This window comes from Platichthys flesus, chromosome 10 (genome assembly GCF_949316205.1).
Source record: "Platichthys flesus chromosome 10, fPlaFle2.1, whole genome shotgun sequence".
Taxonomy (NCBI): Eukaryota; Metazoa; Chordata; class Actinopteri; order Pleuronectiformes; family Pleuronectidae; genus Platichthys; species Platichthys flesus.
The window spans coordinates 4,729,005-4,801,093 of NC_084954.1; the positions used below are offsets into that span (position 1 = coordinate 4,729,005).

Here is a 72,089-nt window from a genome sequence, read left to right on the forward strand (position 1 = left end):
CTCTCGCCCAAATTAAGATGAGATCACTGAAGCAACCAGTATGGAGAAATTGGAAAAAGCTTCAGGAACCTGGTGAGACATCAGCTCATAGAGCCAAAAAAGCAATTCTAGAATAAAAAAACATATTCACAAGATGAAAAACCCCATTGATAAACATGAGAGACATAAAGAAGCATCTTTCATTCTCTAATCCAATTGGTGGACTCTCTCTAATGGGCTCCCTGGATGAGGAGCTGTAGATGTGTTTCATGCATGTTGGTGAGAGACATAAAAAACACGTGTCACAAGCTGCTGAATATTTGCTCTCGACATCAGCTGGTGCAGCTCAGGCTCGATGGTGTCGACCAATGAAATTACAAACATTCCTTCTGGAAAGAGAAGGAAATTCAGTACGTGACTTTATGAAGCCATTTGCCATTCCACTGATTCTCTTTTCATGTCTGGCTGCTGAGGGTTTCTCCCCCCCACACACACACATACACGACGCTGTCCTCTCACCAACTGCCAGAGCCCCTCTCTGAAGATGCAGGCCCATTTGGAGGGTCACCAGCTGTTTTAACCAAAAGAGGTGTGTTGCCCTCGACTGGCGGCACATGATCCTGTGGTGGAGGGCAGACGATCAGCTGCAGGATTCCCTCACAAGGTGGGGCCTGGGACCTGCAAGGAGGGTCTTCATATTCCTCTGTCTGCATCCATATCAGACACATTCTGATCTCCTCACTTGTAAAGTCCTTCCTTTCTTTTTTTTTTTATTCTGTGAAGTTCACGGTATCAATAACCCACAAGTGCAATGTGGGTAATCCCCCTTGGATTTGGTCCAGGGTTTCTTGTGAGGCTTTCAAAGCAAAGCTGAGTGTTTCCATTTCTAAAGGAACAGATGACCGACTGAAAGACATCTCCCAGAAGCCTCTCACGCTGTAAACCAGCCTTCTCTCCACCAAAGAGACAAGTGGTGGGGACACAATGACAAAGTTGGATTTATGATATGCTCGCGTTTCACACTCTGGTGTGTTCCCAGAATTAATTAACTCCAACTGAAGGGTAATTTCCACTGTTGGGCACGTGTGCATCAGTGGCCTTCTTTCTCCCCCACTGCATGATGCCTTTGTCATGGAGCAACCGAGGACAATAGAAATGGCTGTGTGAGTGATGTCCCCATCTGGTAGACTGAGGTAACTGCATCCTAAAATTCTATGTTTATAACTGGTATTTGGTTTGGTTGGGAAATGATTTGTTGATTTATAATTGTGTGTTTTAATTAACATAAGCTAAACTAACTATGTCTCATAATAATACATCACACTGTGCGTTGTCTTAAATCTCTTTATAGCCACTGTCAAAAGCAGGACAATAGCTCTCCCTGTTGTCAGATTTACGCAATTACAACCTGTGTGTCCTCTGTCTGTCTCCCACGGGGGGACTGCATCTTTTCACTTCACTGATATATTTAGCTGATGTGAAATTTTGTCTGACAGTTCCCCTACAGCAGAGAATCCCAATTAAAAGAGGCAACGCTGCCTTGTGCCAAAACTTTCAGAGCAGTGAACAAAATGTCAGGTCACCAGTGAAGTCTGCAGCAGAGAGCTGTCACATCTGGGACTTGTATTCAATGAAGTCAGACAATCAGAAAAATTATACTTGCGTGACACCATCTTTGTATATTTTCTAATGTGAAATAGTAATGGTGGTGAAGGAGGTTTGAGCTGTTTCTTGTTCATTCAAGAAAATTCTGGGATCGCTTGGAAATACAGTTGGTTTGCACTTAGCAGCATGTGTAAGAGTAATATTCCCCATGTTTTATAAGTACAGCACGAGTTAAGCAGCAGTCTAATGGCTTAAAGACACTGGTGCATCACAAACCTCATGTGACTCTGCGGGACGTAGCATTTTTCAACGTTTCAGCTTCAGCCCTGCAGGAGTGTTAGGTGTTGTTTGTTAATCAAGATAATTGGGTAAAAGCTGTGTTTGTACAGAAGAAATACACCCATGCACAGTTTGAGTGTTTGGTGCAGACGAGAGAGAGAGAGAGAGAGAGAGAGAGAGAGAGAGAGAGAGAGAAAGCGCTCTTACAGTAGTCCCTTGCTGTGCCTCCCTCAGTGTCTTCCCCCCAGTGAGAGAACAAATGAGGAAGCACAATCAAAGATACGGGGTTTGTTTCCTGCCAGGAAACAGTCCGAATTGATTTCCTTTGTGTCGTTGCCTCTGCTTTGCATCTGCTCCACGGAGGAGTGGAGCAAAGAAAGAGGAGGAGGAGGAGGAGAAAAGTAGGGGACAGAAAGAAAAGGCCATCAGAGGTCATCCTGCAGAGCTGCAGCCAAACTGTGGGGAGTTTCTCTTAAATCCAATCCATCTGCACCGACTGGGATTCTTTGGGGAGAACACCTGCACCGTGCCGAGTCCTGCCTGCCTTTCGTCCTCATAGGAGCAACATCTGGCAGAGGGGCAAGTGGATTCAATAAGAACATCTGCACAGCGGCCGGCAGCCAAATAAACAAACTGCCCAAATGAAAGTCGTCACAGTTCCCAAATACAAGGCTGCACTGTTGACCACCTTCCCCCCCCCCTTTAATCAAGACCACATTATGTATTGGAACAGGTTACTGGGGAACTCTACAAGAGCTTAAAAGAGAGCTCACGTCTGACAGCTGACGTGTGATCCATGACATAGAAACTGCACTGGGACTTTCGTTGATATACTGTCCATTTTTATGGTACAGTATATCAGGAAAAGAAACGTTAACTAGGATGGTGAGCACATGAAAAAAATGGCTGTATTTTTAAGAAATGCACTTTATTTGCAAAGCATTGAGCAAATATATGAAAAATTCATTGGTTATACTGTTATTTCAATACTCAGCTCAATATCGTGCATGTTATCATCGGAGAAAACATGTTGAAATTCACTGTTTTTTAGTCTTCATGATGTGAAAGGTTGTGCACACACACACACAGGCACACACACGTACACACACAGACACACAGACACACACACACACTCTATCTGTCTCATTCTTTTTAAGAAAGGAGCCCTGAGACCCATACAGGATCCCTCGGATGCTGCACCGTTCCAGCCCTGAGACAACCCTGCACACTTGAGCAGCAGTGCACACTGTAAGTGCACACGATTGGCTTATGGTGGTCACGTGACTGCAGACTGTAGTCCCCTGTGTTAGGCAACATAATTGAGGCTTCCATATGGTATAGATCAGATGTAGCCTTCACCACAGCATTCCTGCAGCACCGAGGTTCTGCAGCGCTCTCGTTTCCACAATAAAAACTGAGCTAATCAAACAGCTACCATGGAACATGACGCAATTATGAACCTCTCTTTTTATACTACATCTCAATTATCTCAACGCTGTATGCTGAGCAGACTCGGATTAAAAACTGTACTTTTTGTGATTCTTGGTTATTTTCAGAAGCGAATGCACTCTTAATTATCTTACGCCTGCTCAAAATATAATCTTACAATAACCAGGGAGAATAGCTGTATTTGTTGGAGAGGAAATTGTGCTGCTGCTTTTTTGTTGCACTGCAAAATGTCCCATTTTATTTTAATGGTGGATTATGCCAAACAAAACAAAACCCTGCCCACGTGTACGGGGGTTCATACAACAACTACGTAGGTTGCCGTAATAAGCCAGATTGTCTTAAACCCTCCTGTTATGCTGCAAGAATCCTATGAATCCTGTGATATTATATGATCAGTCACTGTGCATTTCCTCCATGCACTGCACACTGAAACGATAAAGTGGGTGCATTCATGTCACATACAGAGATAATGTAAATATGAACACTATCATACAATAAACAAATGGATTTATCTGCATCCCGGATTTGCTACATAGAGACAAAGCAACATGCATTTGCTGACAGGAAAATAAACAAAATAATTAGTAAAATTTAACCATTAAACATTTATAGATACAGGGAACAGGAATATACAACTTTACATTGTACATAGTCTAAAAGCAAGTATTAGCCTCCTAAAGCCAGCATACACAGATTTTGTACAAATTAAATACTGCACTGCATAAACACCCCAAGAATCAGACTAGATGCTTTTACATGAGGCAATCGTTAACATTTATCTGGTTACTGTCTCCATGGTGAGAGAGCATTCTTGCATACATTAATTAAGTTCAACTGAGCTTGTTCTTCTCTGCAACCAAGCCCATGGGGCCCTGCCCATAGATCCAGTCCACTGACATCAATTTACACCACTGAACTGAGGGATTTAGGATCCCAGCATTGATGTGTGATGCGATGAGACAGGGATGCTTCATTTCCTAACGCAAGAGGATCCAGGTAAATTGATTTTTATGTATCATCTTTAAGGCTTGTCCACCTAAGTTATTATCTTGTCAAAAAAGGTAAGAAATTTGTTTTTTTCCAGGCTTCAGGGGCTCTCCTGATAGTTTTATCATTTTTACTGGTGAAAGCTACTAAATCCAAGTAGAAATTGACTGATACTAGCTTCTAACATCAGAATGTTTGCTATGGTTTCCACATTTTCCCCAGAATTTGGGCCTTTTGACAACAGCGGGTATTTAGGTATATAATAATGGGGCTTTTGCCACTTTATTTTTTACATTTGTTAGACTTATCAATCGTTTTGTAAAGAAATACATTAAAGTGTAAGTTGAGGTTTGATTCATATGTATTAGTTGCTACAACGTGAAGATATTAAAGCATAATACAAACATCTTACAATATACCTTCAAAAGGTTCATGCTCTAAAACGTTTTTCAGTGAGGCAAGCGTATAAGTTGGAGAGGACAGGTCATGGTGGATATTTTTTATTCCGGGGTGGTGGATCATGGTGGCAGCTGATGTTGGAGCATGATGGTGGATCATGGTGGTGGATCATGGTGGGGGTGGATCCTGATTGTGGACTATGATTACACCCAGACTTATTGATATACAATAAACCTACTCATACAGTCTCCCATCACTGATCATAACTTCTCAATTTCAATTGTCATTGCTGCTCCCATCATCTCCATCAGACAGTTTCTTATGTACAAATACTTTAAACATTGAATTCCATTATGTTCCAAACTGTTTCTTCTAATCATTTTTGTAAATATTGTTATTTTGTTGTTGTTCTCAGTTATATGAAGCATCTATTGCACTTTTGTCCGTCCATGGAGAAGGATCTCTCACGTGTGGCTGAGTTTTCTTTGCTCGTTTTTCATTACTATTGTTGAGGGTTAAAGATAGAGGATTTGCATGAGGAAAATTGTGATTTGTGAATATCAATCAATCAATCAAATTTGATTTGTATAGCCCATATTCACAAATCACAATTTGTCTCACAGGGTTCAACAAGGAGCGACACTTCCAACCAAGACTAGTAGAAAGAGTTTATAACTCAATGGAGAGGTGTGTCAATGTTTAAAGTACTTATACATAAGACAACTGTTATTGCCAGTCTATAGAAATACAACTTGATTGATTGATTGATTGATACTTCAAGTTTATCCTTGGTTTTCCCAATTATGTTTTTACAACTATGCAACACTTAAAGACAAATCCTCTGATCTACTTGGCCCTCACGGTTTCCCGTAGTTTTGTTACACCGTCACACTTGCAGTTGGACCGGGACCAGCGAGCAGCGGGAGCAACAATGGCGTCGTCGGGCTTCTAGCTAACGGTCGCAACCGCAGCTCCCTCTCGCCGGGTTTGAATCTCGCCGCCACAGCTCGGGAGGTGCACTGTCTCTTTAAGCTGCGTCGGCCGCTCCGTATCGATCGATCCTCCATTTTCCAACACGCAGCGGCGGCGGTGCGAGCAGAGCTCCGGCGGCCAGAGAGCGAGCAGAGCCACCCCTCTACCTGGAGAGGACGCCGGGGACCCGGGGGCAGCCATGGCAGCGAACATGTACCGGGTTGGAGGTAAGCAAACGGCGGCGGGTGAGGTGGAGCTGGGGGGGGAAGAACGTATCACCGGCCGCGGACGTGCGGTGGGTTTGTTTTATGGCGGACTCGCTATGATTCGCCGCGGGTGTTTTAAAAAAAAAAATGTGTTTACAGAGCGTGCTCCGTCTTTTTCCTTCCCTTCGTTTATTCCCCCCCCTTCTTCTCCTCCTCCTCTTCCTCCTCCCCCCCAAGCCTCACTGATGATGATGGCGAAGAGGAGGATGGCTGATGAAGAGCAGCGGTCTCCCTCTCGCCTCGTTTCTTTCTCTCTCGCTCTCTCTCTCTCTCGTTTTTTTGTATTGTTGTAACTTAGCTCGAATCCCGCGACACAACTCCTCCAGCAGCGCGGAGCCTGACGTGCGTTGTGTTTCTATGCGTTGTGTTGAAGTTGAGGTGGAGACACACACACCTAGAAAAGTTTTGGCGTCTCTCTCTTTTACACAATAACATCCACTCAGACCTGCAGACTCCCTGAAGACTGGCGGGGAGGAACTGATGCTTCTGCAGGGAAAGAACAAAACACCCCCCCCCCCCCCTCTCCAAACCAAAAAAAGTTAAAGGTGACCTTGTTTACCTTTGTTCCAGCTTCTTAAAAAAATGAAGCTGAAACATAATTAAAGATGATTTTTTTTTCCTGCACATCTTTAACCAGGGTTTCTTCTGCTGCTTTTTTCTTTTTTATTCAGGCAACTCCAGTTAATACCTAATTAAGATTCCAGTTTCCCCCTCCCACTCATTTTCTGCTTATGGTGCTGTGATTCAACACAGCTTAAACAAAGCAGTGGTTAGTGTTTTTCTTATTTTAATTATTTCATGCAAGGGTGGGTGGACCAGGAGAGTGCTGCAGGATTTTCACTCATTGGGAGGAAATTGCTGTAGTGTTCCAACGCAGCTGACTTCCGATGCGCGTTGAGCTCCCGGGCGATTCGCTGGACCTGTGTGGTCGTTTTCAAACGTGACCTGCGGGTAAAATCGGGACAACTGGCTAAGGAGTTTCCCCAGAGTTCACCTTTCGGTAGGATCTCTGCGCACACACGTACACAACAGCAACAAATCCTCACGCGTTACTCAGGTCGAGGGGTGGAGCCAGCAAAGGAAGGACGTGACGTAAAAACTCTGCTGCAGAGATAACGTGATTTTCCATAACGCACAAAGACGCCGGTGTCTTCTACTTGGGAGACACCTTGTTCACAAGAGGATATTTTTTTATGCTATACGTGCATCTGCATCGCATTTCGAACAGTCGTCAAATACGTGGGAGCTGCAGAGTTCAGTGTGTGTCTGAAAGCAGTTTACGTGAGATTGCCAATCGTCCCAGTGAGTTGCTCCCGGTCTTTTCAAGAACTTTACCTGCCAGCCCCCTTAGTAAATGTCTGGAACATGTCTGAGTGAGAGCACGTGATAATACAGCAGGAAAACGTTCGGGTGATGGATGATGTTTTCTTACATGTGACGAACGCAAAACTGAAAATAAACCGTATAGAATACAAAAAATACTTCCGGATGAGAAGGCGGCGTCTCACTAAGGTGAGATTCAAGAGCTTTTGGTGATGAAGCCCAACGTCAACATGATATCTCCAGCAGAGTTTGTCGTGTCCTGCCTCCCCCATGCTCTATGCTTTGAATGCATCTGACCCAGAACACCTCCTGCCACGTTCTTTATGTATAAAAGGCAAACTCCAAAAATTGTCTGCACCCAATTTTCTGCTCATTTTGCCTAAAAAGGGCTTAAAAATGTACAAAAAAAACTGTTTGTAAGACTGTAGATTACAGGTGTAGCCTGTGTGAGCTGGTCAGCCTCCTTTTTCATCAACTGCATTCTTTCATTCAAGTTTGTTTTGATATCATTGTAGTCAGCTCTTTCCTAAAGCTTATGTTTTAGGCCCTGACCTTTTTGTGTGTTTGCTTGTTGTTTGCTTGGTGTGTTTGTCAGCAGGATTACACACAAACTACTGAACAAATTTCTATTATCCTGTTCAATTTTGGCTTGGATCCGGGCCGAGGGGAGGATCCAGACCTCTTTATTGCAAGATAGGTTGTTTCCTGGCATCTTCCAGGGAGTAATGTGTGGATCATGATGGATTCCAAGTGTATACATGTCCAAGAGAGATGCAGGCAAAACATGAGCGACTCATTACATTTTGAAGATGTATTTATATACAACGACTGACAAAACAGTGTCTCCTGGTACCTGGAGCAAAAATAGCCCGTAGTGTACGTCACTGTCCTCTTAATCAATCAAATGAATCAAGGCCTACCTGAGTGAGAACCGGATTACATCCAGAGCAGGGCACAAACTTAACACTTCACCAGCTGAATGTTGGTGAATTTGTTCCGTCTCCTCACTCTGTCGGCCTTTTCCGCGGCGCCACCAACCAGCCGAGCTTGTTTGTCTTCTCTCCAGAAAGGTTATTTGCTTGCAGAATAGTAACAACGAGTGATTTATGCTAATTGTAGCTTCAGGACGGTGTATTATTTTGCTCCCCGTGCCGCAGCGCCCTGCCGTTTAAAATGAAAGTTAATTTAATCAAAATGAATTAAACAATTCACATTAACAGCAGAACATTGTTCTTTTTGATCAGAATCACACATACAAGTTATTGTTCGCCTTTGGAAGGCAAAACCGAAACATTTACAATTCAGGCCTACTTGTTCATTAACCGAAATTAATCTGAAAACACAAAAATCACATGACTCAGTAAAAAAACTGTTAAATTGCTGCTCCACAGTCGTAATTGATATCTAAAACACACAGAATTAAGGCCAAAAATCTGTCTCACGATTGAGTGAATCTTCTCCTGAGACCAGTTCAGCTCACGTCAGAACAAAGCAGGGCCCTTGGAAAGATGGCCGCCACTTTGCAAGACAATGCTGGATCATCTTGGAAAAGCAATGACTTCCCTCGTGAATGAGCCCTGGACAAAAGCCGGCTTTGTAGGCCTTGATGTCTTTGTTTTTACCGTGCAGGCCACAAGCCATTCTTCCGGTGCCTGCAGCGCTTCTTCCGTGTACTTAACCCCACTCACGTGGAAGTAGAAGCTGAACCATGAGTCTTATCATCTTAAAGGTGGAAAGGGACGAGAAACGAGCAGCGCAGAGTTTTATGAGAACAGGCTCCAGAAGTTTTAAAAGTCTGAACCTGCAAAAAGTCACTAGGAAGGACTCGCTGCAGATTTACTGCTCGGGGAGAAATTACTCTCGTGAGACAATGAGAAAAGAAATAGTTACGTTAGGATCTGGATTTGAACACTTTAAAGGATATGTTCTCAATGTTTGAACATGTCCTTAAACCACAGCTTGGTGCCCGTATGAGCATTGACACAGGATTTGTTTGATGCAATTACTCCTAATGTTCACACTGGTCATCAGAAGATCTCCTCCCCATGCACTTTCACTGTAAACGATATAAAAACAAAATCCACAAGAGGTTTTCCTGGGTGTCTCTGAAGGTAATGTCAGGCTTTAGCTGACGTTTGGGGTTAAAACCACACAGGGGGCCGTGTTGTTGGGGGCGTGGTGTCTTTGATGCACCACTGAGACGTGAAATAGGATCCACAAAGTCCAGTTTGAGCCACAGATCTGTGGATTCTATGGCTTCTCTGATGCCAAAATAGTGCACAGCTGTTTATAGTGCTGTGAGGCAAGTCTTCACAAACTAGGAGCATTATCATTGTGGTTATTTCTTCTTTTATCACAATGATCAGGTTAAAAGGAGAAATACAGAACTGACATTACCATAGTCTACTACAGCACGAGTGCATGCATTCTGGTAAGTTTAGCTCTCGTGCTTTGCTGCAGCTTAAGTTAAGGCAGGTAGGGTTGTAGTCGTAGATGGACAAGCACCAGTCTTACTTTCATAAGGAGAGAAGTGCTCCATCTACAGCCTTTCAGGATTAATCCATTATTTTTGCCATCAGGATCACAACTTTGAACTAGCCCAACCTTATGGAGGCTACCAGGTCTCACTTAGATCCTGTTCAGACCTGGTATTAACATGTGCGGACAGGTCAAAGTTCCTAACTTCATTGCTTTGTCCCCAGTTGCCACTTATGAGCAGATCTAAAATGATTGGAAAAGTGTGTGTGTGTGTGTGTGTGTGTGTGTGTGTGTGTGTGTGTGTGTGTGTGTGTGTGTGTGTGTGTGTGTGTGTGTGTGTGTGTGTGTGTGTGTGTGTGTGTGTGTGTGTGTGTGTGTGTGTGTGTGTGTGTGTGTGTGTGTGTGTGTGTGTGTGTGTGTGTGTGTGTGTGTGTGTGTGTGTGTGTGTGTAAGAAAGAGAGTAGAGCCAGGTGCAGTTCAGTGCTCTGCATGCAGCTCTACTATGAAATAAGATTTTACCCATTTGAAAATAAAGAAAATCGATATGTGGCGGTCGATGTTTATATTGTGGTGGTGGTGGCCAGAAATAAATCAATGTATGGGAACCACTGAGAAGAGTACAAATATTTTCATTTCGTAGTGAAGCTGTAGCCGGTCAGAGCAAGTCAGCTGAGGAGGCGATTCTTCAGTGTGGCCCAGGACACACCGACTCACACAGTTTAAAGACTGTGTCCACATGCGTCCCAGACCACGTCGGAGGGTCGGATCTCGAAGGCCCCATACACACCTGGTATTAACATCTGTTGATCCGATCACATATGCAAATGAATCAGACATCATTTCTGCTCTGGAAAACCAAGTTATGTTGTTTTTACCCTGTCTGAGAACACAAGTGTGTGCGATGTCACTTTGTGTGTATCGGTGTGTGCAAGAGGGAGAGAGAGAGCAGTGAGAGAAGCGCTGATTGAATCTCGTGCAGCTGCATTCTGAATACAGATTTTACCATTTTAAGTAAAGTGTGTGATATTGTGGCGTTGGTTCCAAACAAATCAACGAGAATATAAAAGATATGTTTGATTCGTGGTGAGGACGTCAGCTGAGGAGGACGTCCTTCAAATGTGGCCCAGGACAGATTCACCGTTCACACTGTTTAAAGATGCTCCCCATCTCTTAATAACCAGTGTATACAGCAGAATGGATTATAGAGAGCATGTTTTATGACTATTTTAAAAATCGTTGCATCTAACTTTTAAAAAACGTGTCTGTTCCAAGACTGCTGACCAGTGAAAGCTCTTCTGCAAAATGTGCTTTACGTGTTGTGGTGTTTACCAACTCAAAAAAGTGGCTAACTTTGGTGTCAGCGCCCACATTTCATTTGGCTGGTGAGTGCCGAGGATTTTCTCCTCGCTGCCCGTGAGGATTCAGAACCTGCTCCAAGGTGTCGCAGTGTTTACTAATCTACAAACTGACTAACTTACAAACTTTGACAGTGCCCACACTCTGTTTGGCTGGTGCCTGGTGTTAATTGCCCACGCTGGCAGTTGCTTCTGTCACAGATCTGGTGGGTGCACACACTCGTGGGCAGAGTTAAGATCTGAGGCTTGTTTCGCTGGCACCCTGACAAACACAGGCACGGTCACTTCAACCGATGCACGACGGCTATTAGAGACGCGGGCTGTTTTCAGACATGTCCTCCGGTTAAAATACGGAGAATCGTCTCCGGAGTTTACCCAGAGTTCACCTTTCACACATGCAGGAGGCAGCGGGAGGTTCTCTGCACAGATGCTTTCACAACAGCAACAAATCCTCTGCATAATTCAGGGGAGAGGTGGAGCAGTCATATTAACTCTGCTACGTAGTTCATGTGATTTTGTTCTCAACACACAGACGCCGGGGGGGCTGCTCTTATTACCACAAACTCTCCGGGCATATTCGTCGGTTTCTTCTTTGTGTGTGTCACAGAGATATGTTTTCTTTATTTTTGTATTCATTTTTGGATCTGTCTCGTGCTAGAATCCAGCTGCTCTATGAATCCAGCGGGGGGGTCCACTGCTGTGTTCACACATCGACTTCTCCTGGATTCCTACGCACATTATTCTACGAGGCCTGCGGATTTGCGTTCACAACAATCGTCAAATTTCCATTGATAACTGCACAGTGCATGTACACAAAAAATATGCATGTAAAATAGAAATAAACAGGCTTTGGCGCGAGCTCTAGCTGCCTTGTAGCATCTTAGCAGGAGCACCGTTATCTGGAATTTAATATTTTTGTCCAAAATGCTGAAATGGTTGTTTGAGAGGGAAGTTTTGTGTAAATCTTACTTAAGGTTGCTGCTTAATCCAAGTTAGAACAAGTTTAAATTAAATCAAGTCAATCTCTGCTTAAACATCATTAGGCAGAACAAATTGATATATCAAAATATGAGTACTTTATGTGTTGAATGACGATTATCTCTCAGGTCAGAAGGAGAGTGTGCAGAGCATTACGCATAACTGACTTCATGCAGGAAAGACGAGAGTAATCGATGAATAGATAAACGCTTGAGTCTCATTCTGGGCAGAGGTGAGCAGCTGTGTCGAGGTCTGATCAGGGAAAGTAAGTTGTATCAAAGTGTGAAAGAAAGAAAGAGGTGACAGATTGATTCAGGAGATGAAATCACCTGCCATTGCCATAGAAACCCCCTTCTGAGTCATCTCTTTCCACGGTTGCTGCTCACAATGAAAGACACGCCCCTCAAGAACCCTTTCTCACTCAGTGAGGCCGAACGAGACGCTTCTCTAACGGGTTGAACGCCACGATCCTTTATCAGGTTCACCCGTGTGCGAGCCTTGAATCTGGGGGGGGGTGGGGTGGGGGGTATATGTGCGCGTGGACGAACGTGGGCAGATGTTCACGTTCTCCGTTTCCTGCCTCTCTGTCTCCCGTCTTCTCTGTAGCTTCTCAGCCCTTCTCATTATACTGTTTATAGACACCGCCCCTGTACTTACTCAGGCTGCGTCAGGAGCCTCGGTAATTTTCTGAATCCCAAATTAACTGTGTCTGTGATGAAAATTGTCAAATGCATTAAAATTGGCACTGGAAATTCAGATTTGAGGCTTAAATTCATAGTTCCTGTAGAAATGTTTTTGTTGAGATTGCATTAAGCACTGAGGTATTTGGAAGGTTTGGTGTTTTTTGTTGTAATATGTGCAAAATTCACAGAAATGATGCTACCTGTCTCAAGCACTGGGTGTACAGCCATGAGACTTCGCTTGTGGCTTAATACATATTGCATGGCAGCGGAGGGTGGGAGAGGCAGTTTCTCTGAAGCCAGCAGGAGGAACAGTTGGTTCTCTCAGGTGATCACCACGCCTTGGCAAATAGTCTGATGATTCTGCAGCAGAGGGATTTACTGCAGAGCTGAAAAGTAACAAACAGTTTTTATAATCAGGTGATATTATTCAAGTTCAAGATGTTGGAAAATGAAAAATGGAAAATCCAAATTGGTTTCAAAATAATTGCTTGTTAATTTGATTTTAATGTATGAATCGCAGAATCCATAAAACCAATATCTGCAGCTGTAATTCATTGTGTATACCTCAAAAAGTTTCCATTGAATAGTTTTCAGACCTTTGAGAATAGATGAAAAAAATCATTTTGTGTAGTTTATCATCTCGACCAGTATCCGTTAAATCAGTTCTGACAAGACTTAATATATTAAACTGTTGTGAATCATTCAGACCAGGGATTTAAATGATAAGTCCTTAGATTATCCTGAAGTTAGTTCACATAGAACACAATGTCTGGTCCTTTTTTATTGACGGGCTAAGTAGTTGAGATGTGAATCCATTAGTAGTGTATTTGTGTGTATCAGGCCACAAGCGCTGCAACCACCGTTTATTTCCTTGATTCCTCATTTTGTCCATAAAATGTCAGAAGTTGGTCAGAAGTGCCGGCTGTGATTTCCCTCAGCCCAAAATGATGTATTCAAATTGCTGGTTCAGTTTGCCAACCCTCCGAAACCCAAACAGATTCGGTTTATGGTCGACGACAAAAGCTGCAGATTATCACATTTGAGAAGCTTTAACCGGCGAATGTTTGGAACATTAGACCCTGACAATTAATCCTTTATAAAAAAAAAATAGTCGCAGATTGATTTTCTGGTTCCAATTAGTCCTCCATTTCGAATTTTAATTAGTGCACCTTTTGTGTAGTTTCATTTCTGATGTTTCCTCTTAATTGAAATGTCTTCCTCGTTTGTCCGTTTACGTCTCTGTGAAGTTGTGCTCGTTTTCCGTGCGTGTGACACCCTCCAGTCTCTCTCTCTCTCTCTCTCTCTCTCTCTCTCTCTCTCTCTCTCTCTCTCTCTCTCTCTCTCTCTCTCTCTCTCTCTCTCTCTCTCTCTCTCTCTCTCTCTCTCTCTCTCTCTCTCTCTCTCTCTCTCTCTCTCTCTCTCTCTCTCTCTCTCTCTCTCTGTACCCAGACTCCATCAGTTATCTCATGTTGTCTGTCTGTCTGTCTGTCTGTCTGTACCCAGACTCCATCAGTTATCTCATGTTCTCTCTCTCTCTCTCTCTCTCTCTCTCTCTCTCTCTCTCTCTCTCTCTCTCTCTCTCTCTCTCTCTCTCTCTCTCTCTCTCTCTCTCTCTCTCTCTCTCTCTCTCTCTCTCTCTCTCTCTCTCTCTCTCTCTCTCTCTCTCTCTCTCTCTCTCTCTGGCCTGGTTTGAATCAGCCCAGCAGACTCTCTCTTTTGGGGCTCGGTAACATGTCTTGATTGGCTCGCACTAAATTCGACTGCACTGTGACGTCGCAGGTCCCGGAGCCAGCGGATTGGTCGACGCGGGAAGCGGGGGATGGAGAGCATGAGGGTGGATGGGGGGGTTATACGCGGATCGAGGTGGCGGGAGGGATGATGGGAAATGGAGAGACGGAGGGACGCTGCTCAGTGCCTACAGGCCCTCTCCTCCCTCTCTCTCTCTCTCTCTCTCTCTCTCCCCCTCTCTCTCTCTTTCTGGTGCTCTCATTTTGAGTTCCTCTCCAGCTCGCTCTCTACCAGGTCTCAGCTCCTCACATGGTGGAAACTCCTACACGCAGTCCCATCACACTCTTGACTGTCACCGCTTTCTTCCCTGGGTTTCTCGCTGGAGGGGACACAACTTGAACTTATAAGCGATTCCATTCCTGGTAACCAAAGTTCTAGAGCCAGGAAAAACGTAGACGGCCTTCTGTGTCCCATATCCCGTATTTACTTCAAATGTACGAAGAGACGTGGCGTCACTAACCCCCAAAAACGTGTCTATGTGTGGGATTGTTTGACATGTTTCAGTTTGAAATGGTTGCGATGCATTTTGGCTCTTGAGTGACGGGTCCCTCAGAACTGGCACAAGTCAAAAACGCAGTAAAATGCCATCATGTCTCTCTGTGGTTTGTCATGAGGTCTTTTGAACGTGGACATTTTTTTATAAAAATCCTAATATCGACAGGGAATATTTGAAAAGAACATCTCAGTGTCCAAGGTCCAGTAGATGGTGTCCCGCTAAGCTTTAGTTTTTCAAATAAACAGATTTCCTCATCGGTTTTCACATTAATATAAAATGAATAATTTGGAATTTTAACAGTTTGCCAGACAAAATAAGCTGCAGGAAGATATGAACATAAACTCAGGGAACCTGTCACATACTTCAGGGTAGATAATTGGTTCAACTGACAGACATCTTCGTAATGCTTTATTTTACTGTCCCGCTATTTCCTATTAATTTATTAAAACCTTCATGGAAAGAACCACATCATCTGACAGTAATTACAGGAAAAATACAGACTGAAATCTTCAGGATGTAATTTTAGGTCAGTGAATTGCCACAGATTAATTTTCACTTTAATCCCAGGGAATTTTGTTTTCTTCTATGTTAAAATAGTCTTTGTTCATGCTAGACTTCTTGTTTGTTTGTTGACATATTTCTCATTAATGGCCTGTGTAGCTCATCTGCTGTGACCTGAATATAAGTCATAAGAAATAATTGATACTTAACCATCTGATCACTCCTCCCTATTTTAAAAATAATTAGTTTCAAATTGTATGGTTTGGTTTGGACCATTTTCCATATATTTAATAGATTCATTAATGAATAAATTGATGGATAAATCATATATATATATATATAAGGTTTCAATTGTTAATTGCAGCCTTTATTCATAAATGACCTTTACTTTATGTTTTGCTTTGAGACACTTTCAGTTCAGTTAACCGCTGCAAATAATGGGTTTTCCATTATCAGTTCAATATATTGATTATTTGATAAACTGTAAAAGATTTAACTAAAGAAAGGTAAAAGTGCTTAATTAAATATAATTTACTGTGAAGAGAATCAGCGAATCCTCACAAAAAAGCCTGAATCTTCGGATGTTGTGTTATTGTTGCTCAAGAAGTGAATTCATTGTTTATCTCATAATCACAATGTATTGGATCATTAGGCTGCTGAATGACATCCTTGCTTTGTTTCTCTTTTAAGATAAACTGAAGAAAATTGCAGATTACTCATCTGGTGATTTACTAATCGTTTCAACAATTAATTGATTAGCTCTAATCTAGGTTGTAGCTTAAGATGCCCTCAAGAGTCTGAATAATTTCTTTCCTGCACATTTATTTCAATAACTAGTCCGGAAATCCCAACTGGTCATAAACCCTTTTGTCTGACCCCTCACCTCCGGGCTGCCGTCTCCCCAGAACAAGCGCAAGTCAAATATCTTGTTTTCATTTTCTATCTGCTCCGCTCCATTTCCACTTGGCCTATTTGATATTCAAGCAGCGGAATCTAGAAACAAGCTGGTACAGGGTGAAGAGTCGATGGGCGGGATGCGACCACCTCTCCGCGTCTCGTGGCGAAGCTCGAGCAGTGAACGTGTTTCTGCGGTCGCCAGAAGAAGCTGTCATAGAAATTACACTCGACAAGCTTTTATAAACTGCTGCCGCCGCTGCGCTGGTTAACCCACAAGAGGAAACGTTAAGTTCTCAACATCTTTATACACTTCAGTGCGTGTGTAAAATATTGAGGAAATATTTAATTGAGTGAACATCATACTGGGCCAGTCAGCTGGGCATACGCAGGTCAGGTAAAGTCATAAAACCTGTGAATTTACTTCTTAAGGCTTTAGAAGGTATTAAAAAGTCTTGAATGTCATTTTCCAAGGCTGTAAATATTTTCTCCTGCCTGCTGCAGACGATCACATTTAGTCATAACTTTTTCTCTTTAATATACGTTTGTACTTTCATGCAGAAGGTGGAGGAGATATGTCTTATTTTTAGACATCATAATCTCTGTCGAATCATAACGGGCAAGATAAAAAATAATATTATAATTATTAAATATAATTGGAGTAATACGTAATTCTTTTCATCGTTTTGTGATACTTATCTGCCTCAAGGTTTTGCTAATTGATTTATCTTTTCAGGTAGAATTATGGATATATACAGGTGATGTGGTTCAAACAAAATATTAACCCATAATTAAAATTACTGACACTGAATTTGAGACTTAAAATTAATACATTTTGTGATGGATAGAAAATTACTTTTATTAATTAATCAGTTGTCTCAGTTTTCAAGGATGATGCACTTTCTGGGTCAATTTGTTGTTGTTGTGATTTTACTGTTTGTAAATATCGTTCACACAGGACGTCTCAAGGTGTCTCATTAGGCCTCATTTTACAGTCAAAACAAGTTGTTAATTAACCAATTAAAAAAAAAAAAAATCATCTGCACATTGAATCACACTGAAAACTAGAACAGAACTCAGTAGATCACATATCTCGGCCAAGGCCCAACAAAGATTAAATCTTGATGCACCAGATTGAACAGACTCAGCAGTTGCATCAAGAACTCTGCATTATTTCTATCCCAAAAAATTGAATAACACCCTCTCTCACAATGTCAAAGCGGTGTAAAGAATTTGCTGGATCCAACCATTCGTTTTTAATTTGTCAAATTAGGTTCATTAATTTCCTCTAAATTTAATATATTATTATTATTCCCTGATGTAGCTGTATCTATATCCTGGAGCTATCTGTCCATAAAGAAGAGGGGTGGACAGACAGATGCTTAATAAAGTGTCTGTAGGTGAACTTTTTCCTTTCAACTCTGCCAGTAATAGAAATGCTTGATAGATTTGGACGTTAAGTGCAGGTCCTGGGTGTTCCAACACGATGGCTGAAAGCCCAAACCAGCTTGTGTTGGACTGTTGGAATAAAAACACGAGTCGGTGTGGGTCGCCGTTATGCTGGTGGAAGTTTGGACAATGTTTTTGGTCAAGATGATGTGGGGCCTGAGGGAGCGTCGCGGATGGGGAGGGGGGAGGTTCGGGGTGAAGGGAGGATAGCTCGGGCTCCAGGCAGCCGACCAAGTGTGGGGTATAATCTGACAGCACTCAGCCAAGACACATGCAGGGCTAAGACCAGGCACCCTACCAAGACCGGGGCCTGTGGGGATATCCTGGTGAGAGCTAATCCTCCAATGGGCCTGGAGCAGCGCCAGGAGCCATACACACACACACACAGAGACACGCATAGTAAAGCCACACATGCGCGCTAAAGCTTGTGCATTCGCCCATATACACCCACACACATGCAAACACACCGTGCATGCTAACAACACACACAGAGGGGGGTTGGATGAACAGAGGAATAAGACAAAGAAAGCATGATGGCTGAGGAAGTATGAGACTGCAGTCTGAAGTGTGTGTGTGTGTGCGTGTTTTGTGTGTGTGTGTGGTCAGACCTCCCAACTATAACTGAATCTTGATGTAGTTCAATATGTTGTAGATGTGTCTGTGGATTGATTAAGCCATTCATACGATGAGTTTCCATCCAAATTGATCACAAACCAAATTTCCCCATAAATCTTCAAAGGAAAATGTTTGTTTGTGCATTTCTGTCCGCTGCTGTCACGTGACTGTTGGGTTTGTTGAGGTACGCAGTAGGTGGGATTAATCCTCTTGTGTGTTGAGGAGAACACGACGAGATTAAAACAAAAAACCATGAAATTGTCAATGTCATGAATGCTTGGTGACAAAGGGTGAACTGCATGTTTCCTGTATTAATTCAAATACATTTACAGTGAACTCATTTGTCCACAAATGGCTGAGTTTCCACGTTTCCTCTCCTTTTGTGACATTTCAGTCATGTGTCATTATTTATTCTCTGATTCTGCTGCTCTCGGTCACATTTATCTTTTATCGATGCACCAGATTGTCCTGTTTTCAAAATTTCTGCATTTCAACATAACAAATTAATCAAGTGATCTCAGGGAAAATTGCGTGGAATACTTGAAATACCTGCAACTGTGACTAATGATTGTTTTATTTTTCTTTTCATTCCCCTCTCTCTTTCTCTCTCTCTTCCTCCTTCTTGCTGTTCCTCTGCAGATTATGTTTATTTTGAGAACTCGTCCAGTAACCCACTGCTGATCAGGAGGATAGAGGAGCTGAACAAGGTGAGTGTGTGTCTCAGGTTGAACAGATAAAATCCGTTTTATTCTTGTTAGTATATTTTCTTACACCCTTGGTTTACTTCAATAAATATTCTCCCTTTCTTTTCACATGAACAGAAAATATATGCACTGTTTAATTTTCCTATTCTCTTTCAGTTTTATATTTTATAAGGAAGCCCAGTGTCATTATGTCTCTCACCCTGCAAGTTATTTTATGGAAGAAAACATAGATTTTGTTTAAAAAAATATAAATGGAGGAAAAAAAGGGTTTGAACACTTAACAAATATTTCTGAATTTAATCCAATATAGACCTAAAACACAATCTGTTAATCAAAAGGCAGCTATTTTCTTGTTTTAGTAATTTTAGTTTCAGATGCTTCTCTTCGGATATGACAATAAACAATAAATCACTTACTAAAGAAATTAAAAGTTTAAAAAAAGTATATATTTCAAATAATGTTTTATGAGACACCTGTTTGATTATTTACTTAATTGAAATTATTTTTGTAAGAAACTAAACATTTTATCAGATAAAATCAACATAATACGTCAGCATTGAGAATTGCTCATATGTTCAATACGATAACGATAGTTGTAGAAATAAAAGATATATCGATAATATACGATTTTAAGATTATGAAATGTGCGGTTTAAATCAAATACATCTTTATGGCTCTGGAGGCGGTAAGTTCTCCGTTGTATTATCACATAATGTTGCTGTAGAAGGTGACGGCGGGTGAGTCTCAGCCTTCAGTCTCGTACATTGTTCAGTCAGAGGAGCAGAAAACGAGTTGTGTCTCTGTGGACTAGTTACAGGTGCCTCTGTGTCCCGGGCCTGTGCTGGATAATACTGAGGCTGTTTAATGTGATTGACACAGAGCTCTGAGTGAGCCGTCTGTTCTGTCTGTCACTGTCAGTCTCTCTGCTCCTCGGGGATTCGTGGGTTTCTCCTCCACGAGGCTCGAGATAAATGTCTAGAAAGTATAGAGCAGTGTGAAAGGGAAAAAATCACAGACAACCACCAACTGCTCAGAAATGTTGAAAAAGAAAGAGTTTGGATGGAACTGGCTTTTACGTAATAGTCTGCGTATGCAATGTTAAATACTCTGAACTTTATAACACTAACAGATATCACTCTCTTGTATTTAGTGCAATGAATTTAAAGGAAAGGATTTAAAAAAAAAAAAATGTAGAAACACAAATGACCAAGCAGGTCAATTGATTAAACTGCTGATTATTACCTTTATATCTCTTTCAGTCCAGAGCGTAGAAGACAATAATACAAAATACAAAGAAACATGATGGTGTCAGATTGATTATTTTGTTGGACCAACCAAGTTTAGTTTCATATAAATGGGAAGTTTAAAAAGCTCTTATTTAGGAAGGCAGATCCATAATATTACCGTAACTTGGTTATTAAAATAGTTTGTTTTCCTGTTCACAGTCTGTCCTTGAACGTTTAAGAGAAATATGCTTCATGTAACATCTTCAAATTTATGGCAGCTCTGTCTGTATTATACCTACAAATGTCAATTTGTGTACGCCAGGCAACAAAAGAAGGGAATATAAACAAAATTGTGAAACCTGGAAAGCCTTCACATTTTATTTGTAAAGAAAAGTGTTCATTTGGTCTAAAAAACATAAAAATCATAAATCAGCAAATCCTTTGTGCCGAAGCTTATTTTTTTTCCAAATGTAGACTTTCACAAAATTGGATTTTAATTATTTTATAATTGGCAGAGTGGCAAGTCTGATTATAAATGTCTGCAGACTGTAAAAAAAAATGTCTCCACTTTGCTTGTCCTCCGTCATCCCCCCTCTTTCATCCTCTATTTATGAGAGTTTCTAATCCAATGTGCTCTGCCTGTACGAGGCTGCGGATATTTTTGTTACCTGGGATGTTGAACGTGGAGCTGCTGTGTGACGCACAACAAATTTAAGACGCGTTCTGTCAATAAAAGCATCATCAGCATCATCATATCAGATTGCCAAAGATATGTAACGCATCAATATTGTAATCTATACTCTTTTAAACTTAAAGCTGTTTTACTCTCTCTCTTTTTAAGGCACTATTCAATAAGACGTTTTCGTGAAGCTCCTAATTTAAAAACAGTGTTGCATCAAAATACCAATGTAGTGTTACTGAGGAGAAATGAATCTCCGGACTGCACAGAACACCCCCCCCCCCCCCACACTCCTTCCCTGTCCTGCAACTGCAACACTTATTGTAATTTGGAGAACACTTCTGAAGTCTCACACTGCGTTTTTTAAGCCAAACTTAAAAAAAAAAAAACTAGCCTCATTAATGTGTTTTTGTGTGTGTGTGTGGGTGCTCTGTGTGCGGCACCACTAGTTGCCGTGGTAACGCCGATTGTCTCTGGTTTGCAGACAGCCAATGGGAACGTGGAGGCCAAAGTGGTGTGTTTTTACCGGCGCAGGGACATCTCCGGCACACTCATCGCCCTGGCAGACAAACATGCAAGTGAGTGACCAACCATAACCCATCCAGCAAACACCCGGCATGAAGAGCTCACCAGCCAGGACTGAGAACCAGTTCCTTTTGGCAGACCTCTGCAGAGTTGTACTGTCTTCACATCCAAATCCTCAGAAGATTCCTCTGAACCCGAAAGCTCGAGCCCTTTTTGTTATGAGGCTACATTTGCAAACCAGATTCTTATCGAGGGGGTCATACACATTTAAATAGTTTGTGTGCTGTTACCGAGCTGAGAGAAACACTCCACACTGCAGCCTCCTCTGATAGGTCTGATTCCAGGCAGCCTTCGATTTGCTGGATGTTTCGACATGACGACACCCTGTTGAAGTGTGGCTGTGTGGCGTGCACCTGAATGCGGGCTGCTTTTTAGAGCTTGGAGCAAGCCCCGCAGCCTCTGGAACAGCTGGAACACATTGAATGGGCTCAGGCTACATTGTGCGGCCTTTCTAAAGTTCCAGGTTCCACAAGGTTTTTCAGGGAGAAAGACAGTTAAACAATGGATTTAAAAATGAATGAATGGAAAGAACAAGGTTCAGTTGAAAATGGTGAATGATGGAAGACTTGCAGGTTACCAACGTGCATAAAGAGACTTCTGACGGCCTCCCCGGTGGTCAGCTGGAAACGATGCCTTCAGGGCACTGACCCTGAGTGCCTGGATTCAAAGAGTAAAGCAGAAGAGAGTAATGTGATTTATTTACACTTAACAACGTTTCGTTTTTTTTAAACATGACAAGAAACTTCCTGTTTTGGCACAGAGCTCTATTCTCCTAATCTGACCTTTTGTTGAAGCAGCTTGGTCATCCAGACAGAGAAGATACAAGCCAGATGTTAATGCAGATTCAAACATTTATTTGTATTTAGGATAAGGATGTGATTTATAGGAAGAGAATTTACCTTTGTCAACACTGAGCTCCATCCTAAGTATAATGTGAGTTAGAAATTTATAGTCGTACTTTACTTTGCTAGTATCATTTTTCAATACAGATATTTTTGGACATGAAATTATCCCATTTAAATGCTTGCAGTACTGTCATAAATACATATTGTAGTGGGATTAAAGGTGAAAGTATTTGTCCAAACTCAAAAGTATAAACATCTGTTCTGAAAGGCCACGTTTTGAGTTGGTTTTGAATGTTGGTGTCATCATAGAGCAGGGGATGCCCCAGTTAGTAGTGCAAATGGGAAAAATGGTGGTTACTTACAGAGAGTCTCTCCTGATGGGCATTTCTGATCTTGTGCTGAGTTGCACACACACAAAGTCTCCTAGGTAGCGTGGTAAACTCCATCTGCTCAACCCTCCTGTCTCTGTGTACCGTGGGTGTGAATGTCAGGTTGTTGGTTTTAGAAAGTTGTACGACTTGTCGAATGCAAACTTCAGCTGTCGAACAGTGGAGCCTTCTGTTAGTCGCTCCGTGATCCAGTGAACGTGTCACCTTCTGTGACGGCTCTATTTTGTAGCCCAGTGAGTGAAAAAAAAAAAAGGGCCACGGGTGCCAGAGGAAAAAGGGCCGAAGCTGTTCGAGTACACGGTGACACGACCGAGCGGGACTGTGTCTGGTCCACATCTGATGACCTGCATGTCTCTGTCTCCGTTTGTGATGTGGTGCAGCATGAGTAATGTCAACAGCACTCGCAGACAGCTTATGGTTATGTCGGCTTGAAAGGAAGGTTTGAACTGTGGTTAATCGTGCGCCTGCTACCTGTGCCGGGCCGTCCGGAGCACAACCACGACTTAATGACACAGTTAAACTTAAACCATACAGACAAACTTAAAAGCAGGGGAATTCAAATAAGCCTAATTACATCAATCATAGAAATTGGTTAATAGAGGTACATCCTGACGTACTGCACCCGAGCTGTCGGTGTTCAGGCAAAAGCAGCCACTAGACTTTGACTGGGTGTGGCCAGCTCAGTGTGTGTCTGTGTGTGCGTGCACAGAGATGGCCTGGGGGTGTATCCGTGGCAGCACCGGATTGTTTGTTCTCTTGGACCACACAGCATCAGTTTCCCAGTGTGCGTGTCCCTTTTTTAAGAAAGTCTGTGATTATTTTTGACTGGTGTTTGTGTGCGTTCATACAGTCGCTGCTTTATCTGAACACACCTTTTTTTATTTTTACTGCAGTTTGGGTTTATTCTGCTGATGTGGTTCTCCTCTGAGTTTTTTTAAAGCCCCAATATCGACCATGGTTTGAGGAGAAAACACATTTGAATGTGTCTGGTTTCTCGTTGCATGGCAAGTAAACATTGATATTCGAAAGCAGTCGAGCTCAAACCCAGCGGTGGTGTGATCCTCTGGCAAACTGACAGACGTGGCAGGGCATTGTTTTTTGAACCTGGAGAAATGTTTGTGTTGGTTGCTCCTATGCCGGCCTCTCAGATTCGGCTGTGCTCATCCAGCTGCAGTTTGGTGAGGGGCTTCCAGACATTTGCAATATGTAAAAAATGCATGGCAGGAATGGCTGCGCACCGCATGGGTGTGGGCTGTATCCTGTGTGTGTGTGTGTGTGTGTGTGTGTGTGTGTGTGTGTGTGTGTGTGTGTGTGTGTGTGTGTGTGTGTGTGTGTGTGTGTGTGTGTGTGTGTGTGTGTGTGTGTGTGTGTGTGTGTGTGTGTGTGTGTGTGTGTGTGTGTGTGTGTGTGTGTGTGTGTGTGTGTGTGTGTGTTCCTATGCATGATGAACTTCAGTTTTCAGCTTTGGGTCCTGCCACAGGAGTTACTGAAGGGGTACATTTAATTCAGTTTCGTTATGGATCAGTGGAGAATGGCAGCCGTTTGTGTGTGTGTGCGCCTGTACGAGTCTGTGTGTCCTCGTGTGAGTCATTGATAAAATATTTTTGCTTGCAGGGATCCTGAATACTCCCTCAACAGGGCCTCCAAGCTCCGCCATAAGCCCCTCCCCTGAGAGCAAGGCAGCCTCCTGAGTGGTCAGCTTCCGTGGCGGACTTGGCATTTTACCTCGCCGGCCCCTCCCTTCAGACGTTTGAATTTGCCATGACTCAGACCTTATCCTATTTTTGAAATGTGGCTCCTAGCGCCAGTAAACAATAGACAACAATAGCGCTGGTGAACTGATGCGCACAAGTAGAATCCGTAAATTCCCTTTGAGACGCGCCGGTAGTGGACTGTTTATCACAGCCAACGTTTGGCATGGGTGCCAAAGTGGATCATGTGTCCACTTGTTTTTCATGTGACTGTTCTAGAAGTGAGTACCAGGAGTCCCTACATGGGAAAAGCCCCTTAATGTGCCATGTTGTACCGTTTTAGTAACACAATCACTCTGTGTGGTTTACAGGACTCATGGTATTTAATAGTGAGACTAGGTTCCACAGTGATAGAATGGATTTTCTCATTTTCTTACCGGGCTGCGGAGCTTTATGAACCGTGGCAGCAGCTTTGCCTTGTGTCGCTTCACATCGAGTTGTTGTCCCCGTTACTGAGCTCATGGAGATTTCATGGTGTCGTTAATCAATGATACGTATCTAAATGAGCTTATTAGTTTGAGCTTCATAAAAATCCAATCACGTTTACTGTTTGTCAGGGAGGAAAAGGGACAATGATGCTAAAATGCCCTTTTTACCACTGTACACACAATTTGCTCATTCATTAGGTTTATTCAAACGTTTTCACCTTTTTGCTTGCAACGAAACTGTAATTTAGAAAACCAGGTTACAGGTAGTAAAAGCATCGTGCATGTTAACGTGCACTTTAGCATCCTGTCTACTCTCAAACTTGTGATTACACAAAGTTGTCCACTACGAGGATCTCTCTTCTACTTCCTGATACAGTTTAGATTACACAGTACGTTAAATGGCAGATGTCCACTCTGTACGGTGAATGTTAGCAGTGTTTTGCTTTCATTGCTGATAATAGAGTTTTAACTTATGAGAACCATCAGGAAGTGATTGCGTCATCATTCTCACGCTTCTCTGTTTTCTGCCCGTGCAGACGACAATGTAGCTCCAGAGTTTACCTGAGGTCAGCAGCATGAACAAACTTCTCAGTTTTTGGTGCTCTAACACCAGAGTAGTGTGATGGACAGCCGTGATAACAGTGATGCGTTTTTTACAATTACGATATACTGAGTTGAAATTCCATGATTTGTTTGTCTTTCGACTTTTTACAATACTCTCTCAAGGTTTGACGTTTTAGTGTAACTTTATATCGACCCTTTGAGAAATGAACAACCTGTGTATCTCTGCACTTCCACCTCAAGGACAACACAACTGAACGCAAACCGAACTTGAGTCGCCATTGTGGCCGTATACACACAAAATTGATTATCACTACAGCAGTACATTGTCCCGTCTCAATGTCTCACTTTTTGTTTTCTCACGACCGAGCTCGTCTTGTTCTTTCTCTTGTTCGGAATGTGCTGAGAATGAAGAACAATGTTCACGATGCAGTTGTGTGCGATGGAAGGACATTAACATAACAAACTTTCAGAACTTGTCCTTGACTGGGCCAACACTTCATCTAACTTGCAGTAGTTAGAGCTGAGCAATACTGATAAAACTGTTCTCTCAATACTTATGGTGTGGTTATGTTTCAGCCATGACTTTGGGTAATTTCTGTACATGTAATGCAGCCTTTAAGAACAGGCTAATACAATATTTAATGAATCCCATAATAACAAAAATTACATCCCAGTTTTTATTTACTGTATTTATCGATCTCTCGAGTTTTAATTATGAGTATTTTCTTTCAGACCACAGCTTTTTAAAGGCAAATCTTCATGTTTATAGCCGCCAGCGTCTCCAGCCCCTCCTCCTCCTCCGCAGACTCACTCTCTGGATTATAGAGGTGTACTCAGTTTGTTATGATAAAAAAAAAAAACGGTCCGCTGCGCTCCCCTCCTCTTCCCGCCCTCAGGCCTCCTCTCTCTGCTGCTTTCCTCCCCAGCGACACCCCCCCCCCCCCCCCCCCCCCTCGGCCCAGTAAGGCGACCCATTCATCAATAATTGATAATTGGCAGAGACAGGTGAGATGGAGAGGCAATTTGTAGAGAGTACGGTGTGGGTGCACTGCCAGGAGATTGGCTCAGAGGAGGAGGAGGACTGAGGTTGGGGAGTTGACTTGTTACTCAAGGACTCTTCGCCAGGGGCCAGGTGGATGTGCCCGTCTGCTGATGGGCCACTCCTGTGTGTGTCCCCTGGGCTTCCACTGGGGACAGCTTTCAGACTGAAGAGCAGTTATTTGGGTATCGCTTGTTCATATGGGAAAAAGCGGATTTCTGGGTCATTGGTAAGGAAAGAGGAACTGAGCCCATTTTCTATGAAAGGACACAAGATATATAACATTCCTCCTCTTGGTGAGCCATCTTCCCCCTTGTCCCATCTTCTCCTCCATAGACTGATCATAAAGATGGATGACCCTTACTCCAACTATCCAGAAATGAAGCCTAAATATCCAGGATGTGAACATTGCCATCTAGTGACTTTTGAGCCAGAGTCTGCTCAGTAGAGATCAGTGGAGGCTGCCGCGGTATAATGTCCCTCGATGCCCTCGCTTGACCAATCACGAGTCAGTCTCATGATGTTTCATTCCGTTTTCATAGCATCAAAATTACCTAAAATGACACAACCTCTATACCTTTATTGTTTGGTCATTGTCTGATCCACTACCATGGAGGAGGCAGGGTACAAGACCTGTGTAAACCCTTGTTATTTATTTGTTTTAAACCACAAAATGAACTTGTTTAAATTAATGTTGAATAAATAACGGTAAGGATCACCAGGTATTCAAGTTCTCCGGCACAGTGTTGTCACTTTTTTAACAGAGCATGTTATTTTATCCAAAAAGCTAATTTCTTCCAAATAGAGAGACCACTTACTCTGATTCCTTTATGGCTTCACTTGTCTTTCGTCCCTTTGCTTCTTTAATAAGGTCTTTTCTAGAAGTTAGACTAAATCCCTTCATCTCCTAAGCCTCCAATTGTTTTGTTCTATGCCAGAGCTCCTTACCCCAGTGTTTATTTTGAGGACTTGCTCTGACTATTGAGCTGATGACCAGCTTCCTGCAGTTCTGTGTCGTGGAGACAACCTGCATTGCCTGGAGGAAGATGAGGAAAAAAAAGGTGCAGCTCATTACTTTTTTATGAAATATTAGGCTTGTTAAACTTCAGGTTTAACAAGCAGAGGTGTTGCATTACAAGGGAAAACCACTTCTGGCTGTGGGGAGATCTAATGGGAAGTTTTAACACCACCTTGACATTTCATAGACCTGAATTAAAGACCAAAGGAAGTAAAAGAATGGTTGGGGTGCAGAATGCATGGATTAGATCAGCGAGTCCCTGGTGTGACCCCTCTACTGTAACTTTCAAATGAAGGCTTTTAAATTAAAGGAAATTCCCAAATTATACTAACATAATTAGCAGAGTAATTTACATGGAAAGAAAATTGCTGATGAGTCGCAAAATTGGGCAGCCCTTCACACCCTGAGCCAACGGGTGTTGAATGAGTCTTGGTCAAAGTACAACTTAGAATTCTGAAGTCCTCAGAATTGTGCTTCATTGAATCTGTGTAAAAAAAACAATGTAAAGATCATGTTCTTCATTTAGAAAATATCAGCTATATGATTATCAGACTTTTTTACTTCCTAGATATCAATATGAAAAGTCCTGGATTCAGTGAGGACAACTCTGAAAGTCGTTAAATATTCTGAGGCAGTTCTTCTTCTTCTTCTTCTTCTTCATCTTCTTCTTCTTCTCGCCTGCATAACTTTTCTGTTGCCCTCATTCATTTTTCATGGAGTTCATTCTCTGTCCTTTTTCATTTCAATCAAACCGCTGTGAAAAATATACACCACTTGGTTTGAAGAAGTTTTGCAGGGAGTAAGTCTAGTGTGTGTGTGTGTGTGTGTGTTCAATCAGCTTTTTCTCCTTCAAAGTAAAAACATGTTTAGCTAATCATCTAGATACTCGGGTTTGTGCAGCTTGAATTCAGTTATTTCTTTACAACTGGAACATAAGCATAAGTAAACGTCTTAAAATGTAAAGGTAGAACATAAAAACATATACGGCAAGAAAGCAGTAGAAGTATCCATGTAACATATCTTTTGATTATACCCCACATTAGAGAGTTGGCCTTTCCGAGCCTGAGAGAGCCGAGCCCGACCTGAACCCGACATTCATTCAGGCATTCAGGTTTTTTTGGTCCAAACACACCCCCCATTTTCCCCCCAGTTTCAGGCTCCTGCTGTGTGCTAAAACCAAGTTGACAGCCGAGCCAACGTGATCGAAACCAACATGTCTGTCCGACCGGCGGGTCTCAGCGGGCTCGGGTCGGGTGTCCGCACTCTAACACACGTGCATATTAAATGTAATGTCTCTCCAACTCGTGTGGTTGATGCTCACACACATGTTGGTTTCTTCGCTCACCTTCCTACAACTTCCCACCTCAGCTCGCATTCTCTTTAATCATGTTTTCCTCGTATTAATAGGCTCAGTCTATATTTTGTTGCTTTTATGTGGCAGAAGATGGAGCGAGGCCCATGCTGTGTGTGTGTGTGTGTGTGTGTACTTTCTTTGGGCATTGGTAGCGTGTGTGCTGGGTGCTGAGAGCTGGGCAGAGTGAGGGAGTGAAGGAGTACTTATTGATTTTGGCCACACATCTCTTCTCCTGAAAATCCCTTGATTGCTTTTGTTCTGCTCCCCGTCTCCCTCTCTCTGTCTCGCTTGCTCTAATGAAACTCCAAATGAATTGGAGCACGTTCCGACTGCTTCCCCCCCATCCCATCTCTCTCTCTCTCTTTCCCTCTGCCCGTTTAACTTCTGTTCTCATTGTCCTTTTTACTCTCTCTACCCCTTTTCTCTCTCTCTCTCTCTCTCTCTCTCTCTCTCTCTGCGCCCGTCTTTGTCTCTCGCGCTCCCCGCTGATTTCTCTATCGCTCCCCTTCCTCCTACCCCCCCCCCTCCCTCCCACTCGCTGCCTTTACATCTCTGTCTTCATCTCATGCTCCCTTGCTCTTTATCACTTTTGTCACACTTGCTCCCCCTTCTCTTCTCTTCTCCTATTTTATCTGTCTCTCTGTTTATCCGTCTCCCTGTCACCTTCTCTCCCCCCTGTCTCCCACCTTAATTTATTTCTTATCCAGAGAAGAGCATGTGGAGATGTAGCCTACGAGCTGCAGCAGCTAAATCTGTTTGTGTAGAGTGACTTAGGCACATGACCCACTCCTATGGCCGGAGAACCCTTCAGCCGTCGCTCTGTCCGTTAATACTCGGACTGTTTTTCACTCACAACCATTGTTTTTTACTTTTTTCTCAACATAATCTTTGCGAGTGGCACGGTGATCCTCCAAGATTTTCCTTCTAATCCAGGGGGCCGGCCGTCCTCAAGGTTAAACGTTGGATTAAAAGAAAAAATTTGCAGTGCCGAACCTCCAGGAACTGACTGGGGAAATAATGTCTCAATCAACAACACAGGCTTAAAAGAAAACTCAAGCAGTTTTACACACAGAGGTCAGTTTACCAGTCAGGTGGGGTACTCCTCGGCCCGTGAAAACAATCGTTTCACGTCTTCTGTGCTTCTCAAGGCTCTTTGTCAAGTCTGAGGACGCAACAGTGATGTTATCACTGTAGGACGAGGCCTGCTTTACAAACTGGGGGTACGTGGTTTTAAAGACACAGGTGTTACAGAGGTGGAGAAAGTTTAATTGAAATATCTACTCTTGGTTCTTTTTGATCATCCTTTTGTGAATGTTAACCAAATCACAACATTTCTGTCATTGTAGTAGTTTACATGATAGAGTATCAACTCTTATTTCTCTTCTTCACCAGGGATACAATATAGTAGGTACTATGTTTTGTTGTGTAGTAGAATATGTGTTTCTTTAAATCAAGAGTAAAGCAGGCTGCAACTTTACAATATTGGTTAAACTGCAGACCTTTTGTGTTCAGCATTTTGACTTTGACCACAGCAACTTGGTGTATCCAGATATAATGTGACATAAACTAATAGTTTTCTGAGCATATCACCCTGCCCGATTGTTTCGGCTCTAAATTACATCCTTTCATGTTAATTTAGTGTGTTTCTTGCTCGCAAATACAGAACCACTTAAATAACAATATATTGAAAACACTTCTGGAAAGCAGTGAAATCCTCAGGGGACAGAGATGCTTGTGAATCTGTTAATAATTCTGTGATCTGGTTGAAAAACTGAATTAAGAGAGAACCTAAGCCCAGTGTAAAGGGTTTCAATGCATGAATCATGTAGACGGAATCGGTGAGATTTTATGTAAGAATACCTGCGTTTGTACACAAGTCTCCTTCTCCCCGGGGACTTCATTGTTCTGGTTCATTGTGTGTGTGTGTGTGTGTGTGTGTGTGTGTGTGTGTGTGTGTGTGTGTGTGTGTGTGTGTGTGTGTGTGTGTGTGTGTGTGTGTGTGTGTGTGTGTGTGTGTGTGTGTGTGTGTGTGTGTGTGTGTGTGTGTGTGTGTGTGTGTGTGTGTGTGTGTGTGTGTGTGTGTGTGTGTGTGTGTGTGTGTGTGTGTGTGTGTGGACTCAGCCTATATATTCGCCAGTGTTCCCTGTGGACTCAAACGTTCCGCCTCATCTGATCTACGTAAGTTTGACCTTTGCCCCCCCACCTCTGTTTGCACCCAGGGGAGCTGGAGGAGGAGATGGAGAATCCAGAGATGTCCGACCTCCCTGAGAAACAGAAACACCAACTCAGACACAGAGAGCTGTTCTTGTCCCGCCAGCTGGAGTCTCTACCTGCCACACACATCAGGTACACCACAGCACACCTCACTGGTCCTAAACCAATAAATAATGGGCTGTAGTTGTCAATTTCAGTTTGTTTTTTTTCTTTGTTTTCGTGCACATTTTTCAAAGACATTTTATTTGCTGCGTGCATGGTTTTGACAGTAGAACAGATCTCAGGCTGTGAATAATGGCTCATCTCTTCTTTTGAGCTACTGTCGAATCTAAAATTCCCAATTATCTCAAAACAGAAAAGAAATCGATGCCAAAAAATTATTAAATAGATAAATAAACTGCGCTTGAAAATTTTATAAACAAATAAAATACAATTTTTTTGTGTCACTCATCATAGACTACCTGATTATTTTCACAGGCTCTTTTCTTTTAAATGTGTTCTTTTTATCACGTGTAGTAGCAGAGAGAATAGGGACAGACAGGAAACAGGAGAAGAGAGACAGATATGACAACAAAGGTGCGTGGCTGGATTTGAGTTTGTGGAAGTTGTTGTATTCCACTTAACCATTCGACCATCAGGGCAGCCCCATGAATAATTATATCCACTCTGGAGATAAGGGTTGGATTGATGGTGGCTGTCCCAACACTGTTGAGCGCCGACAGCCTGCCAGGCTCACCCTGTCGCGCGCGTGCGCACACACACACACACACACACACACACACACACACACACACACACACACACACACACACACACACACACACACACACACACACACACACACACACACACACACACACACACACACACACACACACACACACACACACACACACACACACACACACACACACACACACACACAGTAATATACTCATTATTTAGCTGATAATGTTTTAATCAGCTGCGTCTTTTAGTGTTAAGATTAAGTTTACATCACTTCAACTCCTTTAGTCGATTTCAAGCACATGAGTTACAATACTTCTTTAATACAACATGGAAACTGCACTTAACAGGCATTAAGGTGAACTGATTAGCTGCATTGGATTCCATTAGACCTCACAGGTGTACCTAATAAAGTGCACAGTAATGTGTGCACTTTATTGTTAGTGCTGTTATCTGGGGGCCGATACCAAAATAGTGAAAATTACCCAATTCAGATATATCAATCAATATATTTGTTTTGACAGTGATTCGTGAGATTTTATAGAAACTTTATGACAAATAAATATAATTGAGGCTTGATAATTTACCATTTATCCATAAACTTTTTTACTAACAAACCCAGAAAAAGCTCATATTGGCGATCTTGTGGGCAAGTTGTGTTTCTTCTATAATTTTTATAAACCATGTAGAGTGCCTTGAGATAAGCGTATGTTATGATTTGTTGCTATACAAATACAACTAATTATAATTGAGTCAAACAGTAAACACACCACTTAACCCGCCTACTCTTTTACAAAGCTTGTTTCTGCCTGTTGGACCTGTTGCTGTGAAAACATCAAATTAATAATGATAATAGTTAATTTATTCAGTCCTTCAACCGAGGTTTGACTCATCCGTCTCACAGGCTTCGTCTTCTATTCGGTTTCAACAAACTCGGTCACTAAGTGCTTCACTTGTACCTGGTGTGGAGCATTAAATGTCAACAGAAAGCCATTTCTACATATAGAACTACCTTTGCTCATTAGTAAACTCCAGGCAATCCCACTTAATCATCACCACGTTATTACTTGACATTTCTGTAGAGTCGGAGGAAGAGGGAACTGACATCTGCTCGGGTAAAAATAGTCTCAGACGTTTGTTTAGTGTGAAGTCAAGCTCCATGAAGTTTTCAAACTGAACACGAGTGTGCGACAACGTTACACAACACAAGTGAAGGACTCTGCCAAATTGTCGTTGCTTCATGCCGGAGAGGTTGGAGTAATTCACAGATGAATAATGTGAATCCAGACAGACGCAGTGAAGGGACAGGACTGGATCACGATTTGCGAACAACAACAAAAAACGGACCGTGCCAACTGGAGCCAAATTAAAATCATTGTTGCAGAAGTTCAGATAAATTTACATCAAAGTTGGATCTTGCACAGTTTCTCTAGCTGGTACGAGTCTGGTCCAGCTTTTCACCCTGCACTGACATAACCAGTTATCCCACAGGCTTTAACAGCCTGTGTTTCACCTGAAATATCCCTTCTCTCTTCGTCCTCTCCTCCTTTATCTTCGTCATCTCACTCTTCATCCCTCCTTTCTTGTCACTCTGCTCCAGGGGGAAGTGCTGTGTGACTCTGCTGAATGAGACCGAAGCCCTGAAGTCCTACCTGGACAGAGAGGTACGTGCACGGCAGCATGATGCCGCGTCCTAAACTGTGATTAGGTGCGTGAAGAGTTATGAGTTTCGAGATTCTTGTTTCGAGATGAATTATTCAGCGTGTTGACCCAGAATGTTCTGTTCACACACGGTAATGAGGAGATGAGAGACTCGCGGAGGGGAAACACACACACACACACACACACACACACACACACCGGCATACAGATACACTCCTCTTTTTCGCCTCTTCCGTTTTCCCCTCTCGCGTCCTGTTCCTTTCATTGCATCCTCACACCTTCCTGCCATCTGTATTTCCCAGGATGCCTTCTTCTACTCGCTGGTGTACGACCCTCAGCAGAAGACTCTGCTGGCTGATAAGGGCGAGATCCGCGTTGGGAACAAGTACCAGGCCGACATCACCGACCTCCTGAAAGACGGTACACTGAGCTTATACCTCGTTTTAATTGACTTTTTCTTCTTCTTCTGGGAAGTTTACTTAGTCCACGTCTTGCTGCAGGGAACATTTTACCCTCTGGGGGGTTTATTTATCTTTAAAGCAGTTTCTCAGCATTAACAGGCCGGCCTCATTTTATCGTTCTGCAACTGCCCTAGTCTCAGGAACACTTTATGAACACTTGAAAACTTTGCCTGAGCTTCTGTTCCCCCCCAGTAAGTGGTTACTTCTGTTTTTTTATTTTTTTTACAAGCTACTCCCCCAAAAAAACAGTTTCCATGGCAAACACCGTGTGGCAGCGTGATTATATATATTCAGAGCATTTAAAATAATAGATCACTGTCTATGTTCTGCATAGCTGATGATTTTACAGCCACCTAGAGAATATAAGGAGGATGAGGCAGTGACCTGTAGAAATGTGTGGAACTGAACACACAACAGTTGTGTAGTTTCTGCCCAAACCTTAAAGCTTCAAGTATTTCACATACAAAACCTGATCAGATTATTTAGTAGGATATGGACGACAAGTTTCTATCCTGTTCCAGATGTCTGGAATCAATTTGTTCTCACTGAGGTGTAACTCTGTAAAAACAGGTCTCACATGTGTACTTTTATTTCAAAAAACAGCTGGGCACTGCGACATGACTCAAAGTGGGCAGCTGTGTGTGATACTCAAAATAAACTCCAGTGCTCAGGTTGATCGTAATGTAGGAACACGTCACCCCAGTGTAACCATGTACAGAGGATTATTGATATCACACTTTACTGCACAGACAAAACTTGTTTAAGCGATTGATTCTTTAAATGTATTGTTTCTGCATTGGGATTTGTTTATTCGTTAATGTCAGGTGACTTTACGATATGTCCAATAATTCTTATTTTCATTATTAGTCAATATTTCTTAACGATATTTCCCTGACATTTTGTGATGCACAAATGTGACTGTGTTCTGCCAGATTTAGGTTTTGGTAGTTTCCCAGGGTTTTATTCTTAGCAGGAGGAAAAAATCTGTAAAGCTCTGTAATTAAATGTATGTTAATGATTCTGATGTGTTAGAAGCTGCGGCAGCTTGGTTAGTGCGTTGCAGGCAGACAGGCCATGCATTTTCTCAGTGAAGCTTTACACAGGGGGGTAATTTTTAGAAAGATAATTAACTATCATGTTGGTTATACGTGGGACAGATGAAGCAAATTAATTGTCTGCATCTGTGTGTTTTCTGGGTTCATGTAGATGAGGGCGACGGCAGAGAGCTGGAGAAACTAGAGGAGAAGACCTGGGACCCAAACAGCTTACTGACAGAGAAACAGATTGACCAGTTCTTAGTTGTTGCTCGGTAAGTCGACACAGAACCGTGAAACATGTGGGACACTCTCTCATTAGCCAAGAGTTAGTTGTTGAAGATTGACACAACTGTCATTTCTGTGTGGTAAATATGAAGCTCTATTATAGGAGACAAAGACTGGAAACAGAGGTGTTCCACCCTTCATGCTAAGCTAAGCTAACTCGTCTTCTTCCTCCTGCTTCATATTTACATCACAAAAGTGATCCTGATCTTCTCACCTAATTCTCAGAGTAATTATGTGTATTAAACTAAATGTCTCTAACTTTTCCTGATATTTGCTCGTCCCCTTTCTCCTTTTTGTTCGTCCTGTTTTAGAGTCCAATGTGTTTGCGTTGCAGTTTTGTGCTCGTGCTAACTGACCGGAGGTTTATCTTAGAAATGCTCCATTACTTAATATTTTATCAGGAAGCACCGGATTTAAGAATTTTGCTGATTTGTCTTGCAACATATTTTCGGGGGGGGGGGAAATGAGTCGTTCAGTGTGTGACCTTTTGATAGATCTACATGAAACACCAAATCTCCATGGAGGAAGTAAAACCTAAAGTTTGTTTCCCAGCTCTTCCTTTTATCTTTAATGTCATGTTCGTGCCCCATAGGTCAGTCGGCACATTTGCCAGAGCGTTGGACTGCAGCAGTTCTGTGCGGCAGCCGAGTCTTCACATGAGCGCTGCTGCAGCCTCCAGAGACATCACCTTGGTGAGATACACACACACACACACACGCAAACACACACGCACACATGCACACACACACACGTGCACACACATGAAAATGGCCTCAGGTTCAAGCGGCATCACACCACAGAGAGCGAGAAGCAGGGCAGTTAACCAAAGGAAAAGTGTCTGTAGTGCACATGTGTTTGTGTGTGTGCGTGTGTGTATATGTGTGTGTTTGTTAATGATTGTTGAGGCCTGTGTCTCGTTCTCCTTAACAAGCACCTGGCCCCAGAAGCCTTGTGTGGGTCTATTCTGCCCTAGATCTTATCCTCATATATAAAACATAGATGAGAGGCCTCCTGGCTACACACACACACACACACACACACACACACACACACACACACACACACACACACACACACACACACACACACACACACACACACACACACACACACACACACACAAACTGAACCCAAGGGGGCTACACATAAACACCATGGATCACACAAACAAAAATGTCAGTCCAAGAAGTCAGCAGAATACTGCAGAACCTTATGACTTAATATGTCCATGACAATAGAGACAGTACTGAGACTAACATGCCCAGTATTTTTTCCTTTGTGTTTAGTTTCATGCCATGGACACACTCCACGCCACGACCTATGACATGACCCGAGCGATCGCAGCACTGGTGCCTCAGGGTGGGCCCGTCCTCTGCAGGGATGAAATGGAGGAGTGGAGCGCGTCTGAGGCAAACCTGTTCGAGGAGGCACTCGAGAAATACGGCAAAGATTTCACCGACATCCAGCAGGATTTTGTGAGTAGCAAGCTTTTAAGAAATGATCGAGAGATTCTATGAAATTTGGTTTCTCATATTTCTCATATTTTTAACATTATGTTTACATTTATGTGAACATTTATTTAATCTAATGAAATTATTTATCAAGATAGTTATAAATATATTATATCTAGCTTTGGAAACAGACCTAAGTCATATCGATTTCTACAAAGCGAATAAGAAGAATATTATCCTAAACATCTAGAGGTGTCAAGGCTTTATTTTTTTAACCGTGTCTTTGTGATGGTTTTTGAGACTTTTCCAAAGGCATTTGCACTTCAACAAATCATAAAGCCTAGTCATGCACTGAAGACGTATTGGGGGTAGTATGAATGCTGCTCATCAGGAAGCCTGCGTGTGTGTTGATGCCCAAATGTCATTTAGAGATGTGTACAGTAAGTATTCAGTGCACTCGCCTGTTATTTATTGCAAACACCACAGAACGACAGCTGAAATCCTGCCTCAGACATTCGGGACTCATTTAGCTGATTAGCTTTTACACAACGTTGAAGCACAATCGTTAGCTCGTGAACCAAAGCTGCAGCCAACTCGTATGGGAGAGTGAAAATGCAAAGAACGAACACCATTTATAACTAAAGGCATCTCGAGCATATCTTTTTAGAGTGTGACCGTGACTCAATCTGCAGCAGCGAGAAAGTGTCTTCCTGCTGTTGCTCCTCTTCGTCCTGCTGTAGCTCCTCTTCGTCCTGCTGTAGCTCCTCTTCGTCCTGCTGTAGCTCCTCTTCTTCCTGCTGTAGCTCCTCTTCGTCCTGCTGTAGCTCCTCTTCGTCCTGCTGTAGCTCCTCTTCGTCCTGCTGTAGCTCCTCTTCGTCCTGCTGTAGCTCCTCTTTGTTCTGCTGTAGCTCCTCCTCGTCCTGCTGTAGCTCCTCTTCGTCCTGCTGTAGCTCCTCTTCGTCCTGCTGTTGCTCCTCTTCGTCCTGCTGTAGCTCCTCCTCGTCCTGCTGTAGCTCCTCTTTGTTCTGCTGTAGCTCCTCCTCGTCCTGCTGTAGCTCCTCTTCGTCCTGCTGTAGCTCCTCTTCGTCCTGCTGTTGCTCCTCCTCGTCCTGCTGTAGCTCCTCTTCGTCCTGCTGTAGCTCCTCTTCGTCCTGCTGTTGCTCCTCTTCGTCCTGCTTTAGCTCCTCTTCGTCCTGCTGTAGCTCCTCTTCGTCCTGCTGTAGCTCCTCTTCGTCCTGCTGTAGCTCCTCTTCGTCCTGCTGTTGCTCCTCTTCGTCCTGCTGTAGCTCCTCTTCGTCCTGCTGTAGCTCCTCTTCGTCCTCTGCGCTCTCAGCTTGAGGAGAATGGTGTTGCTGCCCTTTGTGGAGCTGCCTGCTTCAGCTCTCAACGGGTGCCTCACTCCTCCACCTGGTGGCCGGCTGCCGTCCCTGCCGCACACTTGCTCTCGTTTCCACTCAAGCGTTCTCTCTTAACAACAGGCCCACACCACCATTATGGGTGGGGCCACGGCTTGACGGCTCCTCTTCCTCCCCAACTTCTTACAGGGACGTTTACAGAATGACTTCAGTGGGTTCAAGACACAGAGACGTTTGTTTATAAAGACAAAGCTCTTCAGAATCTCTACCTTTACCTCGTTCCCTTAGGTCTAATGATTCTTTTCAAGACCTCATTACTCTTTTCTTCAAACCTACTTGTCTTGGATTGTGTTAACTTTCATCATCCATAGTTCATAGGTAATCTTAATCTGGTGTATTCATTTATTTTATTTTCCTGGTTTTGTGTGGATAAGGCTTTCAACACAATTATTATGGTTTTGACGTCTTTAAGTTTGTTTGCCAAGGAGGTTATGTTTTCATTGCTGTTGCAGGGTTTTGCAATAAATATTTAATATAGTATATTACATAATTGAATTCAATCAAGGCGTGTATTCAGGATTACTTTTTTTAACTTCTAAGATTGTTTTTTTGTGAATTTCTCAAGAAGTAATGCATTTTCCTTGAAATACATAAAAAAAACTCTTAGTAGAAATTGTAGAAAGCTTCAGACAAAGATTTCTTATGAAAGAGGCTTTTAGAAGGTTTCAGGACGCTCACAGTGACGTCGACGTCTGACCAGCTGCTTTGAAAATGTTTTAGCTGAAGCTCTTGACAGTCGATTTCGAGTTGAAAACTTTTCAAGCTCACTCACTTCATCCAGATTTTTTTAGGCAAAAGAAAACACTTCAACCTACACTGAAATAATGTTTTGTTCTTTCGCTGAAATAATGATTATTTTCCTCCTTCTCCTCCGTCTGTAGTTGCCCTGGAAGTCCCTGACGAGTATTATTGAGTATTACTACATGTGGAAGACCACAGACAGATATGTACAGCAGGTAAAAACATTGATTATATACTAAAGGTTTAACAAAACAAATGTCTCAATGTTGTTTATACCAGGATCTATTTATTCACAATACATTTACTTTCCTTTCAGCCCAGCAAATGTTTAAAAGCCTGAAGTAATTTAGACACACGTTTTTCAAATTTAAGAACTGGTCAAAGATCAATATTAAGTTTAAACATGTCCTTAAATCACGGTCTGATAACTTTTCCTCTCTCCTTCCTCCCCCTCTTCTGTCTCTGCTCCAGAAACGATTAAAAGCAGCCGAGGCAGAAAGCAAGTTGAAGCAGGTCTACATCCCGAACTAGTGAGTGGTTTCTGAGCACTGGGTTAACTTATGTTCTTCAGAGGTTGTGTGTTTAAAGTTTAGAGTCGATTTTTCTCTCTGTTAACATTCACAACAACTCTCGGTGAAGTACCAGTGAGTGTGGCTGGAGGCTGATGAAAGTTCTCTCTCCTCTCTGTCGCTCTGACCTCGTCTCTGTTTCTGTGCCCCGACAGTAACAAGCCAAACCCCAACCAGCTGAGCAACAACATAAAACCACCTCTGGTGAACGGAGCGGCGGCTCCAGGGGTCCCAGGACTTCCAGGGGTCCAAGGGCTTCCAGGGGTTCCAGGACTTCCAGGGGTCCAGGGACCTCCAGGGGTCCCAGGACCTCCAGGGGTCCCAGGACTTCCAGGGGTCCCAGGCCTACCAGGCTCGGTCCAGACCCCCGCCCTGGGCAGAGCCTGTGAAAGCTGCTACAGTGAGTCATTGTACATGTGTGTATCCTGACAAAACATTTGCTGCTTTCTTTGTATTTTCTTGAGAAGTTATCTTGTATTGACCTGATTTAAGTTTAAAAAGTGACTGGTTAACACTGACTGTGCGTAAGTCAATGAGATGCAATACAGACAGTTCTACACAGAGTTCTGTGGTATGCCCTCTAGTGGAAATACTCTCATAATATGAGTAGTACACAAAAAAAAATATGTAAACAAGTGGATCTATGGCATTGAGTGGATCTGGCTACATCCTGGATACATTCACTCCAAACTGCATCCTGCTCTTATTGTCTGACGTTGTGCTGCTTCTCAAATGCACTGTGTGTTCTGTTTACACACAGTAACACACAGTCCTTTTTAAATCGACTGTATTGACGTCTAGGATAATGAGTCACAGAGAGCATTAAGCGCCATTAGAGGTTGTGATTTCAGTCCCCCACCTTAGAACAAGAGCTTATTTCAGAGAATGGTTCAGTTTCCAATGTCCTCAGGAAAATGGTGAAGCTACTAAACCATATTCATCCATTCTGGAAACCGTTTGAGAAAAGAATAATTTGCATGAGAAAATCACACGTGAGCGTTAAAACCGAGAGAAACGTGTAGATGTACCTGTGATGCTGTTAAAGGTTTGTTTACCTCATTCATTGTAAAGACGGGACTCAAACAGCAAAAGACCATTAGGACTATGAGCATTTGTTGTTCCATAGACATTCCAGTGTCCTTTTTACTGGTTCGTCAATGAAATATATCAACAACAAAATGGACTAAACATCTGAATCGATCATCCGGCCGATGCTCTTCAATAAATCTTTAAAATGGACATTGAGGTCGACACGTCTCTTTGTGAACTCGTGTGAGGAGCTCAGCTGAACTCTGTCTGCACGTGGAACACATTTTAATTGGTTTATAAAATGCAGAGCAAAGAGGAGTGTCACATGACCCGCAGCCAATTAGTGTTTGAGTTATTTCAGTGGTCGTACTTAATTCAGTGATGAATGATTAAAGGTTGTGTGCCCCCCCGCATGCACAGGAGATCGCCTTCGTGATCACACGTGGATCATGAATCACGATGAGTGTGTGTCGCTCTCTACTCACTGTCTTCTGTGTGTGTGTGTGTCTGTGTGTGTGTAGGCAGCAGCTCCTATCAGTGGTACTCGTGGGGACCTCCCAACATGCAGTGTCGCCTGTGTGCGTCGTGCTGGACATACTGGAAGAAGTACGGAGGACTGAAGATGCCCACGAGGCTGGAGGGCGAGAGGCCCGGACCCGCCCGCACCATCATGGTACACACTCATACTAACACACAAAAACACACACTGCTGTGAAGGCTTCACTGACCGTGGAAACTACTTCTTCTGTAAACCACAAAGAGCAGCCTCACTGTTCCTGACTTAAAGTCTTAACTTACCCTCGGAGGAAAAGTTCATCCTCTACAGAAAATCCGTCTTTCTCCTCACTCTCATCTTCTCAATTAAATTAGTATGTTCAGGACATAAAGGCTTAATGTTTAGAAAATTAATCGTTATTTTGTCTTTACAGCCCTCCTTAGCCCAAGGTGACTTCTGAATGTCGATTTTTTTGGTTTTTGACTTGGACCATTTTCATATTTGACAAAGAAAACCATCAAATCTTGACTTTGGAGAAGTTGGATCAGCAAATAGTTGGTTTCTTCATTCAGAAAACTCACTTGAACTAATTATTTATTATCAAAGAAGCTGATAAGGATCCTGTCTCATTGTTTCCCACAATGCATTGGTAAAAAACATTAATGCTAATGGCCTTGTGTCGTCTGCACCTCCAGAACCCCCATGGCCTCCCCATGCGCCACGGCGGCAGCCCAAAGTTTGCCGTGAAGACGCGACAGGCGTTCTTCCTGCAGACCACCACCGTGACGCGGATGACTCGCCGCCTCTGCCAGGATATCATACGACCACGATTCCTGGCCAGGCACCCGTACCTCCCCCTCAACACAGCAGTCATCAAGGCCGAATGTGAGACTCTTCAGGACTACGTACACTCATCCTGTTTTGTGCCTGTTTGAACAGCGTGTTGGAGTTATGAGGTTCTCTTGTTCCCCACACCTCCACTCCACTCATTCATTGAGTTTTTATTGGCTCTTTTCTTCCCATGGTTTCCTACAGATGCCCTGCGGGTGCCAGAAGGGCCTTCAGCACTGAAAAAGCCTGCAGCACTGAAACCTGTGGAACGTAAACCTCTGGAGTCTGTGGTTCGATATTTAGGTAAGAAGAAGCAGGTCACTTTCACCAGACTAACAATCTGTAAAACTTAGTTTCATTGACTTTGTTTTTTAGCACCTTTAGAAATATGTCGGGGTAAAAATCTTGGAATCTTTTTATTTTTAATTGATTTACAAAAGATTCTCAGATGCATGGTCGTAAATATGACGTTTGTGTTGTTTATAAGTAAAACATGTGATGATCCACGTCAGAGGAAACCGTCTCATTTAGTAAATTACAGCTGGCATGTTCCATATTTGCTGAAAACGAGCCTCGGTGCAATAACAGCACGGGTCCGGCCTCTTGTTCCGGGTCAGCAGTTGAAATTAATGAGTCACTTATGTTGATTTAATTCTCTTTTTGTTTTCCTCCGTCGCTCTTTGTTCGTCCTCTCTGCTCAACAACCTGTTTTGCCGCCTCCTCTCCTCTCTTCTCTCTCTTTCTCTCCCTCCATCTCTCTCTTCACGTTTCAGAAGCACATCCCTGTCCGGTCAAGCCCAACCCTCCGATCCGTGGGGCGTCCATCTCTTCAGCCAGCCTGACGCCTATAAAATCCTCCCCCATCCTCAACAACGGCTCCCCCACCATCCTGGGCAAACGCTCCTATGAGCAGCACAACGGACTGGATGGTGAGTGGCGAGGAGGAGACGGGAGTAAACACACTGAAGATTGTCTTTTGTTGCTTTTTGTTTTCTCAGTTTCAAGTCGTGATATTCAACTCTTTGTTGAAGGAGCACTCCAAGGCCCGAAGGAACATGATTAAAAATGAAACCGCGTTTATATTCAATAGATCAGGATTTCTGTTTGGATCCGCACCAAACCGCACAGACCTAAAAATATCAGTCCCATTAATAAGCCAGATTATTTCATTACATCTCTTGTATTGGTCCCTAGGAGATTGGTGGAAATGTCAAAAACCTGTTTCATAACGTGATGAAGAATTCGTGGATCTGCAGCAACATTTCATTTCCTTCAACCAGGTGTCGGGGAAATGTGTTTAATCTGAGTGATCCGGCTGATTAGTCACTAACAGACAGAGGTGAAAACATCTGCATCCTTTAGTTTGTTTGTGAGAAGGATGTGATATGGATCAGCGAAGAACCCAAAACATTTAGGAGCAGATACTGATCAGGGGACAGATCCTGGATTTTGTATTTTAATTTATTTAGGATCACGAAATAATACTTTTTTTCAACATTTTCATTTCATGTTTTCTCAAAGAATAATTCATGGATCTTAATGGAAGGAATCAAAATATTTAGGGGATCGATATTTATGAGTGTGTTGATCTAAATAAAGATCCAGATCTAGTAAAGTGTGGCTTCATAAGTGCATGAGAGGTTTGTAGTCTACTCTATTCTGATCAGTCAAATCAAATAAATCATCTGCTTTTAAACAGATTTATGTGAATTATGTATTTTCATGTTTTAATCATTTCAGCTAACTCCAAGTGACTAAATGATATGGCATTAAGCACGAGTGTTGGAGCTGTAACGCCTCTGCTGCACATTCTGTAATTAGAATATCAAAGTGTTCAGGCTGATCCGAGCTCCGTGGCTCCAGCACTCGTACGAGTTCCACCGCCGAAGGGTTCAGAGTTTGTGTGGTTCTCTGAATTTTTTTTTATTTTTCGGGGTTACGTCCCACTTTCCCTCTCCCCTGTGAAACGAGAGAGGGGAAGAGACAGACTGAGAGATCAAGAGAGGGAGAGTGTGCCAGGGAGAGAGAGTGAGAGAGAGGGAGAGAGAGAGGGGGATCGGATCGGCCTTGCTGCTTTAGCTGGAGGCTACAGTCTATGTTGTCATGGTAACTGCAGAGAGGAGGAAGAGAGGGGGGGTTCAGTAAGTGTATCCTGAGGGAGAGCGTCTCCACTGGTCTGTGAGTCCACCTCAGGCCGAGGCTGGAACAACACACCAGCAGCAGATTCCAGATTTGAGATGAGAATTGGGGATTTACATTTTTTTATTGAAGCACAAACGTATCAAACATCATCGTTAGTGTTTATTCGTCTGAGTGGAGGAGAAAAGTTTTGACAGCCGTGTTTATCTTAAGTGTTTATCATCCAGATCTTTCCGGATTATTTGTGTTGTTTTAGTTGGACCAGGCCGTTGTGTCTTGTTTATTTAATGCAGGTGAGTTGTGTTCGAAGTCAGTCAAGTTGCTTCAGGGATTCATTCTCTGTTTTGCTATAATTTTAGAAGCGATATCGGTATCGGAACATATTTTCCTCCCACCTGTCAGTGACAGTATCGACCCACAGACGTCCATATCGGTCCAGCTTCAGAAACTTATTTGCAAAGTCAAAGTGAAGAAGCGGAACTCAGCAGTTTACATAGACCTCAGAGGAGAAATGTTGCTCCCAATGCATTAGATGTCAACTGAGCCTCATGGAAAGATGATTTCTGAATGTTTTATACTAAACTGGTGTTTAACAAGTACAACATGCTGTGGGTTGAGGAGATTCTATACTGAGTCAAATGTAGAAAGAAGTGACCTGATGAGAGTTTTGCCAAATATTTGAAGATCTTCAGGATTTTTCAAATAACTTAAAGTGAATGTAAATCAAAGTAATGAAAAGTATTTAAAGGAGCCACTAGGGGGCAGAAGATTTTATCAGTGATAATTCTTGCAGCTGCATCAGTGGACTGTGTTTTGACTGAGGATGTGTTTCCCTCCTCCTCCTCCTCCTCCTCCTCCTCCTCAGGCTCCAAATCTAAAATCCTGGCTCCTCAGTGGGACATCATGGCCAAGCGGATGAGCGAGGTGGCGCGACCTTCGGTCTCGATGCAGGACGAGATCCACGAACTGGACTGATCGCTATGTGGAACAACCTCTACTGCAAACCTCAGTCAGGTAACAACAACAAACAAGAATAAGCTCCTTATATAGAGAAGTGCTGGGCCGAGTGAGGAAGGTTAATTTATTCTGCACAATGTAAAATGTTTGATTATTACCCAATATAGAGCGATTGTCTTCTGATTTCAAGAAGAGGTGTAGTTTTATCATTTATTGATTATTATTTACTTATCAATGCTTTATTTTATTACTGATTTAGTTATACTTTATTTTTACGACTGTGGAGATTTTTGTATGATTCTAGTTTTATTACCGGTGTGACTCTGAAACATGTTGTTATTGTTTGTTAGTATAATTGTGTTAATGATTTATTAGGTTACACGTTCTGATGGTTCTCACTTGTGTCGTTGGACGTCAGAAGAACTCGTGTTAATCTGTTTCCTCTGTGTCTCTGTCTCAACAGAGGGGGGAGGGGGGGAGGGGAGGGGGAGATGGAACAAGTGTTTTCCAGTGAAGTCGATGGCGGCTGAGTGAAGACGAAGCTGAGAGGAGAGGACGACAGCGAGGGCCACACTTCTTCAGCCAGGACGAGTCTGCGTGGAGGAATCCATAATCCATCAGTGTGGCTGTGGTCAATCCGAGGACTGACTGTACAGGACTGTGTTTATTACTCACATCTCTTGTTATTACTGTCATTGTAATTATTGTTATTGTTATTATAAGTTTTTCTTTTCTTTTTTTTTACCAACTATAACTCAGCTTATTGTTTGTCGATCAAACGAAAGGAACTTTTAAAGTTTCATAAAAAATGCTTGCTAAACCCTGTGGAAACGGGTGGAAGGACTGTAACATAAGCCACTTGCATCTTCTCTGTGTCTGTTCTGTTGTTTCTTTTTGTTTTTCTTTAACAATTTCAATTCAACGAGGAAACGCACTTTGATTTCGGTGACACACGTTAAACTCCTCGTCTTTTTGGTTTTTCGATGAATTCGAAACGCTTTACGGGAAATCTTAGGTTTTGTGAGCCGGCCCTGATCTTCGGCCAGAGAGGTTTAACTTATTGAGAAAGACTTGCTGTTTTTTCTACCTTTTTCACAAGTAATGCATCTATGCTTCAATACTGTAATTAAAAAAGACAATTGATTTTCCCTTCTTCTTCTGACGTCTGTGCTCTGAGGTGCCGTTTCTTTTTCAGGCTTCACACTCCAGGAACAAAAAACAGGGTTTATTAAAAAATATCCGATTTTTTTATTACATTTCGCCAAAGAGCGCACGTTTTCATCAGCGTTTGTTTCTTAGACAGCAGGAAAACTACTGAACTGATATTTTTTTTTTCTGCGTACGGGTCGTTGGACTCAGCCTGAAGAAGAATCCATTACATTTTGGAGAGGATCTGAACAAACGGGCGCTTCCAGGATTTTTTGTTTCCGTTTTGCGCCTTCGTAGTTTCATGTGTTTATATTGTAGTGAACCACTCATCAGTTTCAATCAGTCACAGTGGATCCGTCAGTTTTTATGAGAAAATACAACAATATGCCAGCAACACACCTGCTTCTGACCGTGATTTCTCATCTTTATACATTTAGATGTCGAGTTAAATATTTAGTTCTCAACCTTGGAAACAGCAGAATTAATAATAATAATATAAACATGTTTAAATGGTTATAAAGTGCTCTACATAAATGAAGATAAAACATGTTTAGCTGTTGTTTTTATCCGAAGCAATTAGTGCCTTAGAATAAGTTGATTGGTTCATATCACATTACTTCTAGGAATTTATAAAAGCAGGGTATCGAAAAGTTTTGGTCATGAACAGAATTTACACTAATGCACACATTTCAAAGTCCTGTAGTCGACAATCAGGTTCATAAAGTGAAATACTTTTTGATTACTTTAATATATTAATCATATTTGTGAAGCAGAACTCATTCTTCGACTTTCTTCGAAATATTCCTGTTTATACTTTATAACTTTAAGGCCAGTTTGGTTTCCTGTCTCTAACGGTTTCTTAAACATCTATAGATGAACAATCTTTGTCTCAGGAATTTATTCAGACTCGGTAAATCTTATTTTTTCATTATGCTTCCTGGTCCTGAAAAATGTTTCAAGATAAAGGAAATATGTAAACACAGCCTTCACAACAGAGGGTTTATTTAAATCAATAATAATGTAATTCCTTGATGCATATTTTACTCGTTTTGATTCCTGAAGTAAAGGTTAAAAATGTCCAAATACTTCAGTTTAATGTTGCTCCTTTGAAAACAAATGTTGAGTTTATGTTTCAAAAAAGGATAATTTCAAATCCAACGCTAATAAAATTCATGAGATTCAAAGCACAGATTGAATAAATGCAATCGAATAAAGATGAAATAAAACGTGGGGCATCAGAACTTGAAAAGTCAAAGTAATAACTGATGACACGTCTTTGTTAGAGTGATGTCACTGAAGTGTACGACTTTAATATCTAAGGTTTTTATTTGTACACAACTAAACTTCCTCAAAGACACATGGTCACTGGAGCAGGAGTCATCTGAGAGTCACTGGATATGAGAGAGAGAGAACGATAAGGATCCACAACCTGTAGAGGGCAGCACTGAGGTTTGTCTTCATGATTTAATAAATACATCAATCCACCCATCCGTCCATTATATGTCATATACTGTACATTGACGTTAGTAGTAGTCCTGCTGCAGGACCCTGACTTTTGAGGGGACCACCCCCCACCCCTCCTGATGGACCCTGGTCTCTGAGGACACCCCCCCTCCTCCTACAGGACACTGACCTGTGAGGGGACACACACCCCTATCCCAGTCTCCCTCCTCCTGCGGAACCCTGATCGCTGAGGCCCCCCCCCCCCCCTCCTACAGGACCCTGACCACTGAGGAGACAACCCTTCCTCCCGAAGGACCCTGGTCTCTGGGGAGATCCCCAACCCCCACCCCCTCCTGCTGGACCATGCTCTCTAAGGACACCCCCACTCCTCCTACAGGACCCTGACCTGTGAGGAGACGACATCCCCTATCCCCCCCTCTCCCTCCTCCTGCAGGACCCTGGTCTATGAGGACACCCCCACTCCTCCTACAGGACCCTGACCTGTGAGGAGACGACATCCCCTATCCCCCCCTCTCCCTCCTCCTGCAGGACCCTGGTCTATGAGGACACCCCCACTCCTCCTACAGGACCCTGACCTGTGAGGAGACGACATCCCCTATCCCTCCCTCTCCCTCCTCCTGCAGGACCCTGGTCTATGAGGACACCACCCCTCCTCCCGAAAGACCCTGGTCCCTGAGGAGACAACCCCCCCTCCTCCTACAGGACCCTGACCTGTGAGGAGACACCATCCCCTACCCCCCCCCCCCCCTCTCCCTCCTCCTGCAGGACCCTGGTCTATGAGGACACCCCCCCTCCTCCTACAGGACCCTGACCTGTGAGGAGACACCATCCCCTATACCTCCCCTCTCCCTCCTCCTGCAGGACCCTGGTCTATGAGGATACCACCCCTCCTCCCGAAAGACCCTGGTCCCTGAGGAGACAACCCCCCCCCCCCCCTACTCCTGAAGGACCCTGGTTTGTGGTGAACAAACAGTTAACAGGAGTCTGAGCTGCTGCTGCTGCAGTAACATGGTCACTCTCCATCCGGCAGCTCTCACACACAGGACCGGAGGAGGAGGAGGAGGACGAGAAGCCGGGCACCATCACACACACACCGGCTGCTGACTCCACCACCAGCACCGGCTCATCCAGAGCAGCCTCTGCCCGGGACAGGAGCCCGATCGGTCGGCCTGTGAGCTGAGGGAGACGCCGCAGAGCCTCCGGACTGAAGGTAATAAAACAACCTGCAGCGCGACATGTGTCAAACATGAGAGAGGCATGTTCATAACAACATGCAACATCGTGTGTGTGTGTGAAGTTATTCTCTCTGACTTCATGTTGTAATTTGTTTTTCATTTTAAATTCACGCAGCGTTTAATGGGAATTGGCGCGTTTCTTTCCTAAACGAGCGTTCGCCTACAGATTCTCAACTGCAAAAACGTGTATTTTAAACTCGGTCGTAAAATTAAATCAATTATACGTCATGCAAAAAAAAAACTGTTTATTTCATTTGGTTCCTGGACGTCTTGTTTCTAATTCGGCGGCAGTTTTTATGCATATTTTCCCAATTCCACTTGTTAACATATGGAAATAGAGACTGATGCTTCATGAGGATTTTAAAGTGTTTTCATGTGTCCCACGTTTACAATGAATGGTGGAGGGGGTTGACTATTATTAAAGAGGGGGGTGGGGGGTTGGGTACCGCACTGCTCAGGCGTGATGCTGCAGCCTGGGGCCTGCAGGGCACTGACCGGCCTGAGGTTTCCACGGGACAGAATGAGATGACTTTAGACTTCCAGTGTAATAACATCCAGTAGAAAGATTCAGCACAGAGCTGATTCATCACTGCACCTGTTCTGCAGGGTCACATCCCTCCATGCACCCTGCAGGAGAAAGGCTCCAAACAGCCAATGAGGGATTTTGGAGGTGTTTACAAAATCCCTCATTGATTTATTCCATATAAGGGCTGGAGTTCACTTTGATCTGGGGTGAGATAATCCCTGCTGCTGCCTGGTACCCCCCCCCCCCCCCCCCACAGACACACAGACGTACACTGACCCGCTGTATTGACATTATTTGGGCCTATTTATAACTCAAACTGCAGCCTTCACATGCAGCAAGGACAGAAACACAGGTTAGAACAACAGTCAGAGCTCAAGGAACTGGTCCAGAGTTTGGACGACCATAATCCAGATTATAATATAGAGTATGTTGTTTTGGAACTGGGTCTATCAGTTTGTGATGTTCCCATGATGCTTTCTTCAGCTCTTCACTTTCCTCTGAAGTCCTCTTTGTTTCCCTACATCTTACATTTAAGGCCCAGTTGGCACACTGTCACACTGAAGCCACAATATCTCACAGGGATTTTCCCATAAGAAGATTTCCATGTGTGGTTCCTGACACGGATCAACAAAGATCCCGTTCAGACCTGCTACACACAGTCGTCCTGGGGGATCTGATTACATGTGGGCCCAGGAGGAGACACATTCAGGTGTGAAGCTCTGAGCTGGATGTCGAGGACAGATGTTAATTCCAGGTGTGAACAGACAGAGTCGTTCCTTGTGCACATACAGACACACTGAAGACGTTGGGAAAAGTAGAAGATGCACAAATCAAAGTTGTCGTGCTGTCAAAATACTGTGAAAGCTCAAATATGAGGCTATAATGTGATCAAGACGTTTACATATTGTGACTAAGGTCTGAATACTCGATGTCGTATTCAGACCATTTTCCTAATGCCATAAATAACAGAATATTAGTTTCCATGTAAACGTCTGATGCAGGGTTGATGCCCAGGAACAGAGTTCAGTCCCTTTGCTTTATGAGTTAAAACAATGTTTTTTAAATGTATTATCTTTTAATTTCTAAAATATTTGAGTAAATGTTATTTTGAAAATTGCTTTGTAAATAAGCTCTTTAAATCATGTAATGTTTTTACCTAACTTTTAAGTAAGTTTTTGCTTTATTAAAAGTGAGCTTCAAAACTCCTCTTGTTTTTACCCTCGGGCCTTAAACTTTCTGCAGCCAGCATCAATTATGCAAAGAGGGCGATTGATTTTAAAGTGTCCTTCTCTGCACAGATCATGCGTCCTCCATTAGAGACATGTCTCTCCAGGGCATCACGACAGGGAACTAAATCTCCTGCTTTTCCTCTGTAGCTGCTCCAAGATTTTCTAATCCACGGGGCATGACCCACATGCTATTCAGGACAGAGGGCTTAGCTCCCATTTAGGGTCTTTCATTAAACTGCAGAGAGCTCAGGAGCTGGAATGAGTGGGAGGAGGCGAGGGGGGGGGGGGGGGGGGGGGAGAAAAGGGTTGATACTTTCAGAGAAGTTAGAACTGTAAAGGTCGGTGTGTGTAGAGGGGACTTCAGAGATGTTGATTGTGTGATTCAGATTGAAAGACGGAGGGGAAGTGGACGTACGAGACGATCAGGAGAAAACAACATCTGTACTTATTTGTGTTTTTATTTTCTATCCACGTATCAACCAATCAATATCCAAAGATGGTTATTTCTTCATATTTGGGTTCTGAGAGAAACCATCTTTAAATTGAAAAGGTTTCAAGGTCTGAACTATATGTTTCGAAGTGTCATACTTGCATCTTTATTACTGAGTCAGAGACAAAGAGTTTTATTTCTACACAGTCAGTGCAGAGCTCTCTCCTCCCTCCCCCTCGCACCTCCCTCCCCCTCTCTCCTCCCTCCTCCCTCCTCCTCCCCCACCACTCATCCTGTGCTGGTCAGGCTTTCACCTTGCGCATATCAAAAGGATGCTTACTGTAAAGTTATATGAGCCTCTCTCGGCTGTGCTGCGTCTGGTCTTTTTGTCTCAGCACTCATGGCGTCTGTATCGCTGCATCAGAGGTTTGTGATGCTCAGACACTAAAAGCGTCTCTGTGGGAATCTCAGGATTTAGGGAGGCAGGGAGGGATGCTAGTTTTAAATCCAGCACAAACTCAGAAAGCTTTTATGGAAATGAAATGATCTTATATTCTTTATTTAATTAAAAATAAAGATTTCCCCTGCAAATCACTCTCATAGCTGCCGTATCTCTAATGGAGCTGGAGCGTTTTCCTTAAACATTATCCCGAGATAAATCCAGTCCCTTCTAAAGTTCAGTTTTAGAGCATCAATTATTTATGCAGCTTCTAAATTTGGGGGAAGCTGCTGTCCTGAGTGTTGTTCTCCTTCTAAGACTTAATATCATTGGTTGTTGCGATTCTCTCTCTCTCAATCCAGTTCCTAATCCCACGGTCCACAGTGATGCTAATGGTAATGCCCCAGGCCAGTGGGGAAAACGGCTGAAACAAATTCAAATCAATGAAAGATAAAAGCATCAACAATCTGCCACTCGAAGACGTTCGATTCACTTCATTAGAGAGGCAGGGATCAAAAAATGGGACTTAAACCGTTAATTGCTGAATTCTTTTAAGCAGGTTCTACTACAGTTGACTTCCAGCTGACCCTGCAGCCGTAAAGATCATTAAACCCCCCCGTCTGTCCTCAGACCTGCTCCATGTGGACGAGGACACGGGACGCTGCTCAGAGTGAGACTCGGTTTGCTGGTTCAGGATTCATTGATCTGCCTCTTCAGCTGATTGGGGTCAGTTTATTTTGTGCTTCCTCCGGAGATTCAACGACACCCCCCAAACCCTCGCCCTCCATCCACCTTATATACGACCCCCCCCCCCCCCCCCCCCTCCTGACAACCACCTCCCATCACTCCATCACTTGCTCCATCTGTGTTGCTCAGGGATACAGTACTGTGGACGTAAGCAGCAGCAGTCCTGTCAGGTGGTGACCAGGGGCGTTACAACAGGCTATGCCAAGCAATCCCCTGGGGCCCCCGAGCTGAGAGGAGGCCCCCGGGGGACAGCTGATTGCATTAGTCCATGAGAACAACAATGTTGATTATTTAGGCCCCACAGTTCCCTTTCAACTGGGGCCCCAAAGTCCCTTGACGCACTCCTGGTTGCAGTTTCCAATTATGGTTCCGATGATCAATTGGGCAGTTATTTTACAAATAAATAAACCAATAAACATCAAAGTCTTTCTCAACTTATCTTTGATTAATGGTTCATTGATAAACCATTGCAGCTTTATCTGAAAATTGTAAGTATTGACATTATTTATTTCAAATAATTGATTCATCAATACATTTTATTTAAGGATACGTTCTCTTATTCCTATTTTTGTCATATTTCCAGCTGCACCTGCTCTTATTTAAAAATCTCAAACATGCTAAATCCTGTCTGAGACTCAGCAGCTTTGCTCATTAACCTTAAATCCGTGTTTTTCCGATTGATACAACTGCAAAGTCACGTTTGTCACTTGCTGCAGTTTTCCTCAGCAGGATGAAACGGGGGGGTTAGGTCACCTTGGTCACAGGCACTCAGCTGCATTGGATGCTGCTGGTTTCTATATGCCACGCTGCAGCCTCGCAGAGTGACCTTCCAAAAGTCTGCACAGGCCCAGGATCAGTGCCACAGCCAGAGAGCGGCCCCGGTGCATGAGGACGGATTATTCAGTGACGCGAGGTCGGCTGTGTGTTGTGTTCCTGATCAAATCTGGTTGTCAGAGTTCCCAGCTGTCGGCGTGATGACGGCACAGTGGAGGATTTTGTTTTTATTCCTCTAAAGTCTCATCGCTGTGTTTTCCTCAAGCTTGTCATTGTTTACCTGCTGACGCGGGAATGTCTCATTGTCGGACCTGTCCACCTTGTTTTGTTGTGTTATCGCACACTCCCTTTCTCTATCATCTCTTTTGTGCTGTCCTTTAAAACACACACACACACACTAAGCTGGTGTCTTCCCTCACGTGTCCCCAGACAAACTGTTGTGTCTCCCATTGGGCGTGACGAGGTTTAAAAAGCAGCCGGCTCTTATCACATCTGCCCTTCTGTTCACCCTCCCCCTGTGATGTCCCGTAGCAGGGTTCAATAGTGGGTGGTGGCGCAGCGGGCGGCCACAGCGACCGGCTGGTGGACACCTCGCAGATCAATACCTTGGGCCGATGAAAGAGGCGCTGGGGGGGGGGGGGCGCTGGCCGATTTCCTTCAACAACAACAACAACAGCTGTAGAATCAAATAGAGCCCTGTGTGTGAAAAGTGTCATGCTGAGGAGACAAGTCAGTAGATATGCCACACAGAAAGGGTATGTGGGGGGGTCCTCGGGTTTTAAAGGACAAGTCAGGCTACTGCGTCAGAACAACACTGGCTGCAAGGGCTGTGATTGGTCAGCCTGGTGGCATCGCATTTCCAGCAGACTCGCCGCCATTTTTGAATTGAAGGAATGAACACGGATGACATGTGCTCATGTCCACTGTAACTTATTTACAGTTGACATCCGGCGTCTCTGTTGTACACAGCTTAAAATATCATAATTCGGTTTTCCACGAACATAAATGACGTACGTGTTTATTGGCAGATGGAGCAAGGAAGTGAGGTCCAATCACAGGTGGTCACTGGAGACACATTTCAACGGCAGGTGTGAACACGTGAACTCAGAGCTGTCCAATTGGAGTCAGATCTCAGCAGATATTAATACCAGGTGTGAACAGGGCCCATGATAATCTTTATTTCTTAGAATTTGAATTATAAATATTCAACATTTGTCAGCATGCGCAGTGAGAAATTATTTCTCACCATTTAAAGCCTCTAGAATTTCATGAGAACCTGGTTTAACCTCTCCTGAAATAGCTCATCGCTGCTCATGTGTATCAACGAAGAGACAGAAGCATCAGCCAGACAGAAACACGTTAAGATTTAATAAAACATGGAGGGATGAGTCCGGATCAGCAGACTCTCCTCTCCAACCTTTAACCTGATGTATATATTTAGATATAAAGTCCCTATTTGGCAGGAGGTTCACTGCTACTCAGCCGAACGTGGCATTCCAATTTTTTTTTAATCATTATTATTTATCATGTGAGCTCTGAACAAATGGTGCCTGTGCAGGCGGCGGAGAAAGAGGGGAATGGAAAGAGAGAAAGGGGGGGAAGAGAATTGTGAAAGAGAGAGAGGGAGAGGAAGTGTAGAGGGGGGGGGGGGTGAAGGCATGTGATCCTGAGATGAGAGAGGAGGCTCAGCTCAGTGCTTTAATACAGAACATCATTATTGAACTCATAGGTTAAAGGTCATTTGTGTGTCGCTATGAGAGTTTGATGAGAAGAGTGAAATCAGTTTAATGTTTGAACTGTGAACGCGAGGCCACAACGAGCAGCCCATTAGCTTAGCTTAGCATAAAGACAGTAGACCGGGGGTGAACATCTGGCCTGGCTCCGCCCGTCACCTTGAAGGGTCACAGATCAACACATCACATCTGCTCGGTTTAATCTCTACCACACATGGAGCGGAAAAAGTAGAATGTCACTCAAACATCAGCTAGGTAGGCTAGCTGCTTCCCCCTGTTGCCAGTCTTCATGCTAAGCTAAGCTGACCAATGTCACTGGATTCTTGTGAAAGGCATACATTTTCATACATAAAGCTGGACAGTTTACTTTAATTTTTCTTTATCATTATTAGAATTCTGCTCTTAAACTTAACTGTCCTATCAGCACAGAGCTAGACTGAGCGACTTATGATTATTGATCAATTAGTTTACATATCACACTGAACATAAGCATAGATGATATGTTGCTTTTGTCCAATGACAATTTTAATAAAGCTTATTTAAACGCGATACTGGCAACAAACAACAATTTTGACAACAAGGGAGAATTAGCATTTTCTCTGTGTAACTGTACTAATAATGGAAGGTAAGAAACAAAACAAGGCTGCATTCAACCTGTAGACATTTGTAAAAGGAGTCACTATTCCTTTAAACGTCCATGTTTTTCAGAATAAAGTTCACAGGGAAATGTAAGGTTAGTCTATTTATTTATATTAGGGACCTTATCTCCGATGGTGTGTTGTATTGAACTATTTTTTAGTGTCTAGTTCTGTTTAAAAAAAGATAAAACAATATGTCTCCGATCTTTTGGAGACCACGGTTTGACCCAGACGAGCTGGGAGAGAAGAGACGGAGAGTGGGAGCGATTCCCAGGCGGGCTGTGAAAAGATGGTGTGAGGGTTCCGAGAGGTCAACTGGTCTCTCGCCTCGGCCCAGTTCCTCACATGAAACCCTTGTTCCTTGTTTGGGAGAAATGTGCTAAATCCCCATGGGCCCACTCTGGGTCCCCGCCAGCCTTTTGAAGACCAAAACAAAATCAGCTTTTGTTCTTCAGACGAGTTTCCGTGCTCCTAACCTCAGTGTGAGCTTGTGTTTTACAAAGCGGTTATGATCCATTGTAGGACGCTTGCTGTTTCCTCTGGAGGCGTTACCTCGTGGATGATATACACTCAGTGGCCTCCTCGTTTCCCTGCTCTCTGAACCTCTGGGTTTGATGCTGTTTGCCTTCAGTGTTTTCTATCGGATCTGCCGTGTGGAAACTGGAGTAGAGGAAGGATCCAAGCCTGCGTGGGCCTCCTCGCAGCTGACACCAAAGACTATGTGCAGGATTTGGAATAAGAGCACATGATGTAGGCAGTCAGATGATACAGCTATACCTTACATAAGAACCCCCCCCTCAGCCAGGCAGTAAACAGCGGCTGTAAGTTCTCTGTAGCGCTGCAGTGTCCGATTTCCTCTTTGTGATGTCAGGTGACTGTTTCCTCACCTCGTCCTTAACTGAACTTCTGCTCGGCTTCATTTTCTGATTCACGTTTTAATCTTTAAGATTATATTCCTGATGGATTTGGCAAAACAGTTTGTGGCGGTCAGCTGTGAAGTTACCCATTGGTCAGTGAACGGCTGTTTTGAAGGGTTTGGCATTTTGTTCAGCGCCTTCTTGGTTTCCTGAACCCGGCTGCTCCTGGAGGACACTGAACACCCACCTCCACCTGCAACCTGATCCCATTGGACGGTACTAGCTGTCAATCACAGGGTATCCATGTCCCAATGCATGCAGAGCTTTGTTGACTATATGACTCTCAATGGGAAAATAGGTTACACGATGAATATCATGCTGTATTGAAGAAGCTGGAGATTGAGACAATAAACTCCTATAATGTGACTTTATAAGTCAAGTGAGAATAGAGTCATGTTCTGAAACATTAAAAAGACTCAAACATTTTTTTATTTATTCCACTACAAATGGGAAATTGTTTGATCGACGTAAAAAACAATTGCTCAGCTAGTAACAAACTAATTATTTCATTTTTTTTTTATTAAGACAGATGTGGATAAAACTTTAATTTGAACAAACTTTATTAATTCTAATAATTAAATTCAATAATAAACATTTAGTTATTTTTTTTAAGTTGATCCATCAGCATTTTTGAGGAACTGATCAAATAAATAAAAATAAAAATAAAAATATCCTATAATCTATGACCGGCTTGTCCTTGTACATCCATTGTAACATGTATGGGCTCATAAATATCACTCTCTCACACATGTCTTTGTTTCTCTTCTTCCCCCTCAGACGTGCGTCTCATTACCACAGTCAGAAAGGCGAAGAGGAGGAAGGATGGAGATCATGGAATCCCCGGAGGCCCCCGTGCCCCTGACAGCTCTGTCCCGCTGGTACCTCTACGCCATCCACGGCTACTTCTGTGAGGTCATGTTCACCGCCGCCTGGGAGTTTGTGGTGAACTGCAACTGGAAGTTCCCCGGCGTGACCAGCGTGTGGGCGCTCTTCATCTACGGCACCTGCATCCTCATCGTGGAGCGCATGTACCTGAAGCTGCGCGGCCGCTGCCCCGTGCTGCTGCGCTGCATCATCTACACCCTGTGGACCTACCTGTGGGAGTTCGGCACTGGGCTGCTGCTGCGCCAGTTCAACGCCTGCCCCTGGGACTACTCCCAGTTCCGCTACAACTTCATGGGGTTGATCACGGCCGAGTACGCCGTGCCCTGGTTCTGCGCCTCCTTCATCGTGGAGCGCCTGGTCATCCGCAATACGCTGCGACTGCGCTACCACGAGGGGCCCAAGGACGGCTGGTCGGACCAGGGGTCGGACGCAGGGGGCGGAGGAGGAGCAGGAGGAACTCTGGGAGCTGGGAGGAGGAGCAGAGGGATGGGAGATAGCTCTAACGGTTACCTTAAAGTGGACTAAACAGAAGGAAGGACACAGTCTCGCCTGTCCTCCTCAGCCACAGGGACAAGCAGTCCTCCTCACTAACTCTCTGGGGACAACACAATCAGCTGTGTAGACCGGGCTGGTGTGTGGAGGTGTGTCAGATGAGCCCAAAAAAAAACAAAGAAACCTGTAACTGGGGCTCAAAACGCCCAAATCACTCACTACTGTCAACAGAGGCACAATAACATCCAGGTCTTCACCCACCAGGACAACTTTCTCGTTTTCGTTCTGTCCCATAGACTGCAAACTGCTGTGGACTCAAAACTAGCAGAAGATTTGTGTTACCGTTGTGAGTCGGAACAAGACCAACATGTACTTGGGTTTCAAGGACACATCAGTCAATCTGAAAGCAGAAGGAAAAGTAGCTGCGGTGATAACACAACTTTTGTTAAATGTACACACTGCTCTTTAGTATTAATCAAAGTACTGTAGTAATGTAGCTGCAAAAAGCTCTCAGAGAACACGAAGTCCGCCCTGAAGCAACAAGTCGGCTTATGAATGTTTTCTGCAGTGAGTGAATACCCACAATGCCTGGATGAAATGCATGAAAAAAAAATTGTCTTCCAATATATTATAATACATTTCTACTGATTCAGCGGTTGCACTGCAAGTCTCGGAGGTGAGTCTGCTGTGTGGGGGGGTGTTTGGGCCCAATGGGAGGAGGTGGAGCTGGTCGACTAGCTACATGGTCGATGCTCCTCCTGGTAAGAAGAAAAAACCCAAACTCCGATGAACAGGTAAATGCACGGCAGCTTCTTCTTCAGCTTCTCTCTCAAATCAAACACAGTCCATTCACTACGACAGCAGGGACGCCTTTCTGTTGATGAGTCAGGACCATCGGGATTAATCACCAAACCTCCGGCTTCTGATTCATCTTTTCACAAAGCCTATTTGTTATTGACTCACTGTCTGCGTCTAATTCATCCACAGTGATGTCGTCTCAGATCTGCTTCATTTCTCAATTCAACCGTTCATTCCTTTGAAATCAGATAATTCACCTGTCGGACATGTTTGTTTTGTTTGTCATGGACTGTGAGAGGAAACTCTCTCCACACTGCTGAATGTCCTGCTACACTTTGAATACGACAGCAATAGTTGCAGCTAAATGACCGAAATCTGCTGAAAATAAAATTTCAGGTCCATACTTCACATTCACAGGCTCAGTTTGTCCATTAGAGCATTTTGTCAAACTATTTTTGGTTGTCTGGTCTTTTGTTTTTCAAGTTTATGAAGCAAACTTCCAGTAAATGTGATTATTTAATGAAGAACCCTTTACATATCATATGATATAACAAGTGACTTCAATTTACTGCTTGTTTCTTTCCCTACGTGCATGTGAAGCCACAATAGACTCGGTTTCCTCAGTGAGAATTGAACCTTTGTGGTATTTGTCTGGACTTTGACTCTGTGTGTGTTTGTGTGTGAAACGCTGCAGAGGTGAAGTCGCATATAATCCTTAAGAGCAACTGTTTAACCAGGAGCATTATCTCAACCGCACTGATGACCTACACGTCAGATATACGGTGCTTCAAGCAGATGACGACACATAGATAAAAAGTGTTGTGTGACCTTCATCGGTGCGGCAGTGTTTCCCTCCTCTGCCTCAGTGGAAACCCACAGGATGGACGTGTTAGCTATCAAGGATGAAGTGCTGCCACCCAGTGGGCAATTCGTAGACTACAACTGGAGGGGCCTATCAGTTTGGAAGGAATGACAATGAACTACAAACATATGAAGATCAAGAATCACTGTTAGGATGAGGACTTTTTGTTTTTTGTCTCGGTGCCTGTCACGTTTCTATTTAGTTTTCATTCATAACCAAACAGGCTTAAAAGCAATAGAGGTTTCTGACCCAACAAACAACACAACAGCAGCTCAAGGCGTTTTCCTCTTTATTCAGAAATCTACTGATATGCAGCAAATATCTTTGTCCAATTCTACTGCTACATGCAAAATGAAGTGTGTCTGTTTCCCTGCAATATGTGAGTGGAGGAGTATTAAGTGAGAGTGTGTGTGATGTGTTGTACGGAGACACACGTCTGGATGTGTATGTGCATGTTGAGTAATATGATAAAACTGAACTGAATCTCTGGTATTTTTACTGTGAGGCTGCATGACCCCAAAGTTTTCAATTTCTCCTTCAAACTCGGACTTTACCTGAGTAGTCATTATCCCCATGTACTGTAATGGTTCTTTGAATTATTTAAATAAGAATGTACGGGTTCTTAGTCAAACCACTGTACTGTATATCACTCACTTTGATTATGTCCATGTATGATTTATCAGAATTTGGGATTAAATGTATTTATTTGATCATAATAATCCGTGTGTTCATTTCTGTGTGATGACAAAATGTATCCTTATGCAAAGATAATAGATCGCATCCTTAATATTTCCAAATGGTGGTGTCTTCAAATAACATGCAAAAAGATGAAATTTAAAGATTATAAAATAAATAGATAAATAGATAAAGACATGTTAGTTGGATGTTCCCAAAAAGCTGAACAGTAAAGGGCAGGTTTGTCCATGGAAATAAATAATTGCTTCATGACTAACTGTACACTAAATATATAATAGAAAACAATACAATACAAAAGAACACAGTAATAAGTAAATACAGGTTAACTAACTAGCTCAGTGAGGCTAGTTGATGCAGACTGGGTGGAGTGGTGTTAATATTTGTAGGTTTAATACCTGCCAAAGCTGCTGTGATATTTAAATTATTATTTTTTTACTTTAATAGTTTACAGCCACATTTACAAAGTGAACAGATATTTTACTAATCTGTAAAGATAAGATGAGATAAGATAATAATGCTTTATTAGTCCCACAAAAGGGACATTTGCAATATTACAGCAATGAGGGTCAAAAATAAGCATCGGTAAGTAATAATAGGTAACATGCAATTCGTATGGAAATATATAAAATATAGAAAAATACGTATGGAATAAAAACGAATGAAAGCATCAAGCTCATCTGACGGCCTCTCCTTCCTCAGTACAAGTAATATATAAACACATATTGCAGAACCTCATGGGCTGTGAACATAGTTATTGCTTGGATCTTTCCTCAGTCCCATTTATTGACATTTAATAAGAGACTAAATCTACTTCAGCTCCTGTCCCAAAGGTGCAGTACATGAAGTTGGCCGCATGAGGGCTCTTTTCCACCAGAATTCCCCCCAAGCAGCTGTGTTCAGCTGAGGACACAGGTGGACCCTGAGTCATCAGTCTGCTCCTAAAGATTAAATGCTGGAGGAAGCTGGTTTTATGACTGGACTTTCCAAACAGCAACACATCGATTGGCTCAGAACATATATCTGTGAGTTCTGGACCATCCTGATGTTCTAATACCAACCAACGTGTTTCAGTCCACATGAGGAGTTCTTTGTGTTTAACCTGTCATCAATTTACGAGGGTAGCAGTTAAGCTTAATAAAAAAAAAAAAAAAAGGTTAACTTAAAAAGTTAATAAGATATTTATGTGTGTAAGTAATGCTGCGATGACAGATTTGTTATAGCTGTTAACGGAGGCCTCAGGCCCAAAGAAGCCATCTCCTCCCAGTGCTGCGGCCACACCTCGAGCCAGGTACTGGGAATGTCGGTCATTAACGTGTCTTGGCAAATCCTTTTATCTGCTGCGAGTCCCTCGGGGCTCAGGCACTAAAGAGCAGTGCCTACCTGCCTGTGTGAGGGTGTGGTCCTCCTCGCATTCTGTGGCAGGAGCCGGCTTCATCTGACACCAGACACATCTCCTCCAATCGGACTCCCACACTCCAAATATGGAGATTCACAACCTGTAATCAGTGAGGTTGCAGATGACAATTGCCCCCCCCCCCCCCCCCTCCCCCCTGAGGCAGATTGAAGGGCCTTGTACATGTGACACTGTTTTGTTTTCATGCATACTGTTGGCAGAGTTTCACAGTTTAGGTTTCATGGCTGTTCTTGTGTGACTTCTTTGTTCCCTGTGTCAGTCTGCTCGACAGGAAGTATAAATGGACAAAAGTCATAAACTTGCACCTGGTTCATGTGATGGAGGGAGCAGGTTATATTAGAACTAACCCGGAGCACGTAAAACAGGGAAATAATTAGACAGGCCAGGTTTTTATATGTCTGCAACGTATTCATGTCACTACTTCACACTTTTCCTCATAAACTCATTACCAGATCACACATTCACATAAATGATAACACAAAAACATTAACATGAGCCTGCTTTTTCATTTGTTGCCCAAACCAAGATATTTGAAGCTATTTTAAAATGATTTTTCAGTATTTCTTTAATTTACAGTCCTACATGAAAATAATAACTGGTTGCAGCCGGCAACTAAAAACGTTATTACTCCCCAACCTGCTTTTGCAAAGAAATAGATAATTTGAGAAAATGACCAGATTCCAAAAGGTCAAACATCGTGTTCACCACCTGAATAATGTGTGTTTATTCAGAATGAAAGATGTCTACTCTGATATTATTGTTTATCATGTGTCATTTTATAAGCAGAGTTACTGTTCACATTCATATTGTGACACTTCAGTCAGTAAACTACCCGAGTGAAGGTGTGCGGGGGCTTTCCTGTGTGTTGGGAAGCTGAATGCTGGGTTGGCCTTGGACAGCACTGGGACAGGGGACAGCGTCATGGTACACTGACAAAATGAACAGTTCCGTCCAATCAGGGACAGACTTCAGCATTTGCATTTCCACTGAATCAAGGCCAGCGAAGAAAGAGCCCTCCATTGAAGGGAAACTTGTTTGACGTGTGAATGAGCGAATGCATCAGGCGTTTGCCGAAACACATTCATGCCTTCACAGCTTCTGGACAGAGGCCGGGTCTTTTGCTTAGATCCTGCTGGAAAACTCGAATGCACTTCTCTAGTCACTTTTTCCCCCTCGTGTGTCGGCTGCTTGGCAGTCAGGCCCTCTTGGACCAGCAGCAGAGGGAGAACGGCTCATTCATCAAACGCTCTTCCACCTCTTGACCTTACTGTACTGTAGGTCTTCACACGGCTCTCTGCTGAGGCCAAACAAATCCTCTGGAATGGTTTGTTGAAGTTGGTTCTCTTATTAGCCCGATGGACCACAGACATTCAGGCCAGGTTTACACATCAAACTGAGCGGCACAGACTCAGTTGTCAGTTTATTAGAAAGTTTAAACCTTTGGAGTCTAATAGAATAATCCTTCCTTTCATGAAGGTTTCAGTGTGTAGAGAAGTGTGTAGAGAAGTGCTCAAGCTGAATCTAACGAGGGTTTCCACTGCTGTGTTCACACATCCTCCCCACTTCATGCAGACTTTATAATTGGGGGCCAGGTGGAGAAAGTTGTCGGATATTCTGGAGGTTCTCCCTCACACATGCACCTCCTCCAGAGACAATGCACCTCCTCCTGGAATTCAGTAGATGTGTGAAAGCAGATTTATGTGTTGTGTGGCACAGTCTCCAAAAACTGAACATAATCTCAATGATGTCGAGATTTAATACTGGATTATTAAAGTAGATCACATATGAACACAAAAGCTGTTATCAAGCAGATTTGCAGGAGGAGTAAAGTTGTATCCCCTGCACATGCACGGAAATCTGTGTTTCCTGTTATTGTTATTTCTTTTATTAATATCTCTGTGTATTTAATGCCTTGATTTGACAGTGAGAATAAGAGACTTCAGAAGACCCCGTCCCTGCAGGATCCTCCGTCTGCTGCTAAGTCCTGGATGTGACACACCTACTGTATGGCACCGTAGCTTTTACAGCTCAGGTGAACACGTCAGGCAGTGATTCATTACCTGCAGATTTTCCTCGAGCAAACCATCGAATAAGCCACTTTTTATGAGGCCCTCTGCATTTCTGGACTCACAGCTGATTCGTAGATTTCGAAGTCAGAGAGTCTTGCATCTTCAGGTGTATTCTGCGAGGCAACTTTTAAAACACAGCTCCTCACCTCATGTGAGATGAGACACTTTGGGCCCTGGAGATTGGCCCTAGAGTGCTATGAGCAGATCCTGCATTGAAACAAGTGTGGTCCTCACCCTTGTCTTCTCAGCCTGCCAGTTATTAAAATCCCCGCTCCACATCTGGCAGCGCTCCCTGTGTAAAGACACAACAGGCAGGCGGCAGGTTGGTGCGTATCTGCTGTTGACAGTTTGAACCTGTGGCCAGCTGTGGCACCGGTGAAACCCGCCGTTTGCTCAACGGTCACGGCTTATCTCCCGCGAGGCTTTGCATAACAAGAGAGGAACGGCACTTTCCCACGCTGCTTTACATGTATTTAATCGCACACAAAATTTGTTTGACATAGAAGTGTGTCGAGGTGGAGCTTGTGACTGCTGCTGCCGATGTGGTGTAAATCTGCACAGTTAACTCCGGATGATAAAGTGTTCTTAACAAACCCTTGATTGAGGTGTGACTGGCTATGAAGGCAAATTGATTTAAACAGGGATAGTGGAGGGATCTACAACGTTAACAAGTCCAGAGCTGCAAAGCCTGAACACGCTACACAATTGGTGCAAAGACTAAGTGGTGAAAAGTGCTTTCTTAACCAGGGCAGCATTCAAGCGTATAGATCTCTGCTTGAGGTCAATGGAGAAACTGCCTAGAAGAGGAAAAGCTCCACAGCCCCGCCCCTTTTCTGTGCCACGCTTTTCTAAATTCAAACTCCCATTGTTTGCACTGTCAATAATCAGTTCATGACATCCTGGATCTCAGTCACATGATGATAAATGTTGTACTTTCTTTGCTTCGGGGGGAAAGCAGCCAGCACTGTACTTATGTGTACTTCACTTGATATTACAAGTAATACACATTCTGGACTGATATTCGGTTAAGGCTGTGTATTGGAAAAGACCTCAAGATACGATACATACCACAATACGATATATCACAATATATCACGACACACGACACAAACAATATGACATAATATATAGCAGTACTCATTTAGTGGCTCGGTTGGCTTCGCAGGTCTTGTTACACAATGCAATATGGGAAAACAAACAATAAACATGCATGTGGGAGACATGGGAACGAATCTCAGTGCAGCAAACAATAACTGTGTCGGGTTCGGACACACAAACAGACTTAATCTAATATGCTTCCAATGTATTTTAATAGTAAGACAAGCAAAAACCAATGCGTGAGCGGGAAACACAAACTCTGTGCAGCTGACAGTCACTGCCTCAGGCTATAAGCTTGTCCTCCTGTCCCACTTGTCCTCCTGTCCCCCTCTTGTGTTTCTGTGTCCCAGCACTGTTCCCGGGCAGAGCTCTCCTCTCCAGGTACACAGCAGAGTGTGATTTATGTTAACAGCTGCTGGCACGAGAGAAAATAAGAGCAGTTATTAAAATGAATGTGCTGCTGCACCTCCTGTGGTCCAGTGGCTCAGCCGCAGGAGGAGCCTGACTTGGGCTTTGGGCTCATTCACATCCATCCATCCTCTGCTCCAGAGGACTGCAGTATGTGGACATGTGTGTCTTTAATATGCACGTGTTCCCCCTGCTTCTTCTCAAGGCCAGCCTCCATTCCCATTTGGTCTTTTCAGACGCAAGCTCTTGGGCACCGATCCGAGTGTCTTATTTGTCCAACGTAGTCAATGCCAGCTTCTCTTGAGTCCAGCAGGCCTGAGGACCCCAGTCTGCTTTGTGTCTTCTCATGGTCCACTAAGCTTCAAACAGACGCCACACTGTACCAGAGGCCCGGCCGGCCCTCCTTCCCGGCTTTGAAGTGGGAATCCTTGCACTTAGCACATTCTAACGTCATCATAGTTTGGTTTTGATGGGATCCAAATGCAGAGGCTGGTTCTCTTTGGCTCCTTCTGAACTACACATTTTTATTCTCCCCATTAACATGAGCTCAGTCACTCATCTGACCACCGAGGCTGCAGGAAGAGGTGATGCTTCCTACCACAGTGTCTCCATGTAGTTTATACCTTTTACTCCTCTGTGGAACAAGGTGTAAAGTAAACGTTTATTGGGGTTGTGAGTATAGACATTAAATCATTTGACAAAATCAACTTTATTAATATTCCACATGTTAATTTTTCTGTCATTGCTTAAAGTATTGACATATTCTTCCCAGTTGCAATGCATTGTGGGATAATATCTTACATCAGTTGAAGAGCTGAAGTTAGCTACTAACTATAACTCTTTTCATAAATTATTCATTTTTTTAAGTAATTATTGAGAAAAATATGAAAGTGAAAATTTACCTCACATAACAGCCTTTAAATTTTGAAGTTTCTACATTTCTTTGTGTTTTTTACTTAATCTTTTTTCGGTTACATTCATTTAAGCCCTGGAAGAAAAAAGTGTGTAGTGTTGTTGTGCACTGAAAACAAATGGTTTCAGATTAAAAGATAAAAGACAGAATTTCAGCTTTTATTTTCTGGTATTTACATGATTTGAACCCACCCCCTTAACAAGTGAGCTAAAGTATCAGAACAGAGACGATTGCTTCTCGTTGCCCAGAGGCCTTTAGAGAGCTCAGGATTTCTACTAGAGAAAAGAAAGTCATTTCAAAACAGAGGAAATGTCAAATCGATCAGAGCCGTTTGCACAAACATCAGACAAACATTGAGCAGGTCAGTCAGGGACAACGACAACTGTTGATAACACACTGGCGAGAGAGGACAGGCTGATCAAGGCTGTACCCGGTTCCCCTCATATGTGGGCCTGGACATATTTGCGTTCCGGCAGATGTGTCCACACTTGTGATTGGATCCATCAGGACAGATGTAAATACCGGACTTATAACTACTGTATCTTCTCAACATCTCAACATGGTAACAAAGGGTTAAATACCCACCCTGGTCCTTTTGAATGTGATCAGATCCTACTTGTAGCTTTTAGAAATTTACCCCTGAGGGTTGTTTTTATACATCTAAATATAAACGGCAGTTAAAGGAATTTGAAATTTGAAACCCCTCGTCACATCTTTTTGGTCTTAAATGCAAATGTGAAACAATCAAAGGAAAATCGGTCTTGTTATTGGAGGGGAAACCTTCAACCAAACCGTCGTCTCCAGGTTATGACTGTAACTGTTTTTTAACGGTAACACTGTCTCATCATCTTTCTGTTTAGACTGATGACAGCTGCAATCGCTAACGTACACGTCTGCTCAAACAAAAAGTCGTGACTCAAACAAGCAAAGATAAAAGTCTGACAGTGCCGCTCACTGCCCTACAGGCAGCGCTGGGGGGGGGGGGGGGGGGCTTCCCGTTGCATAAGCCTCCCTGGCCCTCATCTGACCGTCATGTTTTCCGACTGTGGGAGAATGACTTGCCTGTAAAGGGAAGTGTTTGTGTTTTCCATGTGGAGCTTCCAAGCTGCCGGTAGTGGTGATGGTGGTGGCAGAATCTGACACAGGCCTCTTGAGGAACTCCAGGATGCCATTAAGTTGAGTGACTGGCTGTGGGTCTGTGTGTGTGTGTGTGTGTGTGTCTATGTTTGCTCTCATTAGCTTCTTGCCTCGGCACCGACCACTCTGAGCAGCCGGGGCCTTTATGTTCCCCCAGGTGGGGTAACACCTAATGAGACTTTTCAAACTTCCAGCTGCGTTTCTTCAGCTGTGGAGACATTAGGTCAGAGGGAGATGGCAACTGAGCACAGTGGTCCTACTGAGTGGGGGTGGAGGCAATACTCAGATCCCTTACTCAGCTGAAAGTAGGAAAACTACTATTTAAATATACTTTATTGTCAGAAGAATACCTGCAAAGTCCAAATATTTCTTCAGTGAAATTAAACAAGTATTAGGCTATCATATTATTTGAATATTTTCAACTTCTCCTGTTTTATATTTGTACTTCTACTAAGATTAACCAAAGAGAAATAGAAAGAAATAGACAATGACGCTTATACCCACAGTGTGATACAGTCCTATGAATGAGAAGCTGTGCAGATATGAAGGACACTTCCTCCAGGCCCAGAGGCACTGGTGCTGATGGTGATAGAGAATGGAGGATGAGGGTTGGAGGTCTCAATCAGTTGAGGTGGCACGAGGGTGGAGGTGGGGTACTCAGTGATCACAGTACTTTATATCAGGAGAGAGAGATATTAAAAAAAAAACGTTGACAGCTTTCAGGTGATTGGCTCGAGGTGAGCATGTCAGGTCGTGATTGGATGAGAAGATTGAATGAGCTGGTGGAGTCTTGAGATAATGGGAACTGTGGAACGTGACTTTGGAGACATGTGACAAGAAGACGGTGATCCTGACTAAAGTTTCATTTACCTTTAAGTTATTTCTCTTATTTAAACATCATGTAAATGTAATCATATCAACTTGTTTTGAGAAAATCAATTAACTGCAGCAAAAGGCTAATGAAATGCTCATTTAGCATATGAGCAGACTTAACAATTCTTCTTTCCTTTTACCTTCATTACTCTTTGTTTTGATTTTGGTGCTTGCACTCGAGTGTGTTGATGTGAGACCTTCCTCTGAGCAGGAACATGTGAGTGTGTTTTATTTCTTTACACTCTAAATCCACATCTTCAACCCCCCCACTCCTGCCAGCTTCAGCGAAACACCTTAATCTCGGTGGGTGAGCGCTGCTGCTTTCAGCCGTTTCAACCGCTTAGTGTGGAAACTGCAGTTTTATATGCAAACGTGCGGTAGCCCCAGCCTGATCGGGTCGGGATGTGAACCGCTGAGGGGCTCGTAGCCGTGTGCATGGGAGCTGCTCTTCAGGAGGCTTCTGTTTGTGCAGGTGTTCTGCAGGATGACGTCTGATTATGAAACATGCCGGGCATTCATAGCCTTTGTTTTTTCAACCATTTGCTCTGTTCAGAAAAGACCACATTTGAGAGTCAAGGAAAACAGTGTGATTTCCGGCCCGGGTCAATTCTGTGGTGAAGCCCCCCCGTCCACTCCTCCACCACCCAGACTCCCCTCACCCCCTCATGCTGGTGGAGCAGAGAGCACAAGTCAGGCACAGGCAGTGTTTATTTATAGAGCTACTATGATGTGTGGACTGACGGTTGATATTTCCAAGGAGCAACGTTAAACTGTAATCTGCAGAGAGGCACCTGCAGGCTCCTGCCTGGGCCTTCCTCGTTTCACAGTGATGGAGATGAGGAGGGGGAGGTTCCTCTGTAACTGGCTTCAGGCCAGTACTGAGCTGTCAGTCTAAATGTTCATCACAGACGAAGACAACTTTATTTGGAAGGCATCCTGTAACGCTGTGGGGTATAACGTGTTGTGTAATTACCTCCCTACAGGTATCCACCAGTACAACTGAAGAGCCTTTACAGGGTGTTTGAACTGTTTAAGAAAGATATAACATTTTATTCTTATTTTAAAACTAACAATTTGTGTTTCCTTCATTGTACGTTGTTTTCCACGGAAGTTATGTTGGTGAAATGGTCAAATCCACAGGTAAAGCAGATATTACATAGTTGTTACATATTAAGTCTTTTTGTCAGAACAAAAATAACTTTTGTTTCTCAAAGTTGTATTTAATGTGATTATACTCATGCTAAACTGTTTTACAGCTTTTCTATGAAACTTAATTAATCATAATTACCTCCACCTCCTATAGCATCATTGTTGAATAATGTATTCACACTTGTGTTGTGTGCCTTATAACATTAGATAGAAGGGTCAAAGTAAAATGTTAAAACAGCCACAACTTGAGGGTGAATCACACATGGTTGGGCATGCCTCCCCCCCCAACCAAGTAAAGGGTAACTTAACCAAAACCTAATTTGGCAGCAACATAAACAGCAACTGTTTGGTTCACTCACGGCTGACGCCGGTGCAGAGCTCAGTGTGGTTTGTGTAGAAGTGACTGTGCTCGGGGGAGCTCCACAACTTTATGAAGCAGTGAAGTTATTTTACATCATGTCTACTCTCCACAACAATCCTCCACCTCCCTACAAATCGCTCTTGTCATTATGAAAACAGTGCCCCGCTGCAGCTCTGCACGCCAACGTCTGGGCGGGAGAATGGCCCCTCTGTGGTCGCCGGGTTGGGCACGCCGTGTGTAGCAGTGTGGGTTTCATGCAATCGGAGGAGGGAGATGAGTGATTGCTTGCAGGTGACTGCAGCACTGGTTGCTCGATGGAACCTGGTTTGAGGGGGAAGTTTCCACCGTCAGGTGTAATTATGACAAACGGCCGGGGTCATAGCTCAGGTGTCTGTGCAATGGGGAGTGTTCAGGGTTAAGACGATTCTTAGAATATGCACAGCTCTCTCTCACCCACTCCCTTTAGTGTAGATATATGATGTGGATTTAAAGTGGGAAACGTGAACAAACCACAGTGCACAACTACTATGGAAACACCTGGTAGAAGTACAGTGTGAGAAACTGTTTAGGAACCATCAATCTGACCATCACAGCAGCTTTAATGGTGACTGGACTTGTGTGAAGAGGTGAAGATGTAAACAACCTCTCAGGGTCAGAATAACACACAACACGCAAAATGTGTTCCAATTCAGAGGCTTCCTCCAATGGGGGTGGGGGGGCAGGGTCTCTGTGAGCCTCGTAGACTGCGACGGCTGAACCAATGAGACGGCCTCGTCTACGGAGAGTTTGATTGAAATGAAACTTGACTCTTCAGCCATTTCGAACATTAAAATCTGGAGAATTGTTGGAGAGGTCTGAAAGCAGGGTTCCATTCTTCCAGCCACAGGTGCTGCCGTCGTGTGTTGCTGACGTTATTTGGAGTCACACACTCAACCAACTGCAGGTCGCTCTCACCAGTCAATCATGAGGTTCATTCGACCATTTGTTAAACCAAATTTACCGTAGAAACAAATAATTATACATCAGTTTGAGAAGATATACCTGAGACACACACCATTTTTCAACAATTACTTTTAGCGTGGTCCATGTCCCGTCTGCTAACATGTACGAGCGGGGGTTTGACTAATACTGCAGCCAGCCACCAGGTGGCAATAGAGGCATTTCAGCTTCACTTCTGGGGACCTGTCATGTTGTCCATCTTTATATTAAGTGCATAGGATAATAATGTTAGAATAAAACGATGCCACTCTTCACTGCTGCTAGTGGCAGTGAATCACCGACCGCCTAAACATTAGAAAACAAAACCTGTGACACAAACCTGGGCTCATAGTTCACAGGAGACAGAAATAGCAGAGGCCTGATCTGACCTGTTAGTTTCACCTCTTTAAAAAAAAGAAATCTATGTTCTTAATAGTCTTTCATCCTCCTCTATCATCTTGGCGGGCCCCTCCCTCTGCTCAGCTCGCTGGTTGGCTGTGAGCCAGTGGACAGACAGTACAACGGGTTCACAGCCATTGTGATATAACAGTGGCAGCTCCACCTGAGGCCTCCCTCTTTGTCTCCTGAGCTGCTCCTGACCTCTGTTAGTCAACACGCGTTACTCTGGTGAATGATATCGTCTGTACACACACACACCCTCAAACCTTTCATTAGCACTCACAAGGCTCCTCTCATGTTTGCTCTGGCTGCTCTGACATGTCAATCACACAAGTTGGCAGGTATGTACACACAGACCGACAACACACACACACAGACTTTGTCAGGTGACAGAGCTGGAAAATGGGTTGCACAAACTGGAAGTGCAGGATTTGGGCTCTCAGCGGAGGCGGTTCTCTGAATGGCTGTGCAAGGGTTGGATGAGTAAGCAGGTCTGTCGCATTGTCTGTGAGTTCATCACTGACCTCATTCTTTAATTTCCCCTGGAAAACAACTTGGTCAGGATCACATGGAGCCAAGAGAACCAGGTCTAGACAATGACTGTGGGAGCAGCAGGGCCAAGTGGGAATGCTGATTGCAGGGAATCGGGTTCTCGTGTCAACCACACATTTTTGATCGAAGGAAATTTAAAAAAAACACATCAGTGAAACCTCAGTGCCAAAATAAACTTCCAGCGAAATTCAAAAGCAATGACCAGGATCCCAGATTGATTAATCCTTCATGTTCTTCACTTTTTTTTGGCTTCTAACTATAAATGATGATGAAATGACCGAATATGATATATTTTTTTTATCATAGGTGTAACCCTTTAAATCCATCCTCACGCATTCTGGAGAGGTCTCTGATTAGCTTCAACTTATTTTTAAAATGCATTATTGCATAGCAGCGCCATTTCAATGTGCATTTAAATATTGTTTTTAAGTTAGACTCTGAAAAGTTTAACCTGGTATAACCTCCCTGAGGATGTTTTCGCCCCTGTCTGTTTGGCTGCTGGTTGGTTGGTCAGAGAGATTAGCAAAAACAAATAAAGAGATTTCCACGAAACATGGTGTAAGGATAGGAAATAGGCCAAAAGGGAACCAGTGTATTTTTGTTTAGAACAAACGGACGTACGCAGGAGTTATT

General features: G+C 43.3%; 2 protein-coding genes across 2 annotated transcripts; both read left to right on the forward strand.

Annotated features, from left to right (window-relative positions):
- Positions 1 to 5,589: 5,589 nt before the first annotated feature.
- On the forward strand, positions 5,590 to 45,167 carry mta1 (metastasis associated 1). Its single transcript, XM_062397639.1, has 17 exons — positions 5,590 to 5,897; positions 19,136 to 19,203; positions 21,590 to 21,683; positions 31,298 to 31,424; positions 33,619 to 33,682; positions 33,983 to 34,100; positions 35,348 to 35,450; positions 36,056 to 36,155; positions 36,750 to 36,938; positions 39,211 to 39,285; positions 39,542 to 39,600; positions 39,795 to 40,039; positions 41,190 to 41,341; positions 41,860 to 42,049; positions 42,200 to 42,298; positions 42,769 to 42,924; positions 45,000 to 45,167. Exons 1-17 carry the CDS (start codon positions 5,870 to 5,872, stop codon positions 45,107 to 45,109), a joined length of 1,977 nt encoding a protein of 658 aa, XP_062253623.1. The 5' UTR covers positions 5,590 to 5,869; the 3' UTR covers positions 45,110 to 45,167.
- A 3,640-nt stretch (positions 45,168 to 48,807) lies between these two features.
- Positions 48,808 to 60,094, forward strand: tmem229b (transmembrane protein 229B). Its single transcript, XM_062396672.1, has 2 exons — positions 48,808 to 48,914; positions 57,150 to 60,094. Exon 2 carries the CDS (start codon positions 57,195 to 57,197, stop codon positions 57,780 to 57,782), a length of 588 nt encoding a protein of 195 aa, XP_062252656.1. The 5' UTR covers positions 48,808 to 48,914; positions 57,150 to 57,194; the 3' UTR covers positions 57,783 to 60,094.
- Positions 60,095 to 72,089: the final 11,995 nt, after the last annotated feature.

Coding starts and splice junctions, on each gene's coding strand:
- mta1 (XM_062397639.1), top strand. CDS start 5,870: ATGGCAGCGAACATGTACCGGGTTGGAG. Junction 35,451..36,055: donor CAGTTCTTAGTTGTTGCTCG/GTAAGTCGACAC, acceptor CGTGCCCCATAG/GTCAGTCGGCACATTTGCCA. Junction 42,050..42,199: donor AGCAGTCATCAAGGCCGAAT/GTGAGACTCTTC, acceptor GGTTTCCTACAG/ATGCCCTGCGGGTGCCAGAA.
- tmem229b (XM_062396672.1), top strand. CDS start 57,195: ATGGAGATCATGGAATCCCCGGAGGCCCCCGTGCCCCTGACAGCTCTG.